We start from the raw sequence: 72,089 nt of genomic DNA, 5'->3' as shown, positions 1-72,089 counted from the left end.
GCGGAAGAGAGGGATGGAGGAGGAGGAGGAGCATTAGACAAGAAGGATGGTGAGAGATGGAGGGTAAGTGGGAAAGAAAGAGTAGTTGAGAGAGATTTACAGGAGATGCGATGGAAGGAGAGCAATGGAGAGCAGGATGAACAGAGGGGAGACATGCAGGTGGCCACAGAGGAGGATCCGTCTAACAAATTACCTTCTCCTCCATTACAAAGGCTGTCAACCTGGATGCCTCTGTCAGCTCTCATACACACTCATGCCTGTCTCCATCGCACACACACACACACACCACCTATAGACATAACCTCACACATGCACTTAGACAACGCATGCATACGGCTTGTACTTGCTTCACTGCTTTCTCAAAAGTGTACACGCACGCATTCGCGCGCACTCTACCTCCTGTTAACAGATGATAAAGGAGCTTGTCATCACAGCGATCCAGACTGCTGCTGTAGTAACGTCATAGCAACTCCAGAGTGTGTCAGACAGAAGTGACTGCAGCTGTCAGCCACTCATGTTTTATAGCAGGCTGTTGTAAACGGGGCTGTTATGACAGAATGTGTGGCTGGTTGGTTGACTGACTCCTTCACTGGCTGACTGACTAGTTGATTGGCTGAATGATATTATCGTTTTCCCTCCTACTTGTTTCAAACCATACATGTAGGTGCTGATTTTTCATCAATCTACATCAGAAGAAGATAAGAAAAAAACATAAATTGCTCTTCCTCAATCAAAACCCGCACAACCTATTAGCATGCCTAAAAGGCAGAGGCTATACAAGTTTTCTCTGCCACCGAACATGGTTTCTTGCCAGGAGCAGGTGGTGGTGTTTGTCGTTTAACAAGAGCTTCGGCCATCGTTGCGTTTAAAAGACAAGAAGTCATAGCACACCCTCTGAGCGGCAGCAGCACAACATCTTCAGGGAAGATTGGAGTGGGTCAGTATCAGAAAGTGATGAGACGGGCTGGGGCTAGCTGGTTGGCATGCTAACTTCAGTAGAACAAAAGACACAATGGAGACAAGAGATAACATGACCGTTATTACATTACTACGAGAAAAACAGAATTAAAGCAAATCTCACTGCTACTACTAACTTCAGTAGAAAGAAAGAAGTGATAGAGGGAAAATGAGGAATGACACAATTACACACACTGCTGTTGCTTTCCAGCACTGGAGAAATCTCTTGGCAAGTAAAAATATGAAGCTTGATGCTGAACTCGCAACGTTTTCCCATCCCACCTTCTTATTGCACAGTCTCTTTTCAACTATTCTGCATTGAAATTCCATGTAAATGTGATAAATGTTAGTCATTTATACATTTATAAATGAATTTCATGTGTGTGTGAGTGAGATGATCTGATAATCCGGTGGACATTCACATGCTTGAGCCATAAGGGACACAGCCACATCTAGTGCAGGACAAAAACGAATTAACAAATATCTTTTACTGGTACTTTTGAAGTTCAGTGAGTACCAGGCCTACAGTGGTACATAATGTCTCCAGGAAATAGCCATGTGCTCGCACTGTAAAATTAATATGTTACCAAACTAACTGCCAGCCATATAAATGGAAAAATATACCTTGCGTAGCATTACAAACTCACTCAGTGCTGTGTGACAAAGATTAAGCTTGCTTTAAGCAGTGCGCCTGATGACTGAAAAACTTTTCCCCATGGGCTTACCATAGCAGTTTGTGTTGGCTGCTGAGACTATTCAGTACAACAAACCATACTTGGGTCGACTGCTGCTGATAGTAGCGCTCGTACATACTTGCTGCCTTCGACACTGTGCACATGCCAAACTGCAGCCCATACACTGAAGAATACCCAAGAGACTGCCTGAGGTCTTTGGGGCTCTCATCTACCAGAGTCACAGTAGACTCAGTGCTTGTTAACCTGTGGATATTCCTGCTGCCTGCAGAGTTTGATAAGACTTGCTGTTGCAGTCTGGTTGATGGTTAAATAACTTCAGTGCCTGTTATTACAGTAAGTTAAGTAAAACTTACCTTCATAAGTTATCAGTTTTATGTAACCTAGAGCTTAATATTTTGAGAGGATAACGAAGGATAATGAAAAATATTTTTTCCACTTACTTGAAATACTTGATACTTTTAGAGGTCCAGACCCGGGTATACTGAGGCAACATACAATGGCCTTTTCTGGCAGTTTATTTGATACCTAGCTAAAACTAATACAGTGTAATACCAAAGTCCAGCAATAAACCCTGCTTCACATAGGTTATAATTTTAAGTGAAATTGTTTTAGAGATGTGTTGATTAAACTTTATGGTCATTTTGGAGGACGCAGTTTGTGGTGCTGATAAATCATAGTGTGTGATATGGACATGTGCTTCTAATGTTTTGTCTGGCCCATATACAGTATATCAGCTCTCTGCATATCGCAGTACAGTTCAACAGCACACTACATCTTCTAAAATTGTCACACAGTTGACACAACGCCTCTCCAGAACAGTTTTAATAAAAACTGAACATTATAACCTTCATGAAGGAGGATTTACTGAAGGACTGTTGTATTAGACTGCATTAGTTTAATCAGGATTACTTAATAAACAGCCAACTGCCAGTGTATTTACAGAAAAATAATATTTCGTTTAGATTCTAAGAAATAGTTCGGATTACATATCTGTTAAGCTTAATGTCTTTTTTTCAATACCATTTTCTTCAGCCATGTTTTGTTTATTTCGAAATAATATGAAGCACTGTTCAAGCTGTTTTGTGAGCAGCAAATATGTAGCAGCATCTTTACGGCAAAAGCAAGAGGATGGATACAGTGTGGATAATTATAACAAAATCTTCTTTTCAGCACAAGGTGTTTTCAGTATGACCTATAGAAAAGTCTAGCATGTGTTGATGAGCAGGGAAAGTTTAAGCATTAAAGATGTTGTTGAACAGATGGTAATGCAAAGTAAGTTTTTTTTAAAGCTATAGTAGATTCGAGCAAACGTCTTGTCTGCCTGCCTCACTCCCATTCCTGGCTTGCTTCCTCAAATCGCTGCTCCCATGTGTTGCACTGTAGGTAAATGTTAAGTAATAGCTAACTATCTAGTTTGTTTTACACACTTTACTTTTAATACAGTAACTTTAACATGACAAATGAGAGTGACCGAAAACGAGAATTCGTACTAAAATATGAATGACCAATTGTACAATTATATTTGGATTTTAGCAATGCAGAGCAGAAGCTTGGAAATGGCTTGGAAGTTAACACGTAGTCTTAATAGGCCGCGTTACAGTCACTATTTCGAACTTGTTCTGTTGTCTGACAACAGAAACAAAAACACATGTACATGAGAACAGCTTTGTTGGGAATTCAGCTGTATTAAAATACTGTATGTGTGAACACAGACAGTAGGAGAGAGGCAAACTGATAAAGGGCTTAAATCGGCTGAATGTAAATGTCAGTTGTTTACAGCAGTTCCACAACAGTTTTCAACTACGTTCATACACAGTCCAGCCATATGCAAGGTTTTGACCTTGTGATTTGCATCTACACCGAGTGCACCAAAGCTGACCGCAGTCATAACTGAGCCTGGTCTTATGATGTGCGTTCATGTGATTGTTGCTAGGCAACACACTTCACTTCAAACAAGCTGAAAGAAGCTGGAAAATCAGAGCATAATCAGCACCTGTGAGGGAGGAGAGCGCCGCATTTCTGTCCGATGCAGTTGTTGAGGTGATAACTCTGCACTTAGCTCAAACAGGGCTTGTATGCCAAAGTGAAACTTCTCAATCAGCTCACTGTCCGAATAGATGTCCAATGGGTTTGTCCAATTATGGATGACCATTTCTAGTCTTAATGCCTTTTTGTTATTTATTCTGTGAACAACATGCGCTGCCATTGTTGTTTTTCTTCTTGGTTGTGTGATCAATATTTCTCCTCTTATTATTACCATGGACACTAGTCTGACTTTCCAAAGTACACCTGCTTCGTACTAGACGTTATGTAAAAAGTGTAAATTACACCCAGAAGCAACACACAGAGGGCTTAAGTCTAAGTGGTGCACACGCAACACATGTTCAGAAACTACATCCCTCTTTCAGTTAAAGCACCGGCCTGTGTGGTTTGAGTGTTGTCGCAGAGGTGATAGTCCAGAATTCTAAAGAGACAATGAAAAATTTTTGGATTTCAAGGTGAAACTGATGAATTGAAGTAAATGACTCAGTAGCATAGATTTTTTTCATTACATCTTAACTGAACTGTCCTCAAACCAGGCCCAAAATAACTTGCCTTAAGGGAGTGGGCAAGTTTAATTACGTGCCCTGTACCTTCCCATTCTCCACACATTTAGTTCAAGTGCTTTTAGCTTGAAGTGGAAGTCCCACAGTATGGCTGTGATTACTGCTTACATTTGCAAGTATGCATAAGCGAGTGTGTGTGTATGAATATGGAGGACTATTTTTATGCTATTATCACACACTGCATATGCATGTAAGAACACATATGCACAGAACATATGTGCCTGAAAAATTAAACTTTAATATGGGCAGTATTTGGCCCTGTAAACTATTGAGTATTATTCACATCATAACAGAGAGTAGACATACAAGAAAGGGGAAGACAAAAGAGACCTACAATGAGAAAGGGTAAAAAAAAAAGTGCTGGTAGAGAGATGAAAGAAAGAGCTGGGAGGGCAGAGACTGGGTGGTAGTAAGATGGATTGTGAGGTCTGTATTATGCAGGTGTCTGGTTATCCTTCAGTGACTTGTTACCCCATAACAGGTGGCAGACCCACTTATGGTGGGTCCCTGCATGTTAACAGTAGCAATACATTTTAATGATCCTGGATCCCTAGAACTACATCTGACATTGTAACCAGGCTGAAAAAGGTTAAAAGAGTTAAGTTGAGTTATGTGTGTGCCTTAAGAGTTTACAGTGTAGCTTCAGAGCCTCTTCACTTAGCCACCATAGCTTTTTCATGCTTTAGCTAACGGGCACCACCTCAATGATGATGATGAGCATCTAAATTGAAGTCTGAGAGGCCATGGTGTCTCATGTGGGCAAAATCGTATCTCCTAAAAGCTCCTTAGGCCCAAGCAACAGCACCAAGATAAGTCCAATCTATCAACACACACACCAACGCTTTGATGTTAGTGGATGGAAAGCTTCTGTTTCCCCTCCTCCTTTTGGCTTTGCTTAATCTCTATTTTATGTCTTCACTGTAATGTTCCCCTTTTCTTGAACATTTATCAACAAGGCAGTGGGCAAGGCTGGAAAGCAACAGCATTGCACAAATCAGCACGGTAATTAGATAACAAATGCTTTTGTTTAATGGGTGACTACGTTCTGGGTCATGCCTACACACACACACACACAAAGGAATAAAGATATTACAATAGTGAGATTAACATTAAAACCATCATGCTGCTCTTTACAAAAATCAACACTTTGCTAATTGGTCTTATTATACTGTAAATTAGAGGTCTTTCATAATTTTAGATCCTCTCAGAAACTGATCCATGGTACACTTGGGCCAAATGTGTATAAATGAATTAAAAAAAACAAAAAACAAAACAAAACAAAAAAAAAATCCCAAAGCTCCAAACAGGTCTCAGGGAGAATTATAGATAGATATTTAGACATTCCTCAAAATGCGAGATGCACCACCCATTGACGGACATCTGTGATTAAAATGAATTCCAATGTGTCCATTTTCCTGCTTTTTTAGTTCACACACTTGATCACACATTTAAAAAACACATTTTTTCTCCTATGATGATTTACAACAATACAAGACCTTACCTGACTTGATTAGACATCATATAATTTAGACCCAGCTTGCCCTGGGCTCCTGGGTTGGGTCTTATAGTTACAAGGAACCAAGAGGAGCCCTGAAAATCTCTACTGTGGCTCTCGCAGACAGTTGCATTCAGTAGGACTCAAAGAATGTGAACTGTCCTGGTTTAGAAACTATTCTTTCTACCTTCCAAAAATGTTGCCAGTGTTCACTGATGGTAAAGTTTGCCTCATATGGATCTGAAAAAGAGTCCCTCAAGGGTCAATTTTAGGTCTGCACCAGTTTTGCCTGTATCTCCATAATATCAGTTCAAAGATAAAACATTATTAGTTTGACTTCTACATTGTGACTTCTTGCCTGCCTTTAGATATATGCAAATTTGATTTTCAGGCTACAACTAACTCTCATGATCATTAACTGGTATCAAATGTGAAAAAGACTGATGCATACTCTCTATTATCACTTTACAACACAAACCTTTGTTAATTGCTCCAGACTTTTTGCCCTTTTTGCTCCGAGTAGAACGTCACCCTCAAATGAACTTTCGGTTCAGAAATTCTTAACTCCCCTTTACTGATCACATCTGATGGCATTTGTGTTCTTTGAGAGAGAGATGAGAAATGGAGGTTAAGTGCAGGATTCACAGAACTGAAAAAAAGACAAATGAACAAAGACTGTAAGATAAAATGTCCTAAATACCCCTGCTATTCATCCTATTTTACCATCATGCATCTGAATCTCTCCCCAGCATGTGGGTCTCTCATTAGTGTCTCCTTCTTCCTGTTATCTTTGTTTCTTTGTCATTTCCTGCCCTGACTTTTTATTCTTTTCTTTTTCTTCCTGTATTCGCCTCATAATATTTCTTTATTTGCCTTTTGTTCCCTTTGGTTAGATCCATTCCTCCATTTCTCTCTTGTTTACTCTAATCCATTTCTCTCTCTCAATCCATGGATCTGGGACATTTAGTCTTCATCACTATCACTTTCATCTATATTTGCAGGCTTATCTGCTACTTTGTCACCCTCCCTCTGCCCCTGTGTCCATTTCTGGGTAAATTTGCTCTGTTACCATCTACCCCTACTTTCTCCCCATCTATTTGTTTTTAACTTTTTTATCCTACCCTCCCAAGAAACCAAAGAAAATGTTACATAAATATTTCATTTATGTTATTTACCTGTTGTATATGTACTCGTTTAGCTCAGTGCGAGAATCTCTACTGTGTCATTTACAGTGTCATTTCTCCCCATACACAGCTGAGCAGAGGAGAGACAGGTGGACAGCATCTTATGTTAAGTGCAATAAAAGCCTTCTAACTGTTACAAATCCTCCTAAATCCAAAGATGGACAGACGTCAACCCCAAACGTCTGAAAGTCAGGCCAAAACAACCTTTTCTTAAACGCGGTGGTGAGCAGCTCTCCTGCTGTTGCAGCTACAAAGAGAAGCCAAAGCCCACCCCTCTCAAAGCTGTCAACCCAAGGGAAACACTGATCTCCCTCTACACTTTCCTTTGTGCTTCCCTCAAAGACAAGGACATGGAATCAATTTCAATGATACTTGTAGTCCATAGTTCCCTCTCAGTCCTCTCTCTCTCTGACTCTGGAGCTGCAGAAAGTGAGTCCACTTCCGTCAGAGGTTTCTTCCTGTTAAAAGGGAGTTTTTCTTCTCCACTGTATCAGATCATGGTAGGAACTGTTGGGTTTCTTATAATATTGTATGGTCTTAAACTTACTTTGTAAAGTGCCTTGAGATAATGTATTTGGTGCTATATAAATAAAACTAAATTGAAATCCTTGCCATGAGTAAATACCTGTCAGAAATAAATGGCCCTGAGCCAGGATGAGTCTTATATCCTTGAATCTTTTGTTCTCACCACTGTTGCTCATGTGTTTCGGTAGAAATGTCTTTTCTTGAAGATATCAATGACATCATTAAGGATATGACTGACCACTGACTGGGTTTGGCAGAGGAGTCATGGTCAAAAAGAGAAAAAATATTAGCCAACATGAAAGTGAAGGCGTCGGTATGCAAATGAAGTGCTTGTCAGATTGTCAAACAAAATCTGAAACTCTGCATTACCTCCTTATATTTTTCAAGTCGAAATTGGGCTGGTCACTGTTGGTAACTTTCCAAAACAACAATCACGCCCATTCCACACAGTGATTTGTACCACCAATAGCTTGTCTTAGTGAAAGCGTGGTCAATTGGAAAACTTTTTCCTTTAGAAATGTTTCAGAACGCTTTAAACTCATTTCTTTTAAGTCTGACTATTGACGCCTTAAGAAAGGATGTGATCTTGGCAGTTCCAGAATCAGTTCCTGGAGGTGCTTTAATTGCACATCTTGATGTTTTTCTTCACAGAATGATAAAAGTCTTGCCGCACATTGGACTCCAGTCAGGGAAGGAGGAGGTAATGCAGATGTGGGCTGATGAAATAGAATCTTTTAGTGAATATGTTACATGTGGGTAACAAATTAGAGCAAATCCACCAATCTAAATGACAAAGCAGGTGATTGCCTTCTGGAGCATTGTCTCATTTGGTATCCCTATTGTGTGGATGACATTGCTTGTCAGCATCATCCAAAACAGTTACATGGTAGTTGAATCAAGAATGATCAATATGACTAAATCATTGTGATTGTTGAAAGAAACCAACATTGACAGTTTGTATGGTTAGGGAAACAGTTGCTGATTGCAATGGTGTTCCACCATAAGAGGCCCTTATTGGGAAACCATAATCATAGTTTGTATTAAGTGAATAAACAAATGACTAATGCTTTTTTTTGTAATGAGGACACTCTGTTAGTAACATAGGAGAATGATGTATTGTGACTCTTATTTATTCTGCGTGTGCGTAATGTGGATTCCATAAGTTTGGGACATGGTAATCCTCTTCGCTTGCAAGTAATTTTACATTCAGGTATAATGCCTAATTAATAATTAATGCCTAACTAATACATTTATTTTCGAGACATGCATGCTTGCAAACCTTCCCAAGTCCATTGTGTATGCCCAGCTGTGTGCAGCAGGGACGAGTAAAGGATCGTGCCAGGGCTATCCGTCATAGGCTTGATCAATGCCAGCCTCGCCTTGCCAAGTCTGGGGAAGCCAACTTGTACACAACGGCATGCTTTAAAAAATTAGCTACACAGAGAACGCAGCCCACTGAGGGACAGTGAGAGATATCAAGGGAGCTAAAGAGACAAGACGAGAGCGGGAACAAGAGAAAGAGAGAGGGTGAGATGCCTGCTGTTGCCACCTGCCACCCTCAACCCTCTCCACCGAGCTCTGTCTAAAACCGCACTTGACAAATGAGTAAAGGGACGCAGAGCATAGGCAAAGTCCCTGAGCTACAACACTAACAATGCACATACACCATTCCATAGAGAGGTAGGGGGTGAGTGTGTGTGGATGTATGTGTGTGTGTGTGTGTGTGTGTGTGTGTGTGTGTGTGTGTGTGTGTGTGTGTGTGTGTGTGTGTGTGTGTGTGTGTGTGTGTGTGTGTGTGTGTGTGTGTGCAAGAGAGAGAGAGAGAGAGAGCCATGGCAACAGAGTGGGAGAATGAGAAAAAAACATTGGGCTGGAACGTGCGAAAAGAAAATGAACTTAGAAAAGAAAACAATAGAGAAGATTTTAAGTGATTCATTCATTTTCAAATCACATTTTAAATAATTTAGAAGCAGAAGAAAGAACTGTATAGTAAAATAGAATGTGCAGTGGGTCTGCAGTTTTTCTCTTTTAGCAAAACCTCCTGCTGTACAGTATACTGTACATATACTTAAAAATAGCATGAGTTGTATGAAGCTCCAAAAGCAACACAAGTTACGACAAGTTATCTGACGAAGTCAAAAATGTAACTTAGTATATCAATAAATAATACAGCCGGTAAAACAATTAAAATGGAAATATATACTGCTTACATTAATGTTCAGTCTGTCTTCCCTTTACTACCATTCAATGGATAAAATAAATTACAACCTATTTCATTTTTCTCTTACTCTCAATAAGAGGTCAATCCAACCTTGTCGTAAATTGAAAGCACATTTTAGGGTCTCTCAACTTTGAACATTTTTCAGTGTCAAAGTTCAAAGTTCAATGAGATGAGACTTTGCTGTATTGGGACCATTTTTTGAGTGAAAGATAATATTTCTCATGTCCTGCCTCACTGAAATAGTACTCTAAAGTTTGAAACCATTTAAACCACATTTCCATTCTGTGACTCAGTTAGGATTGACCCCAGTTTTCTGTAGCAGTATTCATGCTATATTTTACTTTGTTGTGTCCTGTCATTACTTGTTATTTGCTGGTGCAATGTGCCAGTTTCCACACAGTGATAGTCAAGGTCTTTTGTTCTGCCGCACAAAGGCAGCTCATATCAATCGTACCGATTTGATGTCAGGCTAAAAATGATGTTGCTGGTTTGACAGACAACCATTTTCAAGCCAAAAAAACATTTCACAAACACATCAAGCGTCTAGTGTCTATTTATAAGAGTGTTTGTTTTGTTTTCCCATGTCTCCCATCTAGATAAATTCTTTCCTGATAAGTAGAGAGACTGCCTGACATTTCACAATGTACACACACAAGCCGCAAAAGGGGTCACACAGTCTACTGCCTTCCTTTAAACCCCTCCTAATCTGAATATTTAACGTAGGGAATAACATCTCTGCCACCTCCCATTTGCCCTTCATCATGACATGTTGTGTCAGTGCATGCTCAGCCTTGTATTTTTATGTAACTGTCATTCTGCCGCCTCTCTCTCTCTCTCTCTCTCTCTCTCCTTTTACAACTTGCACAAATAACATCTGGCACTCTGCCTGATCTCCAAGGATGTGATGATTAAGGCCAAATGCCAACCCTATTTCTCCACTGTCCACCATGTCTGCAACCTTATTCTTACTTACACACAAGCATTTCCATGACAGCTTTTTGCATTGATGACAATACATTTACACACTTTTCATGTAATATGATAAAAAAAAACTAAAAAAAAACTAAGTACTGTATGTATTACAAATCAATCTCAAATATTTCCAGCACAGCTGCACCCAACTTCAGCCTGAGTGGAGATTTATGTAGAGTTGAAGTGGGGGTGCAGAGGCGGAGATGTGAGGCAAGGATACTGCATGAAGTGAAAGGGACAGGAGCTTGCTTGTACTGTGACAAGGTAGTTACCTGCTAATTGCATTTAAAATCACACTCCTTCCTCATAAGTTCTCCTCCTGAGAACAATAACAATGCACAGTAAGTGGCCTCTGCAAATGTTTATATTCAAGTGACAGAGCCCTCTAGTGGACAGTGGGATTATGACTATTGTCCATTGAGAGCGAGGGAGGAATTGTTACAGAGCCACAAAGTCAGCAGAGGGAGGGGGTCAGGGTGGTTGGGGGAGTCATCCAAACATGGCAATCTACCATGTTTACTGTTTTCTACCAGAAGTCAACCTTTTCTCATGATTATTCCTCAAACTTACTATAACACAGTAGTACTTTAACTCATACTACAATGTTTTTCTAACCTTGACAAAGTACTTATTTTAACCCAAACCATGATCTTTCCTTAAACCCAACTAGACATTTGTGTTGGCAGGTCATAACATTTTCAATAGTGATTTGTAACAGTTTTGGGAAGCACACAGAAGTGATTTTTACCTGCTGAAACAGGCATCAGATTATACGCATTTTTTTATGAAGAGCAATTACTAATGACATATTTTGTCATTTAATTTGTAGGACTTTTGGGAATAATGCATTGTCTTTCAGCAGTCTGAATTCAAAAATATCGTAATAGTAGTGGTACTGATCTGCAGAAAAACGTCAACTACATGGATGTTAAAGATGGTGGTGATTTGCAGCATGTTGCAGTTTGTACAACATGTATGTACTGAATCCTAAAAATGATGTGTCCTTATTTTTAGTCTTTAGGTCACTGCCAAGTTTCTCCTCTTCTCTGTGTAGGTGAGTGAGGGAGGTGTCGAATGAAAAAATAAGAACATCAAGAGAGAAAAATGAGCTGCCAACCAGCAGCCTTTTAGCTAAGCAATCATCATCCAGCAGGGATGGGATGGACACGAAGGTCGCCCGCACAGTGAACAATAACAGTATACGCTGTTGACACCATGAATACACAAACACACACCGTTCAGTTTTGCCCTTGTTTCAGATCTTCATACACCTAAAGCAGATCTGAGTCAAGGGAAGCAAGGGTCTTTTAGTTCAAATAATGTAGCCGTGTCTGTGGGCACTTAGGAAAGAAAGATGACTGCAGATGTAATGGTTATCCTGCTGAAAGAAACATAGAAAGGAAGAAGGAAAAGAAAGAAAGAAAAGAAGTCTCCCTCTACAGACCAGGGCCGTAGAAAGCAACACGTCACAACTTTGTTTTTCTTATATTAAAGGTTGTTGTAATCTCCAGTTGGCATCAGTGTGCCAAGACACGTAGCAATGTGCCAGTGAAGCTAGCGAACATGGATCTAAACAATACAAACTTTAAAAGAAAAAGGCTTTGCAAAGACTTTATGTGAAAGAAATTATTGAAAATTTGAAAATGCCTTTCAGCTACTAAGTTCAGGAGGTGTCATTAACTCTCTTGCTTAAAGGCTTTTACTGTGAAGCAGCAGCAGGAAAGGAATAATAGGTTGTAGATACCAGACCAGACAAAATGTATAGTGTGAAACTGACAAGCATAAAATAAAAAAATCCTGAACACACCAAATTATGTTAAAAGAACAAAAGGTAGTTCAGACACCAGCTTAATGGAGCTTTTAACTTGCAGATAGTTACTTCTATAAATGATCATTCTTCAATTGAAATGCAGCTTCACAATTATTTACTGATATGCTGGAAGTCTCTCTTAAATTATTTAAATATTGAATATTTAAATAATGCATCCTCCTCTGAATATTTAAATAAATGATAATAAATTTATAAGGACTCTTCAAAGACCTTTATTAAAAGGTAAAACACTGAACTTCTGAACTCATCATGTTTTCATCTCTATCTGCTTTGCTTTGAAATGTAGCCTTAGACCTCAAGAGAACAGGTGCTACAGTACATTTGCAGCCCCAGTTTTATACACACATGAACATTTTAAAGCCACTCTCTTTATTAGAGATATATCAAACACACATAAAATACAAACAGAATCCTACAGTAGTCTGAATACACAGATTGTCACAGTCTGGACCATCACCCCAGTTTTTCCTCTTGTTTCTCTGGTGTTTGCCTTTCCCTGTCTGTCTTTGTGTGTGTGTGTGTGTGTGTGTGTGTGTCTGTGTGTGTGTGGGGCATGGTGTTCCCCTCTCTCTCTCTCTCTCACCACCAATTTGCCAGCACACCTGCTACTCATCAGCTCATCAAGCCAGCAATATATATATATATATATATATATGTACTGTACATATATATTCCCCGGTCCTGCATCCACTCTTCACCAGATTGTTGTATTCACCAGTCCGGATCACTGCCTGACAGCTTACCTGTTCCAAGTGCCACGCTCCCACGACCCAGCTTCTTCACACCATCCTCCAGCCTCCCAGACCTCCTCTGCTCCTCCACTCATTTCCCCAGCCAGCCAGGACGGCCTCACCCACCCACTCCACTCTGTTCCTCTGTTGCTGACAGAACGATCTGGTCGTCTAAACTCGGCAGAACGTAATTATGATGTGGGGAACCGGAACTATTGGTTGTGAAAGTTGCCCTAGAGGAACGAAGAAATTGGCTGGAGGGGCTGAACCTTTCAGAGTCTGGACTGATCGCACGAACTGGTCAATTTGATTTCAATTAAACCGACTGCCTGGGCTCTAAAAAAATGTGAAACCTGATGCTCTCGCGCAGGAAATCCCTTAAGACCTGGACACCATCCTTCCTGGATGGAGGCCCAGTGAACTCAATCACACCCACGTAATGGTCCGACTTTGTTCTCAAATGCTGTAGTGAATGCACATGTCCCAGTTCGCCTGCCATCAAGGAGTTGGTCACACCCTCTCCCTCCTTAAACGATGCTTCTGGTTGCCCACCATGGATGCTGACACTCGAGCATATGTGGCAGCATGTACTGCGTGTGGCTGTGCCGGACAACTTCGCCCCTTGCCGGTACCAGGATGCCCTTGAATACATTTTGGCTTAGAGTTTGTCCCAGGGCTGCCTGTGTCACAAGGTAACACAATCATTATTACTGTGGTTCAGCAGTTCACTTCATGGCTCTTTAAAAACATTTTGAGAAACCGCAGATCTCTTTGTAAAATATATCTTCTGTCTTGTTGGGATTCCCCAAGACATTGTTTCCAACAGAGGAACCCAGTTCACCTCCCTTGTTTGGAAATCCTTCTGTCAGGCTCTCCTTCCTCAAACAAATGGGCAAACAGATCTCATAGCTGTCCTTCATTGCATTACCGACTCCAGTCCATGCTCCTGGAGCGCCCACCTACCCTGGATTGAATATGCCTACGACTCTTTACCAGCTCTGCTACTGGTATGTCATCCTTTGAATGTTCTTTATGTTATCAACCCCCTTTGTTTTCTTACCCAGGAGCAGGAGATTGCTATTCCATCCCATCTTTGTAGGGAGGGATACACGCTCTGCCCTTCTTACCTCTTTTGACGGGAACAAGCACATCACTGACTGAGAGTTTGGCTTTCTGCTAGAGACATTCCGTTAAAGTCAGACTCTAAAAATCTTTCTCCTCACTATGTTGGTTCATTCCTTGTAATGTGTATATTGTTGCACTCGTTTTAGTCCCGACCGCAAATCAAGTTTCCCACTTTGGAAAATAAAATGTCTGAATCTGAATCCTTGCAGACATTGTTATCAACCCCTCTGTGGTTGAACTGAAGTTAACTGAGTCCATGACAATTCACTCTACTTTCAACATGTCACAGGAACCTGTCTCCACCAGTCCTTTGTGCCCGCCTGCTGATCCCCCTTCCTCCCGCCTGGGTTGTGGATAATAGCTTAGCTTTCACAGTCTGGTGGCTGTTGGATGTTCGTCGTCGAGGCAGAGGGTACCAGTGCCTCATTGGCTTGGAGGGATACCGCCCGGAGTGTACATAGATTCCGCGTCACCTCATCTTGGACCCCTCCCTGGTCCAGGATTTCCATCGTGTCCATCTGAACAGACTAGGAGGTTCAGACTCTCCTTTGGTCTGCCCAAACCAAACCAGCTGTTCGCTTCCCTCTCTGCCAACACTCAGCTCAGCCTTCAGCCTACTATCTGCACCCCCCCCCCCCCCCTTCACAAAGACCCCCACTCACTTTACAACTAGCAAGAAACTTACATTAAATGTGCTAGTGTCCTGCCCTTGGGTTCCTCTGTCCCTTGTGACACAGATAGCACCCCAGTTCAACCAGAACAAAAGCTTCTTTTGTACAAATTTGTTCCTCCCTCTCTCTCCCACACATCCTGCACTCCCAAATTAAACTGTTTCTGTCTTCTCCTCCACTCTCTACCATACTGAATAGATTTCCCTTTTTGTTTATCTGAAGGGGGTGCTGAGTAGTAGGTTGATCTTCTCCTGCCTGGCAGTACTTGTAAACCAAGTGTAATTTCACACTTATGAGATGCCAAGGTACGGACGTACCAAAATCAAGTGTCTTCATTTAGAACTGGTCCTCCACAAACGATAATGAAAGTGTCAGTGTGCATTGTGTGATTTGTAAACTGTGACAGCTATCCTACAGTGCTGACAGCTGTGGTGAACCGGTGGCATTTAAAAGCAATGAGTGTGTTCCTCCTAACTGAGGGTTATTTTAAAACAGTCCAATCTCTTCGCTGAGATAGAGATCCTAATTTGGCAACAGCTTACATAAGCAGCATGTATTTTATCTGACTTCTAGAGAGAAGTGATTATAGAAGAAAGACTAAGTTCTAACTTTTATCGCAATAGAAGAAAAAAAGAGGACTTTAATTACACAGTATGTATAATTAACAGAGGATGTATCATATTTTACATTTTATTTTTTCCATCCTGCTTTTGACCTTCACGTGCCTTTTTTTATTTTCCTACCACACCTTGAATTTTTTGGAAAACTGCTCTGAATGTGCAAAGCTGAACAGCAAAGAGAAACAGTTTCAATGTTTCTGTGGCTTTTTCTCAAAAGAAGGTTTTTTCATCACATCTGCTGTGTTGGGAACTCAAAGTAAAGACAGAAGTGATTGTTCCTGCAAAGTCTGTTCATCGACAGAGAATATAATTAAACACTATCAGGCTTTGATCGTCGCAGCTAAAATGGATGGTGACTTTTTTTTTTTGCTTTACCTACCTAATGACCCTGGTAATTTCATCTGCTGTGCCAGCTGAGTGACTGACAGCAGCTGGCTTTACAGTTGCTTAGCAACAGTGTTCTGCCCTCTGATTTAAGTCAGTAAAATAAAGTTAATGCAGCATAAAGCTGGAAATCAAAAAAGGAGAGAGCTTGTCTAGATTTAGAAAAAAGAAAACTACAGTAAAAGCAGATATGGAAACTTTGGAGGTTGAAAGGGAAGCAGTAGCTGCTTAGGTAAAGGCTGAGGTATTAGAGGGAGCTACAGCTATGTATGTGTGTGCAATACCAAATCCAGCTCAGTACTCAAGCTTGTGCTTTGTCATCGCATGATGAAATCTTTTTGTGTGAAACTTCCCATGCTGCAGACGTGCGACTCTGCGTGGCCACAGAGGAAAGGCAAATGCACAATGTCTTCATATTTCGTATGAATGCTAGTCTGCATGCTTTTGCCAAATAAACATACTCATCTGACACATGAGGTACTCTGTACTCTGACGGCAGAAGTATCGGCAATAATCAATGCAAGGCCACAGGTCTCTATTGGATCGCTCCTCGCCAATCCTGCTTTCCCCTGCCAAGTTCTTCACCCCAAAGCCAAGCCTATCTGCTCCACCAAGAAACTTCACTGAAATGCCAGCGGAGACAAGTACAAGCACTTGCCAATGAATTCTGGAGCCATTGGAGAAATTAAAACAATAACACTCCTCAGTCAAGATGCAAGTGGCACTGGAAACATCACAACCTGCAACCCGGAGACACTGTGCCGTTGAAATGAAGTCACCAGAACAAATGGCCACTTGCTCTGATCACATCAACCTTTCCAAGTAATGACGGGAAGGTTCTCAAGGTTGAATTGAAATGTGCTGTGTATTGTGGGATAGGGAACCCCAGTAGAACACCTAGCAGCTATACCAGTACTTCTGTATGTGCAGACATCTCAAAAAGCAAATTGTACACTTTACATTTTACTAAAAAGAAGACACTGCAATTGAGGAAGCTGTCATGAACCCTCCTCGACTTATGTGTGTGGTGTTAACTTTCGTCGTGATGTGGTTCATATGAGACTGAGGAGATAAACTGTTTAGTTTTGGCTGAGGTGATTTTGTTCTGAAGTAACAAAGACCACAAATGAAAGACCACCAAGGTGCACAGCTTAGCACTCGTGCACTATTTATATACAATTCAGGTTACCAGATTTTATATGGTTTTTACGGGCTTTTATTCTCACCATGAAAAGGTTTCTTGCTATCTGATGAGTTTCTATTTTCAACATTCTTCTCTTGTATTTCATGAGCTGTTGAGTGACTCAAATGCCTCCATTGATCATCCAGAACTGTAGCCAGCAATTTCAACCTTGATATCTTTGGATAGTTCAAAGCAACAGAAAGAAGCATCAATGTAGTAATTTTATCAAGTTATTACATTATTATTATTACATTTAGCTATAGTTTGATAGTCTGTTGTAGAATTATTTGATTATTTGTCTCTTAAGGTTTCTGTGCATCTGCCAACTTACAGATGGAAACAGCTGAATGTTGTTTTGGTACATTGAATTTTGCACAATGTGTTTTCTTTTTCCACTTTTCCTTGCCTTTTGGCTTGCTTTGCACTTTGAACTGTGAATACTCTCACACTGTTACATAATTTGGAAGCCATTCATTTTGCTATATATATTGTCACTGGTATAAGTAGGAATAATGATGATGGTCCTACCTTAGCAATGGTTTCATGGAACTTGAAAAGTGGGTCCAGGGTTTTTGGTGATTCCACAGAAAACTGGGCCTCGGACAGGAAACTGGTCGTCTGAGGTAAAAGAGTAAAGAAAAAGCAAATGTCACATATCAAACCACAACAGCATCATTTAAATCTCCATCCCCTGTGATTGCTTTTCAAGTCAAATCATTATCTCATTCAGAAATCTTTTCATTATTGTGGGAGCACGGTGATTACAAAGTTCAAGCAGAAATCTTCACTTTTCTTATCTTTCCTATTCTAGTTTGTTCTATTCTCTTCTAAGAGTGGAAAATAGTGGAGTGACCTGGCAAGCTTTTGACAGGAAACAACACTAAAGGCTCTCAAGGCCACAGAGCTGCCAGGACGTTTTGTTCTGCTGTCAGATATGCACATACACATGTGCACACACGCACACACTGTCCCAGATGCTGACACAAAGTCATGTAACCATGACTGCACACACCCGAAAACTACCTCGCTGTCACCTCAGCATACTCTTAATATCCCAGAACAAAGCAAGGCATTGTGACTTCAAAGCAGTAGTGCTGCTTTAGTAGAAGAATTTTTTTCTCGGGAGTCAAATTAAGTAGCAGACAGCTAAGAATATCAAACATAGCCTGGAACAACAAATATCTGACGACTTCTGTAGTATTTAACTAGTTTCAGACACACTGTCTCTGCCATAGTAACATTCTTCTTTACTTTGGAACAAGGTTGGTCAAAGTTTATAATAATGGTGATGATAATTATTTATTTCTTGTACATAGGCTTATAATGTCTGCTGTGTTTGTTTTATGTTCCAACATATGTATTGAAAACCTATTCTTGTAAAGGGCAATCAAGGTTTCCATTTATTAAGTTATCACCTTATATAAAATTCTACTTCCTGTGATGGAAGAGTAAGACTGACAGACACCTGGGTTTTGACTTGTCTATTCTGCTTTCAGATGTATGTGCACTCAGACCTGTCCACTAGACATTTACATGTTCTGGTAAAACTGCATTAATACTAGACTTGGACATTTGCTCAAGAAACCTGGAAGTTGTAAATTGCTTTCAAAAGTTGCATATACAGTCAAGCTGCCATTTTGTGTGGCTGTATTTTAGCGTGAGCAGCTCGCCTCGGCATCTCTCATTGTGCTGTCTGTTTGATAATTATGGCCTAACCACAATCTTTTCTCATCCTTGAAATTGTCATAGTTGTCATGTGCAAGTATTGTATAAAGTGCAAAATTTTAAAGTTGCTGTCAATGAACATTTTACACATGCAATATTGACATTTTTACCAAAATTTTTTGCCAACTGCTGCTCCTAGGTTCAAAAGTCACTTTCAGTTCTTAAAATGATCAAATGTTAATCTCACAGCCACAATTGCATAAAAGTTGTGCAAACTTCATCTGCTGAGGAAGATGGTTCGATGTGACCATATACACATATACTAATGTAATGTCACTGTTGTCCAGTGATAGGGCTGTTTTTAGACCAGCTAGCTGTGCTGTAATCCATGTTACATGAAAATCTACTGCCATCACTATCATTGATATTTGTGTCAACATTTTCCAGTTTGTGCTTGCTGACAACATCAACATACCCTGACCCACAGATGTTGCTATAAATGCATAAATTACTTCAGCACATGCACCGTGTTGAAATGTCATTATCACCGCATTTTAAAATGTACAGTGTGCTAGCTCACAAAATTAGAGTTGAAGCTGCCCAGAGCCGAGTGTGAACCAAGTAGAACCAAAATGAGCATTATCTTGCACAGGAAGGGACCCAAAATTCATAAAATCAAGGCACAAGTACCATGTGCAGTTATCTGGTCACTGAAAGGAAAACACTTCAACTTTGAAGGAAATAGTTACTTGCCTCAGCTCAGAAAAGAAGCTCAAATGTGGGATGCACCTAACCACACACAACTCAACCAGACAATATGGCACGTATGGGGAATAAAAGTTTTAACTTAATAATTCACATACTTATGCATTCCAAGAAGCCACAAGGAGAACGTTTTATGAAGCCTTTTTTGTGTGCTGCCTCTGAATAAATGTGTGAATTATTGAGCTCAACATCTGCCTCAGAATATGTTGTGGATGTCAAGCTGAATATGTGCAGCATTTCCAAAAAAGTCTCACCTCCTACATTCAGAGGAGAAGAATTGAAATCGAACACATGGTTATGTCTCTGGTGCGCTCTCACAAAAAGCCATGGCTTCAAGTGCTGTTGGAACTCAGGAGATTTCTGCAGCTGTCACTTCCTGTGGTCAAGCAGTGTTTGTCTGCAGCGGTTTAAAATCAGGATCACTGAAGATGCAGATACCCACATGCACACAGTATATGCGTTAAAAAGATGAGGTGGGTGCACACACGCACCCACACTCGCACTAATAACTCATTGCTCAGTTTTAAGCATTTTTGTAATTATTACTCTTTGAGAGCAGCATTTAGTTACTTCACTGTTACTCTGCTGATGTATTATTACCCAGAGGTCCATAGTTAAAGATCTTGACATGACCATCAATCTAACTTTTACTATAGCAAAAATGGCTAACGCTAAAGGGCTAGTTAATGCATTTGCACATTCAGAATATTAATTTCTCGAGACTTCTTGTAATCACTGAAACTGAATGTAATATGTCTTATTTAAAGTTCCCCACCAGATATGTTTTAAACTATGTGAAAAATACTTTACATCTGCACTTACTTCTTCACTCAGAAATTCTCGATCATTTTGATCATTCTGATTCAGATTTTTTTGATCTTGATCTTTTTGTGTCTCTGTATATCTGTACGTATATGTGCTTATATGTAATTTTGCTGATTCCAATATAGTACAGTAGAGTGCCATTAGCTATGGACACATGGTGCTAAGCAGCGGGCCAAATCTAGCACTCTGTTCTGTACTTCACAGGGTCAGGATGAAAGACTGAAACAAAGAGAACTATACCAAGGATCAAAGATACCTGAGTTCCATTCACTTTGTACTTAGATCCCTTTGTACCGCTTATCTACCTCTCAGTTCTTCACAGTGCAGACCCTCTCTGCCCCTTGATCTCAGCACTTAGACTTGCTCTTGCCTTTCTCTTCTTTCTCTTGCTGGGTATTTCAATTTTCCTAATTTGACTAAAATACTATCCTGCATTTTTTTATCAAACTGATTATCTGATGAATGATCAATGTAGACTGAAAATAGTCATTTAAAAAAAAAAAAATTAACATCACAAAACATTACACCATGACAATAAGTGCATGCTGTGCAAGGGTCACTGGTTTGCAATTAAAGATGACCAGAGGAAGTGTATACTAATGAGGGGGTAAGGAATGAAGAAGAGTGCACATGTTCAATCCTGAGAACTTCATAGTCAAAAATATTTTACAATTAGGTGTCATGGTGGCTCAGTGGTTAGCACTGTTGCCATCCCGGAAAGGGGGAGTCTCTTGCTACCTTGTCTTTACTGTGTGGAGTTTGGATGTTCTTCCTGTGTTTGCATCGGTTTCCTCTGCGTTCTCCCCCGCAGTCAAAGGACATGCAGATGAAGTACACTGGATACTCTAGGTGTCTCTCACCCAGTGTGGGCAGAGATAGGATGCTGGGTAAATGAGTGTCCTGAGAAAGATTACTTGTCAGCCATAGGTGACTACTTTGTTTTTGCTCCATCTTTGTTCATAACTGCTCCTGCAATTATTTACTCTTTTTTATTTGTCTCTCTCTCTCTCTCCATATAAATGACACACTCTGATTTGATCAGGATGGTGCACTTGTTTTTGTAGTAAGACTATTGAATTTATACTTGCTTTAAAGGTTGACACCAACACTTCCACACATAATTTATTGGGAAGTATAAGTGAGCAGTGGATATATTTTCTGAAATATTATAAATATGTTGTTTCCATGTTAGTTTATGATCAATCACACCCCCAATGAATTTTTTAGTTCAATATCACTAGTAAACCATGAATTTAGTTTTCTTAACGTTAAGTGACAATTAATTAATATCAAACCAAGTTTTAAGAATTTCCAGCTCCCTTTCAACAGCATACAAAAGTTGCTTTAAATTTCTCTCAGAGCAAAATAACTTTTGTATCATCTGCAAAAAGGACAAATTTGAACAAATCAGTAGCATTACCACTATCACTAATGCATGAAAAGTTTTGGACCAATCACAGATCCTCGGGGTACTCCACAGGTGACCTGTGTGTAGGTCATGTCTTGGCACTATGTCTTTAAAAGGCTACATCTCCCACACAGTTCTTTATATCAGTGGAAACTTACTCAAATTAAAGCTTGAACTTTGATGTAGTATCTATGATTTTATTTCAAGTTGAAGTTGCTGAAGCAAGAGCCTGAAGAACAAAAAATGTGTAACTGTTATAAATACGTATGTTACCTTTTGTTTTTCTGACATCACTCGGTTTTTCCTTAGTCACTTCGAACATCAGAGGATATACAGTGCTGTATGTTGTAGAGAATACAAAGGTCTGTGATTTTGGGCTGTATAAATAAAACATATTTGACTTTGGCCTGTGTTTTGATGAAAGTGGTTCTGTGTAGAAGAGATATGGATATGCTAAGAATCCAGTCCTGCTGCTGTTTGTTAATACCTTTTTGGCAGCTTGATTTGCTGACAGCATAGCCTTCATATTATATATAAACATATAATATATATAATATATACAAATATAATCACCACTAGTAACAATATCATTTCTGTTGCAATTCAACATGCTGATGCTGCTGGAGAAGACACCAGCTATTCAAATAAACTGTAACAACTGCTGGCACAAAATGACTTCAGAAACACTCTGCCCTCTCTCTTCCTCCCTCTCACACACGAAGACACACACGCGCGTGCCTGCGCACGAACGCACGCACGCATACACAAAACGTTTAGTCAATCTTAGCCTTTCTGATACACATCAGTTGTGAAGTGCCTCTTGAGCATGAAGGACAACTAGAATAGCTTTTGTCCGACAAAGATGTTCCACAAATCACTCAGGAATATCCATTTGTGTAACGTTTATATATACAAGATTTCAAACGATAATATAGCAGGAAACAACTACTTTCTATGTAAAGATATAGTGGAGTATAGGTAAAGTACACACACCCTCTGTGTGTGCGTGTAATCAGAGCTTCTCTGTGTTTTGTTCCGGTAGCCGCGCTGGCCGCACGTACGTATTAGTGCGTGTGTGTGTTAGTGCAAGTGAAACCATTGGCACTCCTTACATTTATAAAGACACAGGAACCGCCCTCACTTAAGATGGCAGAGTGCAGTAGCAGCGTTCAGGTCCAAAGTACGAGCTGTTAAAGGGCTCAAACTTTCCTGCTCCTCGATGTGTAAGCAACTTGATGGCTACATAATGTTACATGTCTGTTTTCACTAGAGACCAGCTACCCTAGCATGATTACATTAGCTAACTTGCTCTTACTGACATTATGAATTCGCTCGGCAAATGTTGCTATCGCTAGCTGGCCGTGGCAATGCGTGGGCTAATGGCATTGGCTGGATTCTTCATTTTTTTGTTGGCTCTCATGGACACGTGGTAACTTTATTCAGTTGTGCTTCTCGTGGTGTGTTTAGGGGCCTCTTTCGATTGGGCTTCACAACACCTTGCTGAGAACATGTAAGGAGGAGGAGGTGTGGCCGACGAAGCATTTGTTTTGGTCTGAGATGCTGCGACATGTAGTGGCAGGGAATCTCATATGTACAGTATATAACCTTTAAGACTGTTTACTCCTAGAGCCCAGTGTAAGCTGAGTGGTAAATCTAATGGACACTTTCCATTCAGATCTTACAATGAATGTAATCCTGCATTGACATTAACAATATCATTACTTCATCTGACCGTGGGAACCTCTAAGCTTCTTAGTCCTATTATTCCATTATTATTTTATACAGGTGAACCACATTGGAAAAGAGGCAATAAACCTCATTGGCATTGTTATTTCTTTGTTTCTTCCTATGTATTATACTGCAGTTCGATTTCCATTACAGTCACAGCCAGCCTTGCAGCCTTGTATTGGCTATAGACAGTAATGTGCTTGCAGATGAGTGTCTGGAGTGGGCCGCTTATGGGCAGAGATCAGCAGTGTTTGGATGTTGTTACATAGTTGCTGGTTTGGAAATCATTTCTTTGACAAAATATTACTTTTGGCACCAAATGATACCTAGATAAAATACAAACAGGAGAAAGAGGTGGATGAGATGAAGCAGATGTATAGCTACACCAAACCAATACTCACTGAGTAAAATCATCAATCAAAAGCCCTCATAAAATATAAAACATCTTCATTGTCCTATTTTGACTACAAGACATATGTCATATGAAAATTCTCCTAAGATGTATTAGCTTTCCTGAAGAACAAATCAATACCAGTTTTCTCTGCCACAGTCTGGTCAGAAAAACTAACTGATCAATGTCCTGAGACCTGCAGGAAGAAATGATTTTAGTTTTTGTCTTTGAACAGCTAAATAAGCTTGTTTGTGATGCATGGGATTTCTCCCACTTGTCTTAGATTGTCTCTCTCTACTTTTGCAAGCATTGCTTTGAGCACAGTATCCACAGGGATAGTTCCTTTGTTTAAGGAGAGCCAGGAGAGTCAGTTTAAGATCAGGCAATATACTGGCTCTTACCGACTTAGTGCATAGATTAGGTTTTCTTTTATATACCAAGAATGGAGAGTCTGTAAACTGGGTCTCTCTGTCCAGGATTTAAGAATACTATTTTCAACAGTGTGAGCCTAAAGTTAAAGTACTGATACTTTTCAGTACATTAGATCACATTTTCAGATGAAGCCATTGTATCTGCATTATCAAAACATCAAACAAAACAACCTGTTTGTAGGGAGGCAGTCATCATCACAGCCGCCCTCACAGAGGTGTTTGCCGAACCCTTGTGAGCCTGTGTTTACACCCACACTTTTTGGTGCATAAACAGTACAATGACGATGTTTTTTCTTGTTTAGTCTGGTGAAAATATTTCCTCTAAATGTCTGGTACGGACCTGAAAAACCTCATTGAGACCGCCTTGGACAGCAGCTTCAGCGAAAACACCAAAAGCACCAGTTCAACATTGTGCAGAGCAAGTGTGCAGAACAGCTGTGCTCTTTCTGGCAGATGCGGAAGCCACAGTGGCTCAAATATGCTGACCACCGCAACGCACATTCAATAGGGCTCTGGCACTTGACACAGGGTGAAAGTTATGTAGTTAAACCTCGAGCATGACCGAAAACGTCAGACGATGAGGATTACCAGGTTCATTCGTTCATTCGTTATCCATACCACTTTCCTCTTATAGGGCCATCGGGGGGGGGGGGGGACTGGAGCCAATCCCAGCTGACATTGGGCGAGGATACCGGGTACTATTCATCATAACTATGGGCCATATATTACTCATTGCGCAACACTTTCATAACAATTTACACAAAATCCTCAAAATGGTCTCCCTTCCCACTGTAAATACAGCACTATCATGCCTGACCTCTAAGAAGAAAAACAAGCAACTCACTCAGAAAAAACTCACTGATTTAATACTGTCTGAAGAGGTACCTTCGTGATTGCTGGTAACAATTAATAACGTTATTTGTAGTGCCTCACTGCACTGAGATAAAGGAGGTCAAGGAACAATCTCAGTTGGCAGAGGGATTTATCTTTTGTTGTTAATTTATGTAGTATATAACTTAATATCCTAATGAAATTATTTTGAAAATGACTCTCATCTTTATTCTTTGAATAAAATGCTGCAAATACAACTTGAGAAAAAAAAATGTTTATTTTATTCACTTTGTAAACCCTCACATCATTAAATCTAACCTAAAAGAATAAAAAAAAGGCTCTCTGAGGTACTCTTTTGACAAAGTGGTGCTAGCTGTGTCTGAAATCATTAATAAATTGTTTATAGGGGAGACGGTATTTCTATAGAGAGCCCTGGAGACAACTGATGAAAGTAAGAGCTGAGAGAACAGGAGGTGAAAACCAGCATGAAAAATTCACAGTACACTTCTTCGGCACAGACTACAATACTGCATCAATGGATTGTTCTGGAAAGGATACATTTTTATATATTTATAGTTTTGATCCGACAGGTTTTGAGAAGACGACGGCAGAAAGTTTTGAAGATTTCCAAATCACATGTTGAATCTCTCTTACTTTAGAACAGAAAAAAGTCTAATGAACTTAAAGCCCCACATATGTGAACGCGCCTTACATAAATAATTTCTTAAAAACTGGGACCCGATCTGAAGAAGACATGGTCTGAGTAGACCCAGTTATTATTGGACATGATCCTAAATGCAGTCATCCAGGCTGGTTGTCACATTTGTGGACATTTTTCTGTTGCTATTTAATCAGAATGTTTAATAAGTTTAATGAGAATTAATGTAACTCATTTTCTGTATCTGGTACAGGAAGATGGTGTCCGTACACTTGATCCTGTCAAAGAAAGGTTCTAACGGGTCACCTGAAACTAGATCTATTTGAATCATATAATAAAAATAACAATAAAATCTGGAATATGGGTGGTGATGTGGAGGTCGGGAGCAAGACTAACCTAACGTCAAGAGATTGTTTTGAACTGAGGTGACAAACACTAGTTAATGTAATGTTGAACCCATAAAATTAGCTGAAAAAATTGCAGTGAAAGTCAAATAAGCGCTAAAACAATATTTAAACCATTATGGGAAACTAAACTCGTGAATACCAGGACAGTAAAAATGATTATACCTTGGAAATATGACATATGAATCAGACCTACACACATACTATAAGAGAGGTGGATAACACACTGCACAGGGAGGCAGCCACATACTCAAACACATGAGAGAGATGAAAGCAGTGAGGGGAGACAGAGAGAGCTAATGAGAGGCTGGAAAAGAGAGACAGCAGAGAACTGAAGTAGAGGGGAGGAGGGATAAAACAAAAAAGAATGAATAAAGAAACTAAAAATCCTTGAGAGTGTTCGATAGGTTAATGTGGTGAGTTCATGTGAAATAAACACCCAGATGGTCATAAGCTTTTATCGCTCCAGGAAAAAAACAAAAATGAGTGCGAAGCAGTGAAAGGAGGTGCATTGTCAAGCTTAGTTCCACCTCAGTTAGATTTCCATTGATTTTTTTTTTCCTCTTTTGCTTCCTCTTTCTCCCCTCTGTCTATCTTTTTCTCTTCCTCCCTGTCCTTCCAGGTGCTGGATGTAATTGGATTCCCTCACTGTAAAACTGTGGGTTTAAAACTCTGCTGGCGGAGGGTGGGGTTGGGGGTGGGGGGTATATTGAGCCTGTCATGCTTGTAAAATAAGCTGAAGAAATGAACAGTTGAAATTGTCAGCCCTGCCAACGAACATTTGCTGCTAACCATCATTAGCTGTGTCTTGCGTGCACAGCTGACGTCCAGGATGAGGCTTTACTTACAGAATGCACATACTGCATGGGTATATACTTGATACACTTGAATCTATTTGGACTACAACCACAGATGCTCCCAAATCGGATACATAATCTGCCAAACAATAGATCACTGTTGTCATAATTCAGCTCATTTGTCCACAAATGCTTGAGGAAATGCAAGTGACCAAATAGCATGGTCAAAAATAACAATACCTTTAAAACATTACCACAAAGGAAGAGTCAGAATAGACCACCTGGTCCCTGCCACAGATCAAGAAAAAAACAAAACCCATGGGAGATTCTGTTTTTCCTGATTTTTCAAGGCCAGACTCTGTGGTGTGAAATGTAACTCGCCTTTCACCTCACACTGGCTCCAGACTCCATCAGGTGATGCGGGTAATTTTTCTGAATGTCTGTAAGAAGCCCATAACTGGCAGGCAACATGACTTCAAAATCAGGTTTCGGCACTTTGCCTGCTGTCTTTGAAAAATCATGCTCATTTACAACTAATTTGCATTAGCAAATATGTTTTGTGTCTGCAAACATTCATGATCATCAGTGCATTTACACCACACATTAAGGTCTACAAAATGACAGAATAAGGGTTAGTTGACAATTATAAGGGTACAGGATATTGTTCAGTTACTATATATGGAGTTTTCTTTTTGTCTGGATATTCAGGGTTCATTTTCTTAGACAGACAGTTATTATCACAGCAACGGCCGAATCAAGCATTGGGCTTGCTAATGTAGTTGCATCATTCCATAATTCATTGTTTTATCCTCTTTCATGTTGTAACAACATAACAAGCACTTGGCAAAGAAATGGATTGGAAAGTCAAAATATAAAAGGTATTCTAAAACAGAATACTCTGAATGCACAGTAAAGCAAAGACTCAGAAATTCAGCAGAGAGCAGCTGCGGGTGGTCATGATTAATTAGACATGAAACCTAAGGCAAGGCACAACAAAAAACACTGGTAGATTTCATCATATTCTAAAGTTCAAAGGCACACATGCTGAAACTGAGGGACAAAAATGAAGGGCAGTGTATAGGTGAATGTATAATATGTGTAGATGGCTTTAGTTGGGGGGGCAGGGGACTTGATGACATTAAGTTTTAAAACTGCAAGGAGCCAAATTTGGTATCATTTACCAATAAAACTTTTAAAACATGACATGTGACAGCAACTCGACCACAAACTGATGATGGACGACATTATTTTGGGTGATGAAATGGGTCGTCAAACTGTCATCTGAAAGCTTCTTTAGAATTGTTTGCAAGCTTTGTATGATCTTTTTTTCTGCCCAGTTGAAACGCAAAAAATACGCAAGATCATATTTTGCTCCAAGACTGGTCACACCTGCCATAACCTCCAGTGCAATCGTTTTCTGTGCTCAAATAGTATTTGCAGGAACTGTCAAATCTTTACAGACAATATATGGATTTAAGTTTTTGGTTGGATTTATTTTAGCTGGAACCAGATGGAGGCAGTGTGGGGAGCTAAACCCTTGAATGCACCACAGTCTAGAATTAAGATTTGATACCAAATACTACAGAAAGACTTCTTCAGAAATGTTCTTCTTTTGAATCATTTGACCTTTGCTTTGACTTGGTAAACCTTCGCTGACTTTTCTCTCTTTGCTTTCCTCTCCTCCTCTTGGCAGCCTTTTCTTATTTCCCCCATTCTTCTTCATCTCTAATCCCACCCCACATTCTCTTTATTTATCCCTCACTGCCTGTTATTCGTCCTCTCTTCGTAAATCTCTTCTTCTGTGATGTTGGAATTACTACAGCAGGATCTAAGGGAGTTAATGGCTGATTAGGCAGCAGACCCAATTCAAGCCTTGTTAATGGTGTCTATTTTTCTCAATACAAACTTCCTCTCAAGGCCTGGAATGTTAACACATTGCACCACATGACCAATGTACAGTATGTGGACACATGAATATTACACTCACTGGAAAAAAGCCCACACTCTTTTGTGAAGGCTTTCTAAAACACAATACTTCTCGAACATTAACATACTGTAGTAACTATGTGCAGAAAGGAACAATTTTAGTAATGTAGTCAGCATGCATGCCAGTCAAATTCTTTAAGCCAGTCTTATTTATACAGCTCAAAATCCCAAACCACAATTTAATCTGGGCCAACAATCTTTTCATGGAGCTGGCTTTGTGCACATGCAGGGACGTTGGCATGTTGAAATGTGAAAAGGCTTTCAATACTGCATATAAGAGATATCTTTTTGGGATCTGTTCACCGGATCCAAAACCAAAACCTTTGGTATCACTCAAAGGGTTTTGAGAAAAACTTTGAGTGATAACAAGAGGACTGTCCTAAAATATAGATCTATTGGCCTGCACTGGAGAAAAAACAGGAGAACAGACCGACCCTAAAAACAACAAAAATTCTAACCAAGGAGATTAAGTTCACAATAACGTGGAACTCCAGTAAGATTTCTTATTTATATCCGCAAAAGATCCAACACCAAAAGTTCTGTTGTATATCACTTCAAGTGTCCTGGTTGTAATGCTGATTATACAGGGAAAAATGAGCACTGCCTGATTTCCAGACTACGTGAACATTCAGACCAGTAGTAATGTAGATGAACATTCGACATCATACATGGAATCTAAACATCTAAACTGACATTGTAAAACTTCCTGAAAGGTTGGACCTGCTACTTGGAGCCAAGCTGGAGACAACTCATGAGTAGGACAATCAACTTTGGACAATGTACAATAACACTGTTGGGACATGCTACTGATTCAAGAAGCTTTTTCTATCAGCAAAAGCTACCCTGGAACAGTGGTTTAAATCCTCCAAACAAATGATGTTTGCACGATGTTGTGAGCGCAGTTTGATATTTTGTGTTGCTGCTGTTAAATCTCACAAGCTGCGTAGGTCTGTGATATCATCAGCCTAACTGATGCACCTGAGCAGTCAGCTGGCACAATTAACCAAGTGTGGCAGAGCTTTTCTATGAAAACTCTGTGGAGCACAGGAAGTGATGCGTTTGTGGCAGCCACTGTCTAACAAGTCTAAATCAGGCCTGGCCAGTGACTAACACCTCAACAATGTGCCTATTTTTGTGAGGACATTTGGTAAAAATCATGCTCTCACACACACACACATGCACTGAACTGTATGCTAGTTCCTGATACACTCCATCTCCGTGGCAGTTATTTGATTATACCCAGGGGCACCATATGAGCGAGAGACAATATGAGCAAGAGAGGGAGAGAGAGAAAGGAGGGAAAAAAAATGAGACAAATTTGAATTTGACAGCAAGAGAGCAAAAGATGGAGAGACTGCGAGGGAGAAGTAGGAGGGCTGAGATAAAGAATAGTAGTGACAGTGCCTGGATCAATAGTGTGTTGAGATATTCATTTGGACTCTGCTGGGGTTCCCCAAGTCAAGTCAAGTCAATTTTTATTTATATAGTGCCAAATTACAACAGAAGTTATATCTGGGCGCACACACACACACACACACACACACACACACACACACACACACACACACACACACACACACACACACACACACACACACACACAAAAAGGAGGCACACTGTGTGTTTCTCTCTTTCTGTCTCTCCATCTTGCTCTCTTTACGTCCACTTGTTACACTCTCCGTATCCGTTTCCTGTCTGTCTAGTTCGTTCACCACTGGGAGTCACTGAGGGAACAAAAGGCGCAGCTGCAAACTCATTCTGCTGGGGAGAGCATCTGGATGGCCAAAGTCAACTGGTAGCAGATCAAAGCTGAGGTCCATTCACTTTTTAATTAAGCCGACGTTGTAAATGAAGGCTGCATCATTAGCAAGTGTCTGGTTCAATCTGCATTTGGAGTTGAGTGGGTGGGAAATAACTTGACCTCATCATTAGTAACGATGTACTTGTTGTAGAGTCCCACAAAATAATATCCCGCCCCATACCGCATTGTATATCTGCAAATCAATGCAGCATTAATGCAGGGTAGGAGAGCGCCACACACCACCAATTTTGCAACAGTATCTTGCCTGTCACATGCATGAACTGCACAATCAGTATCAGGTGTCCAGCTGATTACACAAGATCATATGAATAAGAGCTAAATAAATAGGTCCGAGCTAGGAATAAATGAAGAAGCCAAGAGATGCTGTGGTTAGATTTGAAAGTCAATCACACAAAAACTCATAAAAGTAAATACAATAAACAAAGTGAATCTGAAATCTGAGACCATTAATATCAGTTTTTGTGTATTATTTTGGATTATGATGGATGACATGGTTTGGCTTGTCACGACATTGGTAATGTGCAACTCTGGTTTAAACATCAATCCAGTTCTCATCGCATGAGCAGCTGCTCCAGCGGAGCTACTAAACAGAGCTCCAGTCCAGACCAGGTGATCTGTTTCAACTGGGTAGGATTTGTCAAGAATGCAAGGCTGTGAATGAGCAATAATTATTTGGTGTATAGCCCACTGTTTCCCAATATAAGAAAAGAAGAAGTAATGTAAACACAGTTATTTTGGGGGGTATAATAAAAGCATGATATGGCCTGATCACATAGATTAGTGCTTATCAACCAGTAAAACATTAAAGGCCATGGACCTCCACACTGTAAGCTGTTTCAGCAGCCATGTCACTTCTTAAGGGATATTTCAAATGGTCTCACTCTTTCATCTGGGTAAACATTAGAAAATAAACTGATTATTCATGAACAGAATCTTTGTAAACAGACTTTGGCAATATTTTTGTAGCATGAAAAACACCTATGACAAGACGATCTAAAAGAAAAACTAAACTCTTCCTTTGAGTTTAATGTCCATGTTCTGTGCATTCAACATTGGCAGAACTGCAAAGTTTATAACTAACAATTACTTTCTTTTAACTATGTCAGATGCACAGAGCTTTCATAATCACCATCTGTGGTGATACTGTGGTGTCTGTATGTTGGATCATTTAAAACCTCGGCTTTGTTGCTTATGGCATGGTTCCCATAAGCATGTGCACAACGACATTGTCCTCATGCACATTAAAACTAAAACCATATACAGAATAGTCTGTATTTGATAAAAGTAGCTGTCTACACACAGAGGGAAATTCATAATTGTATTATGACTTTAAACCTTTTTGAATCTTCCAGAAGACAAAACCATATTGATCGTAAAAAGGAAGGAAATTTAAAATGGAAATTTTAAATTAAAATGAAATTGATCCCACGGTGTAAGCAACTGATTAGATGGTACTGAGATTTATACAGGATGGGTACACTGGTAACTGAAATATATTGAAGTGATAAGTATAGCAGTTATGCTACACATGTAAGTGTAAAAGACAAATACCTGGGGTAGGTAGGTAAATGCATTACAGGATGCAGAATATAGACAAAATAACAGAGACAATCTATTTACCAGATGAATTGACAAAGCAACTTGGAATAGCTGTGACCATGTGAATAGTCACAGACATCAAGCCAAACACAGACAATAGAATAGAAGAACTAACTAACAGACATGCTGTATGCCAGACAGAAACTCTGCCACTGCAGAGGAACTGGGCTCTCCTTTTCCCTTTGTAAATGAGTCTCTATGTAAACATTTGCATGCAACAGCAACTCCATTTTCAGACTTGCTTTGAATGTGAATGGATTACTTAGAGCTTGAGCTCAAAGACCTTGAAAAAGGCACGGTGGGCGTTTTGTGAGCGATGGCCATCAGTGGAAAAATATGAGAAACCTTAGGATAAGACCTTAACAAATACTCACTACTCCATTGTACAAGTGATACACTTTGGCACAACAAGCTATTTCTGAACACACAATGTATATTTGTGTCTTGCATGTCTCCTTTCTAACATCCTATCAAACATCATACAGTCAAAATACATAATGCATAATAGTACACTCAGGATGTGGCACAAAAAATTGTCCACAAGCTCATCATCGATGCTTACAACTCTACATGCCGTTGGGAAAGGTGGACTGGTTTTCGGGAGCGACCATATGGAACTAACTGAATACTTCAATACCTGTAGTTTCACATTTGATCCATGGAAATCATTTACCCGTAAAGGGAACATAGGCACTTTGAACTGGGTAATGCTCCCTGTCATATTGCCCTTTTAAACAAATACTCCCAAATGACAATGGCAACTTGCACATTTCTGTTTGTGTTTGCAACAAATCTAACCAACCATGAAGATTAACACAAAAACATTGTGTTATTCATTGTATTTTGACTGTATGATGTTTGACTGGATGTTAGAAAGGAGACGTGCTGAGGTGGAAAAAACATTTAAAGTGCCAGTGAGACCAAACACCTGTCTGCCTGGCAGCAGCAATCTGTTGGGTGTTCTCTGATTGTTTTTCTGCTTTAGCATGTAACCTTGTTGAAACAATTAGCAATTCAATTGCACATAATGCTCTCCCTTATTGGCCCACTCTCTCTGTACGGCAACAACCTTGCTATTGTTTGAATAAAAAAATCCCATCTCAAGTCCTACAGTCAGACACGCAGCTTGTGAACAGGCAACCTCAGGCTGTCAGAGGACCCCCAAGGACTGACAAACTTAACTCCACAACAATGTCTCAAGATGTGGCTCTCTCGCCCTTAAACAACCAATGGGAAATTTGCAATGACAACTCATTGGGAAACCTCCCTAAAGGGGCCCCATGTCATTCCCTGGACAATTTGCAATGGCATCTCAGAAGCAGTGTATTACTATTTAAAGTAAAGCCTGTACATACGTGCATGATCTTTTTAAAAATCTGAAGATAATGAAACTATTTTTTACTTAAAAGACTATAACTATCTATATTATTATTATTTAATTAGCTATTTTTTTCAAGCAGCTCCTCAATGTGCATCTAAATCTTACACACTGTATGTAACTGAAGTTTCATGAATGAATTCACTATTGCTAATTCTGTCTGTTTTGGCATAAGAAAATCAAACTTAGGTAGTAAAGCCATTGGGAATAATAGTAATTGGTCTTAGGTACGCCCATTCACATCTTTGTCTGGCTGGTGATTGGTCGACTGACTGCTGCTGCTCTGTACTGCCCATTGAATACCATCAGTTCAGAGAGCCACATCAGAGCTTGTTCACTGAGGAGAGTCTGTCCAAAACATTGTTGGATATGTTGCTAAAGGGTCATATAAGTCAACAAATCTAGCTATGAACGTAACTCTAACAGTTATTTAGTTATTATAGCTAAGTCATTTAGTTATTCAATTAGGTTTTTATTGTTCTTTATAACAAATAGTTTTTTAAATTACAAGGTTTTACACATTCTTTATGTTTACATTTTGAAAATCCTATTTGGAATAAAAAAATGTCTATATGTTGTACATCTTTTGTTGGTGTCAGATTATTTATTACATAATGGTGATGAATGGTGATTGGAGGGGTAATTCTTTTGCATAGGGCCTCAACGGACTCTAGAATTGCCACTGCATTTCTTGTTTAATATGGTACATGCATATACAGTGGTTTGTTTATTATCATTATTATTATTCGGAATGATTATAAAATCAATAAAATGTATTTGTATCTGCATTTTGTTGTACCATGGGTGCCAAAGTAGCCTCATAGGTAAATGAGGTTGATTGTGGTGGCATTTAAATTTTTTTTTTTTTTTTTTTTTTCATTTTGTCAGCATGTTAAGGAATTAGCTCAGTATTAACCTTTTGAAAACATTTTTCAGAAGGCCTAAACTAGCTGCACTGCAGATGGCCAAGGGCAGCAACAGCTTATCTGTGAAAAGGACACTCAGACAGGAGGCAAAGGCACATGACTGAATGCCAAGCTTTTTAATGTGATTCACTCTTCATTGGGAACAATGGTGTTCAGTGCCCTTTGGTTCTGTAGTATAGCCTACAATTTGAACAATCATACACACTGAATTGGTCTTTGCTGGATGACATTAATAAGAGGTTTCATGATGTCCTGACAGTTAAATGGGGGTGAAAACTGTAGATGTCTTCCAGGTTTGACAGTGTGGAATACTTCCCCTTCAACCGAGGACATGAGCAGGTTTACCTCTTTTTGTGAAATGCTCTACTAGTTTCATCACACCCATGCTATGCCCAGAACGATGCTGCATTATTTCCAACGCCTTTGTGTATGTGGTTCGAGTTTATTGATTGACATATTTGCCAATGCTCTGCTTCACACTCTGGTTCGTCTAGAGATACCCCATGTAGCTACGCTCCACTGCTGCAGACCACTGAAAGGCTCTTTTGGTGCAGCTATCAGGAGTTTTTTTTTTTTACCTGAAGCCTTGATGCTAGTAAAATGGTTCTTGATGGAAAGGTAAGATGAGGGAGTTGTCCCTCTGGTTTCAAAGCAGATAATAGTAACAGGTCGTAGCATCATTTCAGAAATCAGACCAGTGGAGTCAAGGACCAAAACTACTAAGTAACAGTTTGAGCTCTATTTGCACATTGACCACAGAGCATCTTTTTAGGCTTAAATCATTATCAATTGGATTTCAAGCAGATGACTGTGAGACTACACAGAAGCCTTTCCAATTTAATTCATGTCTCAAGACAAATTTAGGGTAGGCTGACCACAGATAAAAAAGTATGTCTGACCATTTCTTTCAATTACTTTTCAGGAGATATACTTCTTGCCACCTCTAATGCCTAAAAGTATTGGATTTACTGTTGAGCAGATTGAGAATGCAACAGCAGGACAGAACAGCAGGTTTGGTCTACGGGGCTTCACCTTCAGAATCCAATCCACCAGAACAAGTCTGGAAAGCTGTGTAAAGGAATTGGTGGCTTCAATTGTTTAGTGTTGTGTAAATATGCCTTGTTAATAGAGAGAAGGTTGTATTTGTCTTACAAGTGAATGGATATCTTACTGTTTACAGACTGCCAGTACCAACTGGTGTTCAACCATTTTATTGTTACATACTGTATAGTGTTCCAGCAAGCTGAACCACATTGTAATTAAACCCAGATGCAGGTGCGTCTATGATGAAGATCACTTTCACATTACTCGTAGTCATTTGAGTCACTGACAACACAGAAATATTACTGCAGCTTTAAGTACATCACCACACCAACAAATACAATTTCCTGTAAAATGTCCCATTCAGTGCATGCAGTGTCTTGGTCACAAGACATTAGTTACTAGATATAACGGATCGATTTTTTTTGTTTTTATTATCAGTTTATGTTAGAAAGCAAATATACAATTAGGGCTGCACAATTAATTTAAATATTATCGAAATTACAATATGGCCAAGTGCAATATGATCTTTTTTGCATATCGTTCAGCCCTTTATACAATATAAACACATAATCATCTGAAGAATTTGGCAGTAGATAAATACCAATTAGAGCAGCTTAAATTCAGACAATGAAAATGTTTTTTCTTTATGAATATACGGTGAAGTGTCAGTGACCTTCTGGTTTCAGCATACGTATGCTTATGCCTGGCTTTTCTTCACGCGTGTCCTAGAAATTTGTATGTATGATCATATGGGTGTATATGTGCCTTTGCACATTCCCCTCAAGTGAATTGCAGCCCTTACAGCATACCCCAGTGTACCAAATTAGATGCATGTTGGCCTGTCAGTCTGTGTTAAGGCTGCGTGACAAGACAACACACACAGACAGTAGTGGCGATAGGGCATTTTGCATGCATTCAGTCATGTATGATCCTATTACACTCAATGGGCTGGCTGTTAGGAGGAAGACAGAGCAGCTAAAGAACAGTAAGTAAAACCTCCTCCCATACATGACTACACAAAACACATGCACACAAATATACACTAAAGATACATACAAGCATGCAGCATAGATACAAAGACATGCATACAGAAATACATACTGTACAACTAGAAGACAAAATAACGTAGACACACTCGGTGGCCCAGAGACATGGATTCATAAATGCATGAGAACACATATGGAGACTTAGAAATTCCTGCTCATACACATGCACATGACACACATATGCAAAGCAAGCTCACTCAGAGAGAGGGGTAGCACAGAGACAAGGGTCTCCAGAGATCCATGCTATAGCTTCCAGCCTCGCTCTAAGTCATAAATTAGCCATAGGGTTATGAGTTTGAACTTCAATTGGCCTCACAGGTTATGTAATTTCAAACAGAATAATAATAACAATGATGACAAAAAAAAAAGGTTGTGGGTTGAGTCACATCGACAGCTGAGGGAGACGAAAGGTAGAGAGTTTCATATTTCCTGCAATCGTGCTTATTTGAGCTGTTTGAGAAAATGCACTTCAGCTAGTCAGGCTAAAAACTGATGAGTCAGTTTGTAACAAATCTTAAACATGATGGAGGTTCCTCCCTGACCACAGCTTTATACAAACACCAGTAAAACCTATAATGAAATGTTATTTGTATGCACATTTGTTTATTTAATTGTTAATTCAATTTGTTATTTAATGGCCAGATGTATCTAAGAGTTTTTCATACGTTCTGCTTTAACAAACTGTCACCAAGTTAAAAGATTGTTATCAGTCTGGAGAGAAGGGGAGTTAGATAGTTGGGCTGAACAGATAGTGTGATCATCTCAATGTTTATTCAGAGACTTTTCATCCCTGACAAGGAAACAGAGGCTTCCAAAAACTATATTGACTTTGGCACAAAAAAACAAAATTGTTGACACCAGAAATTAAAGCAATTTTGCAAGTTGCCATCAGAAACACGCTGGATGCAACAAATTCTTTCTGCAATATATAGACAGTTCTGTAGTAAAAGCTGATATTAAGTTGTACCTGTTCTTTTGATGGCCTTCAGTGAAACTAAACCCACATGCAATGCCTTTTTCTATGTTTTAACTTGTGTTAAAAAAAACAAAACTGGGATCAACAGAAACATTGCTCCATAGCACTAACATTGGTCAAAACATCAGTGTAGCTCTGTTTGCTTGGTATTTAGCAGGAGCTTTGTAAGTAGAAGTAGACTTGCTTTACACCTGCTATTAACAGGTGATCTGTTTATGGATGTCCAGACTGCAGGCAGGCGTGCACTGTGATCGTCTTTCTAAACCTTTAAGGTCTAGAGAGAGTCTAACTATAGACAATGCATTTGTACAGGGTCGAGATCCAATCACGAGGCAAGCCTGCCTACAGTCGGGCCAATCAAATCCCATTTCGACCGCAATATATTCTGACTGAATTTACAATTTTGCTTTTCCCTGTCCACATGTGACATCAGCATACAGATCACATGTTAATAGCAATTGTAAAGAAGGTCTGACTGAAACATTCGGATGATCAATCAATCGTGATGCTACGGAAAGAGCAGTATGTGGGATATTCTTCTTTTCCAGACTGAAGAGAAACTTTCAAATGCAACTGCATCCAAGACATTTGGATGCGGAATATCGTCACAAAAAAGAAAAAAATGTCTATAGTCATAAAATAGTCTTAAGAAATTAATATGACCAAAAAGTGGTCAATCGAGACGAACGTGGTGACACATTCTAATTCCAGTTGTGCACTGGTGAACTTAGAGCTGTGAACTTGGGATCGGATCACCAGAGATGCATGTTAATGCCAGGAGTGACCGGGGCATAGAGAGCACACAATTGCGCTCTAGATTCCAGAGGATCTGGGAATTTGGCTTGGGACAAATTTTGGCACCGTCTGTTCCTGAGAAGGCAATTGATACCGATACTAAACCCCTCTAATCCAGTTGATTGGACTGAACATCTGTTGAGGGTGTGTACGAGAGCGTGTGTGTATGTGTGTTTGAGAGAGTCGGGTGCTGCTGAGGGACGAAAAAGACAGAGAGAGCGATGGAGAGAACCTTTCATTTCCGATTAAAGTGGTGTGGATGACACACAAAGAGGGGAAGATACAGAGGACAACAATGAGAGAGGAGTGATGAAGATTAATAACTAAGGGATGCAGTGGAGGGTAGACCATTAAATCAGCGTGCCTACTTTTTTATTTGCAGAATAGGATTTACTTGCCTTATTGGGCTGACATTAATCTTTATTATATGGAATTCATAACATATATCACAGCCTTGGAAGGTGCAGGAGGATACTGTGTCTTAAACGAAAATCAAAATAAATGGATGGTTCTTTTAAGATCCACTTGACGTTTATTTAAATGTGTGGTTGTGACAGTTTACGGTCAAAGTTTACCAGAATGTTGATTCTTCTGGTTAAGAGAGAATAAATGCAACCCAGATGAGATGAGAGAAAATGAGTGAGTCATTGAGGATTAAGAGAAAGAGGACTGGATGCCAGGAGAAAGAACAAAAGAACAAAAGCAAAAAACAGAATACGGGATTGTGAAAGAAGAGGGAATAAGCAATGAAGGAGAATTGGGAAAGGCATTGGGAAAAACCTAAATGATGTTGAGATGGAGATGATAGGATTTCTTTTCATGATGGTGGATGACACAGCAACAGTGATATAATTATATCTGATTTTAAAAATATATATATATAATTAAATGCTAGGTATAAATGGGAGCCTGTTGATACATGCGATCTATAGTATATGTGAATATGTTATTTAGATATTGACATCCGGTCTTGGGATTTTTTGCATTCACACCTGCTATTAAAAAAGAGTTTTTGCTGCATCAGTTCTGCTTCTACCGTGATGGGATCTCTATATGCTAATTGGGCAGGCAGAGCCGGTAGACTTGTCAACAAACACTGTGCGTCGCAAATCAAGGGAAGCCATGAATAATCCTCTTGACGGGCCAAAGGGCGTGTGAGGCAAAGGTCATGTGACAGACCAAGACAGCTAAAAGCATGGCCCTTACTTTTCAGTAGCCTTGCCGAGTAGGTTAAAATTACTTATACTGTGCGACAGTAATCAGTGCAACGCTGTAATCAGTGGAGAAGCTCGGCAGCACTGGGTCCAACTCAGTCACCCTTGCCGGTCACACCAGGTTCATCTCACATGAAGTGGTCAGTCAAAATCTCTTGAAGTGATGCTGCTGTATGCACTCTACTTTTTTCTTTATCAAGGAAGAGCTTGTCTGAGGCTTTGATCTGAGCTTACTTAAAAAAAAAGTGGCAGGGTTATATGACTGTCTGCAGACCTTGGAGGAGCTTACTGCTGCAGTCTGCTCAAGTAACACAACTGCAAGTGACTGTTGTGTTAATAACTGTTTCGTTTTCAATACTTTTACTGCTGTAACAATACAACATGCATAAAAATTGGTCAGGTTTTGTTTATTTACTTACAATTATTGCAGTAAGTTAAGTAAACGCATATCTTGATTTCATAATTTATCAGTTTTACTTAGCCTACAGCTTTATATTTTAAGAAGATAATAAGTGCACTAAGACGCAATATGGACAAGTGAATCAGGTGAGAAGATTTAGGAGGAGAAACCTTATAAAAAGATAGAAAATTATTTACATCATCTTCATCTTTTCTCAGCTTTTACCACTTTTTATCATATGCATTTTGTAGATCAAAGCCATATTGGATTCACCAATCTGGCTGTCAGCTGAGCTAATAACTTACTGTACGTTGTGAGTTTAAGCTTAAAACAGGCTGTTCACAGAGTATAGTAGGAATGATGAAACATCTGGCAACGGCTCTTTTTTTTTTAGCCACAGTCAGTCACACATGCTCTGAGATGAGACTGATTCAGTGTAAAACTTTGTTCAGTGGGGGTTTTGACGTGTGTCAGGCTGGCAGGTGGGAGAAGTGACAGCTACATCTCCAACAGTGATGTTTCAAGTAGGAATAATTTGACATCTGTGTGATACGTCAAACCATCAAACAAGCCACCAACCTCAGCCAGGCTGGAGAGATGTTTGATAAGGGGTAGGGTGTTTTCTTCGGGTAATTTCAGTGCAGTTTACGGTAGCACATTATTTATAGTAATGCGGTATTTTCTTCATATTTTAGTGGTCAAAATGGTGGATCCTGATATATTCAAGAGAAATGATGCAACAGGAAATGTGTTATTTATTCATTAATTATGCATGGGCCCTTTTGACCAATCAGCAGCAAGCATAATCAAGCATGTTGCATCAAAACTGGATCAGAGGTACTGTAGCCATACCCCAGTTTTATATCAAAGTGTAGAATTGGCAATACTTTACATTATTCACACTGATAATAAATCCCACGAAAACACCAATAAAGATGTGATCCCTTTAATAAGTATACATCTATCCATACACTGTATCTATTATTCCTCTGGCCTAGAGAAATCTATTAAAATCACATCAATGAGCCACACTGTTGCAGTGGGTGACATTGTACGTCATTACCACAAACACAGGCACTGCAGCGTATTTTAAATCTAAGTCCTACATACAACATCCTACTGCCATAAACAAGTGATGTAAGAAACTGCTCTGAGGATTAATCCACATCGTAATAGTTCCTCCTGTTTGAGTAAAGTTTTAGGAAATTACCAGGCCTGTTTAAAAAATAAAACTATATATTTGTGAGCCATTTTTAAATTTCTAACTCTTCATGAAAGAATGTACTTGGAGCCGACAGGGTCGGTAAAATCAGAAAGTATTGAGAAATTGACTAATATTTGTTGACACCAGCGTAATCTGTGTTTCGATCATTCAAGTGAATGGGAAAGTGGTCTCAGACTCATGGACCCCGCTGTACATTTTATATATTGAAGACCACGTGTGCACGCAGACTTGAAAATAACAGATATTTGATCAATTCATGCTGTCCTCAGCGGTACGACTTCAGCTGTACCTTCAACTAAATACAACCTTTGGCTGAGTCAAAGTATGGCTAAGACTGTGTTCCAATCAAGTGGTGACTCAGAGGGACATGATGATAAATAATGTCTTTCGTAAACAAACTGCTGTGTCATGAAAACATTGGGAGCAGTTTTCTGGACTATCGGTATTTGGAGAGCGAAAGAAAGTGCTTGACATACAGAAAGTGCTGGTGATCTTCTTCAGTAATGTTAACTGGACCAAACAGCTCGTCCACTAATAAATCAGCTCTGCTGAGTCAGCTACTGTGAAACTGTACTTTATTGTCTGTTTACATGGAAATTAGCTGACCGCCCAATAAATAGAAATGGTAATAAAAATACTTAAAACATGAATATTTAAATGTTCCCCTGGGAGCACAACCAGTGTCACACTCACAATATTATGTGAGTGGATAGGACTTTGCAAGTCACACTTAGATTTCCAATCAATAAAAACAATTTACTAGGCCTTCTGTTGCTTTTGTTTTGGCCGGATATGTTAGCTGAGAGATAGTGTCAAAAAGTATGTGTGTCCCCAAGCAACAGGCTATGACCTAAGTTCTGTTTTCTCCCCTCTCCTCCTGTTGCTCTCTGCAGGTCTTCCTGCCTCCGGAGCCATAGAGTCTGGATCTGCAAACCACATGCTGTACCCATGATTCTCCTCAACACCTGCTGCTAAACACATTAAAAAATGTATTACAATATTACTACTATTTTCATTATTATTATTAGTAGTAGTGTAGTAGTAGAAGTAGTAGTATTAGTGTAGTCATGATTATTATCATCATTTTTGCTGTTACTGTTTCTATTATCATCATTATTAGTATTCATCATTATCATTGCATGGTGGCCTTTCCCCCTGCTCTCTCTCTCTCCCTTGTTCTCTCTTTCTATCAACCCAACTGGTCGAGGCAGATGGCCGCTCACCCTGAGTCTGGTTCTGCTCAAGGTTTCTGCCCCTTAAAAAGGATGTTTTTCCTTACTACTGTCGCCAAGTGCTCGCTCATGGTGGGAATTGCTGGGTCTCAGCACTATTTAAATAAAAATTGACTTGACTAGACTTGACTATGACTGACATCAACAGCCACAACATCACCAGCCACAACAACAGCGTTAACAACCAAACAGCAAAGTAATGGAGTGACTTCATGTATGTTGGACATGGTGGGCAGCTGACAGAGAGGTTAGCCGCATACACAAACTGCCAAACACGCTTTGCTTTGACAAAACTACTTATCTGAACCCAGCCTAACAGGAACTACCACAGAGGTGGTTTTGAGTACTTTGGCAGAAATATGTCTTTCTGTGTAAAGTCAAAAAACTACAGGTGTGTTGTTGAGATCAAACTGAAGGTTGAGTTTGACAATGGGGGTGGTCCAACATATGATTACTGAGTACTCTAGTGATAATGTTGTAATTACTACTGGGTAATCGTGGGTTAGAATGCCAACATGTTGCCAGGCATCGTGGCTGATGTGAGCCCATCGCAAGATGGTCTCTATCCAACTGCATACAAACATGCTATGTGCTGCTACACTGCACAATATACATAAAAGCCCATGTTAAGTGATGACATTGATGCTCAAATTAAAGACAACAGCTGGTTCATCGGTTACCACTGTTGCTGTCACATTGAGCAAGTCCTGGTTTGGTATCCAGCACTTGGCTGGGGCATTACTGTGTGCAATGTACAGTGTATTGTTTCCCTGTCTCTGCATTGGTTTTTCTACTAGGCACTTCTCCCATAGTCCTAAAATACGCAGAAGTTGTACTTGTGAAAATTTGTCTAAAAGATGTCTTTATATACGTTAGTCCTGTGATAAACTGGTGACCTCTTCACCTCCTGCCTAATGTGTGCTGGGATAGACTCTCACCCCCTTTCCTCCAACCACTGCACAGACTTCATTCATATTCCTTCTCACCTTCACTCATCCCCATCTTCAAGGTTGTAGATGGAATTACTTCAAGTAAGATGTGTCAGATAGAGATATGCACACATACAAGCACATGGGTGTGTGTGTTAGTGCCTTAGCTTGCGTGACTGCTCCCTGGTATCATCACCATTTGAAGTACCAAAGGGGGTTTTGGCCTGACAGCTGTGCAAGGGAGAGTGGGCTGCAGATGTAATATCTTTCTATCATTCCTCATCAGCTTCAGACTTCCAGGACGGTTGGAGGCACTGACAAGTATCTACTGCCACTTAACAAGACTCCATTTACTGTGTTTTACAGCCCAGACATGCGGCTGAGAAACACCATTTGAAATGGACAGAATGCCACCATAAATTGGTGTAATAAACTGGTATTTCTGCTGCAAGAGCCAATAATAAATTAAGTCCTGATGTGCTCCTGGAGAAGTGGTGTGATGAAATAGCTGCCATATTCAAAGCATCCTGTCAAATATGCATTAAATGACATATTTAGGGATGTATGTGGAATATGCATCTTACTTTCCACTCCACTGCCACTTGTTCAGCAGAAAACTGGGGTAATGCTTAATCACACTGTGGGCTGGAAAGCGTCTCTGCAAGCAGTGCTTCACACAGAATTATTGTCTGACAGGTGGAACTAGATTAAAGTCATTTGACAATGAAAGTAATACAAAATCTGACATGTTACTATCAGAGAAATAGATTTTAAGGCCCAGTCACATCAGGAAGTTGCACAGCTAAATGGTCCTCTGTGTTTTCACATAATATGTTCTTCTAGACCCTCGGGGCGTCTCTGGCTCACGATCCCCGGTTTGATCCCCGGCTCCTCCAGTCCACATGTCCTTGGGCAAGATACTGAACCTTGGTGATGTTTGACTACTCGCACGGCCAACTGGTCAACTACTGCAGCTACTGAACTATAACATGCTATAGCCAGGAACATGCTAGTACAGGTCAGTTACAATAACAATTACCATTGCTCAGTTTCTTCAGGAGAATAAACTTTTTGTGGAGCCGCATTTAGAGGAGGTTAAATATAAGTGAATGGTGACAACACAGTTAATGAGCTATGATGGCATCTCTTGTTTTGCACCCTGGGGCTCTCTGTTCCCTCAAAGGTCAGCATTGGCATGAGGATTAGCTAATGGTCCACAGCCTGAATTTGCATGTCAAAATTCATCTAAGTTGAAGTTGATGTGAAAGATTTGCATAATTTCATCTACATACAGTCAATCCCAGTAGTTTTCTTACTTCATCACACATAATACGAGTGTTGCAGTTGCTAGAAGTGTTTGCATTCTTAATTTTTTTAACTGGTTAATTACTAGTAGCATAAAAGAAGGCCAATCATTGGCTGTTGTGTAAGTTTTCTTTAGTTACATCACAGGCAATAAACAAGTTATATCTGGGGAGATCTAACGAGAAGATAAGCTGACTCTGAACCAGTTGAAGCTGAAGTAGGTGCAACATTTTCAACTCAACAGCTGTGAGCTACAGATCTTCACTGGTCCTTGTGGAATGCAAAACCCAAAATCTATTTAGTCTAATCAGGTTAGCCAGGGTTGAGGAGAGACCACAGGTGTGAACTATAAGCTGAAGGAAAAATAACGAATTGCTACTGTACTGTTTTCTATATACATCCTCCTTATCCTTCAACAGTTAGCTTAGCATCTTTCAGTCACTAAGTCTCCATTTTGTCCACAGTTTTATTGATTTAGCAAGGGTGAAACTGAAAAGAGCAAAAATAGTAAATAGATGAGATGAAATTAGCCAACATAAATTCAGCTACTTAATAGATCTTAACATTGGCTAGGTGAACAGAGCCTCATGTTGTATTAAGATTCCCAAAATATACAAAATAAATCAGTATCCTATAAATAATGTTACAAAATTGCAGGTAAGCAAGTTAAATAACATTACATACCAACGATGCCATCACAAGGCGTAGGATGCGAGCAGATACATCTTGATTGCCAACAAGTACTGAATTACTAAATATATACTAGACTATAAACTTCCTAGTTCTTTATTAACAACTTTCTGTCAGCCCATGCAAATTACAAATGTCCACTAGAAAAAGGACAAACAATTCTGTTCAATTCTATAAAAATAGTAAAGCTGCTGTTTTTATCTTTTCTATCACGACTGCTCATTAATTGGTTGCATATCATGCTGCCGTTGTTGGTGTTCTCTCTCTGTTCGGGTTCTGATCAGGCGGATTGCATTTTGGACTGAGTCTGATTATCACTGGGTATATTTAGTTCTGGCCAGACTGTCAGACAGGCTTTTTTCTTTTTGAAAATTAACTCACGCATGTCTGGTTCAGGAGGCTTGTTTTGGATCTGGTCTGAGCTCTACTAAGAGTGCAACAGTGGCTTACAGAGTAGGTACGAGACATGTAGTTACAACAGGAACAGCTGAGTCCAACAGTCAAATCAAAATCTGCAAATAGACTTTAGACAAGACAAAGACATTGAAATGCACATTATAAAGGTGAGTAAAAACAAGGACATACTGAAAAGGCTGATTACCTGTGTTGTCTTTTTTGCCACAGAGAGCTCATTGTATTTACACATTAAGGGGAAGGAGTCAAATAATAGAAGCAATTATTCTGAGCTTCTTTTCCCTTTGTCTTAACAAAACAATGATTTAATAATAATTATAGCTGTTGCTGATGTAGCGGGAAAAGAAATTAAAGATGAAGCAAGAGAAGCACAATTTGTTTTTGCTGCGGCGGAGAGATCTACTGATACCAGCCATTTTGCAGAGCTGTCTTTTATGCGCTGCTATGTTTCAGACAGCACTGCTGTCAAAGAGGAGCTTAAGGATGTCACAGACGGTAGGAGGACAGATGTTGCAGCCCTGGTCCTTACATTTTTGGAGGACTATAATTGTCTGGAGAAAATAACAGTAATGGCTTCCAGTCTAATCAGAGTACATACCAATTTCAAGATGGAGATCTGTCAGGCTCTATTATCGCTACGCCATCCACACCTGTACCTGAATGTGGCTTTGAACCGAGGAGCAGCAAAGAAGAGGGGATGTCGGATACACTCCCACGCGTTGCACCAACAGGATGGAATTTTACTCGTGAAGAAGGATGCACTGAAGGAGATTTGTTCTGTTGCATTGTTTTACATCACAATGAATGATCATGATGATAGGAGGCTTATATTGCTCACCTGGTGCACTTTCTTCGAGTCGTGCCGTTCTTCCATAGTGGGATTAAAGACTTTTGTAACTTAAATCTACTTCCACTCTACTATATAATTTAACATCTTTGTGATTCTTCAGTCACCTTAAACCAACTGTGCAAACTCTGCAAAAGTAACTTCACAAAAAAGATTGCAGTGGGTGAATAATCACAGGATGGTGTGATGACTGCACAGAGGAGAAAAACTTTCAGAAAAACAGATGCTATACGAGAAAACAAATGTTCAACGAACCACATTCCTGTCATGAACACCGTGGCACTGCTACACAACATCTGGTGGTTTCCCAACACATTACCAGCACCACAACTCTGTTTACTGGGCAAATGAGGATGAATGAATACAATTACAGACACAGTAGATCACATATAGTGGTCTGTTTGGAATTCTGAACAATGCTGGAACAGAGAGGCAGAAGTTGCTCTAAAGGTGATCATGTGGTTGGTGCCATATGTACAGACTTCGATAAATTACCTAAACGAGTTCAGCGTGCTCTCCTGTCTCTCCCCTTATCTTTGCAGTTCTCAGCTTTTTCTCTCAGTGTTGCTGGTAAACAGCCCAAACTCTGTGAAGCTGCACCTCACTGAGATGTTTCCCCCCCCAAATAATCTTAAACATTATTTGTTTAACAGTTTTGTTGAGTGCGCTCAGGGGCCAGATGCGTAAAACTCACACACAAATCTGATTTCCATTCCCATAGTCAGCCATCGATAGATCAAGACAACTTAATCGGCTCTTGGAAAGAACTATGTTTCATAAACTGATCTCTCCATGAAAAGAACAGCAAAGAACAAGCACGATTTCATGAAATCACATAGCAGGTCCTCCAGCAGTCCCAGAGGAGTCATCCCTACTAACGGTTGCAGAAGACTGTGGATCATTAATTCATCACACATACACCTCTGAACCATTATGAGCAGTGAAAAAGTGTTCCTTAGTAATGACTTTATATGTTTATAGCACTACTATCATAATTTACATTGTGCTTGACAACAAATGGTAAAATAAAAAGCACAGAAAAACTGGAATTACCGCCTCATGGTTGTATGCTAACCAAGACATATGGTCATAATCTCTCCCTCCTGAGTTACAGCATTGAATAATGGCCAGAGGTGTTTTTGCAGATGGAAATTGACCTTTGACCATTTGGATATAAAATGTCATCACTTGATTTTATCCTTCTAGACATTTGAGTTAAATTGCGTCATAATTAGTGTATGAATTCCCGAGTTATAGCTGCAAATGTGTTTTGTAAGGTCACAGAGACCTTGACCTTTGACCTTTGCCCACCGAAATCTGATAAGTTCATCTTTGAGTCCAAGTGAATGTTTGAAAAAGTTCCCTTTAGGCGTTACTGAGATATTGTGTCCACGAGAATGGGAGGGACGGACAACCCAAAAACATATATATATTTATATATTTGTACAAGTACCTAGAAAAATTCTACTAGTACAGTGCTTGAGTAAATTTAGTCAGTAACCGTTCACCACTGATGAAGAACCTGTGTTACCTCTAATCTCTGTCTCTCTCAGCTTTCCTAAAGTCTCAGTAACGAAATGAAATGATCTATACCACTGTAGTTCAGTCTAAATGCTATTAAGCTAATGCTAATGTATGCACACAGGACTTTCCCCTAATACACTCAAGCATATTTATGAATCACACTATTTTCAATTCAGTTTGGGTTTTGTCTCCACTCCTAAATGAAGCCAGTGGTGTGGATTTCACCCTCCACCACCTATTATTTTCAGGTTGTGAAGATGCCTTGAGGGCGGATAAACATCATGAAGATCTCTCGCACTAATTAAGCTCAAAGTTGCCATCCTAGCCAGAAGTTCCAAATTTGAGTGGGTTGACTTAGCTGGGGCTAAATCTCTGTGTTTCCACCCCAAGGCAGTACAACAAACATCAATACTGCATTTTTAATGGGAGTAAATGGGGGCATGCATAATTTGTAAGCTGTGTGATGTGTATTTGTTGCTTGTATAAAGACATAATCCATTTTGCAAAAATAATACCATTAGTCTTATAGGCTGCAGATGGTTGTTATCATACCCAATCCCCAACATGTCAAAACTGGACAAATTACTGCAGTGACACTCTGCAGGTGTCTCTTTCTTTAAGAGATGACACTTTTCTTCAATATATGATGCACACTGGCTACTGATAGGTGTGTAGGTGTGTGTGTGTGTGTGTGTGTGTGTGTGTGTGTGTGTGTGTGTGTGTGTGTGTGTGTGTGTGTGTGTGACTATACCAAGAAAGTTTTCACTTCCAATTAAGAGCTGAAGATAAACAAGTGGTGGCCTGTGGCAAACTCAGCAGTTTATCCAAATAAATCCATTCACAGCCTTCTGTCAGACATACAGTGTGACTCTATCTTGCATGTATTAGAACAGCTCTTCTGTTCTCCAGTCATACACCTTAGCATAAAATTCAACTAAGGGAATGAGAGGGCTGTCTAAAAACAGAAGGTCATCGGTAGCAAAATGGGAGCAGTGGAAGTAAAAGAGTAAGGGAAATAGGTCTAAACGTACCTCCTCTGCTTTGGTCTGCTCGAAGGCAAACTCCACGGTGGGAACAGCCAGTTGGTTGGCAAAGAAACTCACATCTCCAGGCAACTGCAGAGAGCTGACGTTAGGTCCAGGGCAGTTCCCACCGCGAATGCAACTCAGCAACTGTCTCTAATAGAGAGGGGGAAAAAAAAAAAGATGAAGAGAATGAAAACCACACTGAGACGAGAAAATTTTACTGCGTGACAGATGGGAATTTCAGAAAATAAAGGAGGTTAACAAGATGCTTGCCATGTTGATGAATTAAATGAGTTAAAGATAAAAACTTGGCTTCTCTCTTGAACTCTTGGGTTTGCTTAATGATTGCTGTTAACACTTTGCTACAACTGCCTAAAACATCAGCTCGTGTTTTATGAAACATGTTATAGTCTATTATAGTAACAGAACAATGCATTGTCCATATGACGCATATGAATTACATTTTTTAACAAGCGTTAAAATACTGGAAATGAAGATCCTGATGTTTCCTGGGAAATCTTGGCATGTATTCACACAGGAGCCCAGGATTTCTATTATGTGTGTCTGTGTGTGAGTGTGTTGATGTACTGGAAATGATTATATAAACTGAAACAAAGACATCACAGATCAGATGTGTGGCAGAATATTCTTTAGAATAAGTGTGACTGAAGCATGAAAAATTAGTAAACTACAACTGCACAGTGGTTCAACATGTTTTGTAATCAGACTCAGTACATGGGTTAAGAGGTATGTGTCTCCTAGAGAGAAGAAAAAGAAACAGATGAAACGCTATAATATTGGCATGAATCTGATGTATGGGGGAATGAGTTGATGTGATACATAGTTGTAGTAAAACGCTGGCGTTTAGACCTGCAAGTGTACGAGATCATACAAGTGACTGCATTTACAACCATTATACAGTGAGGTACAAATTGGGGCTTCAAATACATGTACTGTATACATACTGTATGCACAACTTTCCACTCAAAATTTGCATTTGCATGTCCCCACTTAAACCTTTAGCCATCACAGTGGCTTCTATTATAATATTTTTGACTAACCTCTTGACTCGTTGCATTAGTGTTAACTAGTGGTCTTAATTAATGATTTGTGAGTCATAGCATCCTATAAGTATCCCAGTTAAGTGTTAGGTGACTCTCAGAAAAAGCACATCTGTGTCTATGATTTAGCTTGTGTTTCTTTACATTTGTTTGACACTGTCCTTCAGCAAAATTATTATTACTATTTTTATATCAAGACCCATAGTTACGTTTTATTGTTCTGTGACCTAGTGACCATGGTCATTGTGACAAGAGCAAAGGAGGAAGTCAGGTGACATAGTATAAAAAGCGGCAAAGTCTGTGTTAAACTGTGTGGGACCGCTGTATGTTTTCCCATGTGGAACTGAGAAATCAGTTTCTTTTATCCATGACCGTTCCACAACATTAACTGAAAGTCGTTTTTATGCCTAAACCTAATGAATACCACAATTTTATTAAGTTTATTATTGTCACCATGACAGGAATCGCAATTCTCCCAAGTCCCCACATATTGATAGCAGCTCCCTCACGCCCACAAATACTATAAACAATGTCCCAATGTTTTTTCTTTTATATGAAAGAGACACAGAACATACAGAATTGAGTTTTGCACAGAACATACAGAATTGAGTTTTGCTTTGGGTTGGATGTTTGCCATGACGACAAAGGTCTAGTCTCCCTGCCACTGGTACACTTGTTGGTTCGTTATGTGCCAGCTAAGAAAAAGGGTTGGCTAATATTGGTCATTTCAACCTTTAAAAAGTGTTCCAAGTTGTCTGAATGCTGAAGCTAATCAGCGTTCAGGCAACACACCGCTGACAAGAAAAGTTGTGCTGAATACAATATAGTGCTGAGAGAACAGTCAATCAACAGGAGCCTGATCACAACTGTCCACATCCACCGAGCCCGCCCGATGTCACCATGTTCTTCTGTCACACTGCATTTTATTAGAGCGTCCTGTTATGATGTTCCATCAAGGGGAGAGAGCGCTGTTGTCAACCTTTACTATTGCGTTTTTTGAAAGGCTGCTCGTCCCTGAACATTAACTGCTGTTGTGACACAGTCCCACTCAAACTGAATGAAGGTCAGTAAATAATACCTTTAACCTTGCATCGACCTGCAGATATGTACTTAAGAAATTTCTCTTTTAAATCTTGCACTTTTCTATTTACTCCCACAAAAAGACTCGAAGGACGAAAACATTTACACGCATATCAATATTCATGAAGAGCATTTCATTACCCACTTATGGCTAATTGTGGGAGTTAACAGAGTGGGAATAAATGCTTGTTCATGTGTGCACAATTTAAAAGTTGATTGAGATTCATAACGGAGAACTTGCACAAAGACTTAGAACAATGTTATTTGGCATATTCTGCTTTCCTTTTTACTTACAGCAGCCTATTAGTGTTGAATTCATGGAAAGAGCTGTGCGTGAAGCATGTAGTGTTTAAATCCACACACAGGAAATACTGAATTTTAGATTGGTTTCTGGTTTGTTTAGAAATTAGAATATACTGGGTAATAAGTTTTAGTACTCATAGCCACCATGGCCCAATAGAGAAAGAAAAAAAAAAATTCAAACACTGTTTGATTGACAAGTGATCTTAACAACAAGGACAGAGAAAAACAAGACTTCGCTGGACAGCATGTGCAGACCACACTGTCCAGAACAACTACACCATGTAATTTCCACAAACATTCAGTCAGTTTCCTGTTTAAGTTTGGTCACTTTTTGGTCAACTGAACATGCTGCTCACTTCCACTCTCTGAACACAGCTGTCAACCCAGAATGTTACGCCACGGCAAGCAGGGAGGACTACAAATCCACTAAGCAGGACAGGTGACTCACTTCAGGGGAAAGTAGCTGATGTCTGTCTCTGGGCTCTTGAGTTAAATGAAATCACTAATTTGGCAACAGTGGAATGGAGTTATATGTGCCCAGTTGGACACCTTTGAACCATGTCACTCAGATGTTCATGTTTTGACATGTGAACTGTTCCACACTGTGGATCTATATGTCAGTCAGCCAGTAAGGAACTAGCTCTAAGGCTGCTGTGTCTGTAGTCTGACAAAACAATAAAACCCACAGTATGAACATATAGGCCTGCACACTGACAAACAACTATTGCACTTCTGATGACAATTTAGCGGTGAAGTTGAAAAAAATCAGCGACAATAAGCCCTTAGTAGAAATCACACTCGCCTGTCATGACATTTCTCAGCACAAGTCAGACCATGTTGAGTTGAGATAAAGGGAAGTCAAGATGAATTGTGAGTTGGAGAATGTTATTGCTGACTCAGCCTTAACCTATGAGCATTTGCTTTTACATGGTAACGTGTAACTGTGTATTATGAATTACAACAATATTTTTTTGACACAAGGTTTTAACACAATAAAAAGTGTCTTTGCAACTGTATTAACCATTTGACTAGTCATGGTCGTACAGCAAAAATGCCCATGAAAAAAAGAGACAAGTTTTATTTTATTTGGACATGACTGTTATTAAGATTCAGCAAAAGATGATCTTCCTAAGGTAAAAGCGAAGAAGTGAACAAACCTGACTGTAATAGACAATTCTTGATGAAACATCATAATCATTATCGCCTAATTGGTCTAAATGAGTCATCTGATATTAGACATTTTCAGTTAGATTAGAGACTCATTTGACCACCTCTGTGATCTTATTGTCTTCTATGTGATTGGACAGACGTAGATCTGGACTAGATCTGGTGGACTCGCACCCAATAAGTGTTACATAAGCCAAAAGGAATTGCTACAAAAGATACCAGAATAAATGAAGCCACAATAACAAAATTCAAGTGACTCATCGAATAAGCTCTAAGCCTGAATTTTAAGTTTGTGAGAGAAGATTTTGTTGTCATATGATGGTATTTATTCCACAGCTGTGCGCCAGAAACATCAGAACAGGGAAAAATTAGATCTCAGTGTCTGTGACCGTGGCGTGATTGTTTGGTGCCAGATGGGCTGGTTTAAATGTTCCTGAAACTGCTGATCTCCTGACATTTCCAAACACAACAGTCTCTAGAGTTTACTGAGAATGGTGCCAAAAACGAAATAAAACAAAGCAAAAAAAAAAAAAAAAAAAAAAAAAGAGTGAGCAGCAGTTCCATGGATGGAAACACCTTGTTGATGTGAGAGGTCAGAGGAGGCCAGACTGGTCGGAGCTGACAGAAATGACATGGTGACTCAGATAACCACTCTTTGCAGTGGGGAGCAGAAAAGAGGTTTAACTATTGAAGAAATGATTTTGGTAATAGTAAAACTCTGAAAACTAATAAGTAAGAAACATGATGAATGATTTGCTTTGAACAAAAATATTCTAATATTTTTATCTTATCTTAATAATTATCATCATGCCATCCTAGCGGATTTCACGTAATTTTCATAAAACATAATTACCAGAATCAGATCTGACTCGGGCGGAGGTATAATGACTCCAGTCCACACTTGTATTGCTCATTACCGAAGTGGCAGACAAACACAGTCTGACTTTACTGAAACCTATATACAGAGAGTGGACACAACACAAGAAAAAACTGTACACTGTAATCCACTTACTGTAAATATCCTTGCAACAAATCCTACCACTCTAAACTTAAAAGTGTTGTTACAGTGTCGTTCATAATCTGTGCAAGAGGTGTTAATTCAACTCTATGAGCAGTTTTAAGTTTTTAGTTTGTTTTTATTGCATTGGATTTCATATTGAATTGGATTACACTGTGCAGCTGGTGCTTTAATTGTATCCAGTATAACAGCATGTCCCCACCTCTGTATTCGTTGGTTGTGCCTTCTACTCAAACACTGCTGCTGAACCAAGATATTGGATAAACTTCATTTAAGCTCAATATGCATGAATGCATGTGATTAGAATAAGCAGTACCACCACTGAGCAACCCAATTTGCAAGCGAGCGTGCCTTTGGACCACCTCTGACTGTCCAACTTATATCCTTGAGTGAACAAGTTAAAACAATGTACAGTAGTTTCTCCAGGGTCAGTGCTTCAGAAAAACACTACGCTGCTAGTCACTCTAGATGCGACCATTTGTCACCCCGAATTAGTGATCAGTGTACAGGGTTCTCTCTGTAGCAGGAACATGGAACATGTGATCAATTGAATCAACAATTGTCTAAAACTATTTTAGTAATAAATTGCCAACTGAGTTTATATTAGTAATTATCAGGTGTATGCTCAGGCTCCAAAGTGCCCAACTGCAATTAATTGGTTGATTTCGTTGCTGTTCTCACCTGGGAACTGATATATCTGGTAACCTAAAGATGTTCTTTAATTTTATAGTTTTATCATATATTATTATTATTATTATCACCCCACAACATGTTTAACCCCTCCCTCCCCATTTTCAAATGTAATGCAGTAACACGTTTACTCAGAAATATTTTAACTGACTTACTTTGTTCTTTTACCTGAGAACATTGATTCACAGTGATTTACTTCTACTGATGCCTTTTCACTAATAGTAGTGATGGCATTCACATGTTGACGTGCTGACATCAGTGTGGTGTCCCACCCCCAGTCAGTTTCTGTTACTGGTAGAGTTTATTGCTGCTCTGACTGAACACAGTTAATGTTGCTGTTTTCTTCATTTTCTAAACACTTGAACTTGATCTTAAAGGAGAACTTCAAAAAAGCACAGTTTTTCTTGCTCTGATTGCGTCTCCTTTTTGTGTATTCGTGTATATTTTAAGGTCTACTCTACGTGCCTTTTAAATTGCGCCCTGGAGACAAACAAAGTTTCTTGAATTGAACTGAATACACATCTCCCGCTTTCCTACATAGTTTTGATGCTATTTGTTTGTTAGAATTGACTAGTAGTTGGTAGCTGTGATAGACATGCTAAAGGCAGCCCTTTTAAAAAAGATAAACACTAACCATGTCCCATGTCCCAACGTATCTGTAATTTTGCAGCATTTAGTTCCTGCAGGGCTTTACTCTCAGCTCCACCTCCGTCCCACCTTTTCTTAGTCTCTCATTCTCTCTTTCTCCTATACTGTCTATTTTTTCCTTGCACTGATTGGCTGTGCACACTTCACCCGCTGACAAAATGTTTTGTTAATGCGTGTGTGTGACTAATAGCATGTGGTGACAGGCAAGGGCAGGTTAAAAGTGGTCATGGGGGCTCATGGCCTACAATTATGCGTGAATGGGAATGCAAGGAGAATTAAGTGCCACACATAAATTTACATTAAAAGAGTCATTTTACTGAGAAGTTGTTAAAAATGTCCACATATAAACTATCATGATACTGCTGCACACATCCACATCTGTTTACAGGATACATGGGAAAACCATCTATATCACATCTGGTCGAGGAATATATACACTGTTGCTCATAAAGTTGGAATAAAATATTTTTTTTACCTCTTTCCATGAAATGATTGTGACAATGTGATTTATTTCATTTCACCTGGGTAATTGGGACACATACTGTAATCATTGCACCTGGTCAAAAGTGATTACTGATGCATTTAAATAGGAACAAATTGTGTCTGAAAACAAAATTATTCCAACTTTATGGGCAACAGTGTATATTCAATCATTTAACAATAATGAAGAGTGAGACTAAATAGTTCATTGAAATATTTTTACGAGTTCATGTAGCATATATTTTGGGGGGAAAATGATCTAAAACTTACTGAAAGTCCAACTTAAGTTGTCAGGGATCCAGTCCATATAATAGAATTCCCATTGACTCTGGCTGCTATCTTATATATTTTAGATTTCTGTGTTGGATGAAAACTTAGCTTAACCTTTCTCCTTTGTTTTCATCAAACTAAGATTTTACAGAATATACGGCTGCTTTTCAAAGCATTTCATGTGACCTGAGGTTACAGAATTTACTCAATACTTTAAAGCTTCTGCAGACTTTGAATTCTAGTAAAAAAAAAAAAAAAATGGGAAAAAAGAAAAAAATACCTCAGCTTAAGTCACAAAGTGGGATCACATATAGAGATAGACTATCACTCCATCTGCTAGAGAGAAGTCTTCCTTTCCTCTCTTACAACCACATACAGTGTGTTACAAGAAACTGTGTGTGTGTGTGTTTGTGTGTGTGTGTGTGTGTGTGTGTGTGTATGTGTGTGTGTGTGTGTGTGGAGGAGAATTCTATAATAACAAAAAGGAGAGGTGTAAAAAAAAAGGGTTGCAATGGGAAGACACAGACAATAAGCAAGTTAACAGGGAGGGAAGGAGAGAGAGAGAAAGAGAGAGAAAGAGAGAGAGAGAGAGAGAGAGAGAGAGAGAGAGAGAGAGAGAGAGAGAGAGAGAGAGAGCAGAGAAAATGGGTAATTTCAGCCTGTTGTGCCACACAGGGAATCAATATTTAATTTCTTTGTCTGCAATGATCAGAAGGGAGTGAAATCATTTTGAGATCTCAGCTTACCACTCAATACTTCTCAGTCTACAAAATCATATGTGCTACATAGAATGGCTTTGCTGGACCTGGACTTAGAAGCTTGAAACTAGATAATCTCCTGGAGTGAGTATATTGAAGCTATTTCTACTTCTTTGAAATAATCTTCTTTTCATGAACAGAGTGGAATTTAATCACTCCTCCCATTTTCTAGAAAGAGCAAGTGGCCCTACAATTTTGTACATCAGCATTATGACACGTTAAATAAGCAGAGGCTAGCAGAGGAACAGTAGTGTACAATAATCAGAATGCAACAAGCAGCATCAACGAAGTGCCAAATGACAAAAACAACTTTGCATTATGTGTGTGATGATCATAATAATTCCGTTCCGCACCATGGTCTTTGGAAAAGCCATTTGCAGCTGTTCAACTGAAAAGCGTGCCCCAGCCATCCAGAAATGAATGACTGGGATATTAAAGAGACAAAGAGAGAGAGAGAGAGAGAGAGAACGCGGGAGGATGGGAGAGAAACACAGGGCCCAGAAAAGAGTGGATCAACATATAAAACAAGTTGTCTCTGTGCTAAACACTGGAACTTGATCTTAAAGGAGAACTTCAAAGTTCAGGGTCATGGAAAGATGTCAGGATGAAAAAAAATAATGTGACTGAACATGACAGATCAGTTAGAAATGGCCTTATTGTGTACTTGTGAATGGGCAAATACATTTTAAATACCTCATGAGTAAGTAAACTTTGTATAAGGTTGGCAAAGGATAAACTCAGCTCTTCCTCACTGTGAGAACAAATTCTCATTTTACAATGAGTTTTCCTTGTTGTTTTTCTCTAGTTATTCCCTGTGCTCACCCCACATACCCTCCGTCCTCAGCCGCACCTGAGCCTGCCTCCCTGCTATGGATCCAGAACCAACACCCAAGCCTTCAGCTCATCTACCTGCCTGCCTGTACCATTCTTCATCCCTCAGTGCTCAATAAAACTGTCTCTTTACCTACTCGAGCTCTGAGGTTGGGTGCTTTTGGGTCCAAACGTAACTCAAGCCCTAATAGCAATGATGCAAAGTCTGTAAGTGAATCTCAAACAACTGTCACTATTTACCAGACAAACTGCAGACAATTTGTGATATTTTTTGAGTGGAAATAGAGAAAAGTCAGAAGTAGAGTTTAATGTAAATCATGATTACATCAGTGAAATAAGCAATAAGTCATAATAAGTACTGGTAATGGTAAAACAGATGGCAGTGTACATATAATGTATCCCATGGGGCAAATGGGTAAGGCACACTACAAATTTACATGCATACAGTATGTGTATACCATACAAATAGCTTATTAATTTCAGATTTAATTAGAGGATAAACCCCTTGAGATGCATCATATGGCATTCACAGTAAAGAGGTCCTCTGTACTTCTCTCTCCTAGCAACTGATCAAATGATTGCTGAGTGGGTTAAAAGTCAACCTTGCAGAAGATTGCCCACAGAGAAATGATGCACTTAGGGAGTAGGCATTGATTAATCCCAGCTCAGAGCAATTATGTATATTCTAAGGCCATAGGTTATACACAAATTAGGCTGTAATCTGTCTTTAATTCTTTTAGGGGCCATCTATTAAGTAGACATGAATCTCAAGAAAACTCTGGCTACATGACTGCACCTGCTTTCATCTATTACAAACAGTAAGTCTTGCCTGGCATCTGCAGCCCGGGCGAGCTACAAACTGCTGCTGGATGAATGCATCACACTGCAGCACCTGACGAATGTCACAGCCACAAGTAATAACAGGGCTCATTCTTCACTTAGCACACAAATTCATATGTATTCCCCTACTTATGTTCTGTCGCTGTCATATGACACTGTGATGGAAAGGCCACAATGGCAGTCACATTAATACTGTCTGAGGCCGAGCAGCTTCCCCTTGCGATTATGCAGATTCAGGGAGCCTACTGCAGTAATACGGCGCCTTTCCTGACAATACAAGAACTGTGGTAATTCAAACATATTGCCGACAGCGTACTATTTCAAACATTATGCCAAGCATTCTGTCGAACCATCTAGAATGGCCATAAAGTCAGAGACTCATTCTGCTGATTTATCATCAGCTTCTTTTCCACAGGTTTTTTTTTTTTTGGTGGGAAAACATATAAATTAGACATATAAATTACACTTCCTTGCATATTTCCTAATGTGAATGAATTTTTGAAGCAGACCTATTGTCATTCCTTTTTTCATGTTTGAAAGCCTGTCATGGTGTCATAATTCAATTAAAATATCAGCCGTTATTTTTCCAGTCAGCACATACTCTAAGATCGAGTATAAGAGGATGATTTGTCACAGCCAATACAAATTATGTTTGAAATACATCACATTTGGAAATATGCAACCCTCTATGGCATTTAAGATACATTGTGTGGATGATCTAAATAATTCATGGTTATTGTTTTGGGGGAATGGCCTTTATGTGAGACTTCAGTTTAACTGTTTCAGGTAGAAGAGGTTTGGGACTGGTACGTACAAGCAAAAATGTTTCTCTTATAGGTAAGTGGTGATCATCATAATAAGTAAGATTCAATTTTTTTTCACCACAATTTACCAGTGACAATTATTCGGTATTTATTTTTGTAAACAGAATTTTGAAGGCAGTGTTGTTTGGACCCCGTGGGCACTGGGGCATTTTCTTGGCATTTTGTAATGAGTTTGTTGGACAGGCAGGTGTCATGGGCAAAAGTCTGGACTTAATGTGGGTTGTGAATTTTGATCAATGCAAAAAGATACAGAGCTCTGATTCCAGAAACAGAAAGGGCAGGAATTAAAATTTCCCTTCCTCAGAAGCAGCAGAAGTCTTTCCATGGACCCTCCCGAGCCTACTGGTCTCAGACCGATTATAGATCTATTGCTGACAGCTCCAGCTGTGACTGAATAGAAATACAATGAATCCGAAGAAAATAGGTCAAGAAGAAAGGTGAATTTGTTTTGTGATACATGTACTCACGCTTTAGCAATACAACAAACACTCAGAAACTTAAACAAATCAACTCAAAGATTTAACCAAGACAGGAACTTAACTTATCAAAGTAGACAAAAAGAGAGTTAAAAAAAAGACACATACATGCCTACAATAACATTAAAGTTATAATCTGCATTATTAGTATTCATAGTCAGCATTTTTTTTTCTCTGCAACAATGTATTTACGTTCAGTAATTATCTCTGTAATTACAGTATATCTGTTTGTTTTTTTTATTGACAGTGCAGGACTCGCCATTCTCACTCTGGATTCAGATAGGCAATGTAGGTAAGGCAATGTGGGTAGCTACAAATGTAGCTTCAAATGGCTATACAGTATTTGTCAGCAATTATAATGCCTCCTAAGAAGATACATTCCATATTATTACAAATGTGTTTTACTATGTTGTCACTCTACCCTCCAGTTGTGGGGATGTCACATTAAAGTTTTTGACAAATACATTAATAAACTCTTATATCTGCTTGTAACTTCACTGTAGAGTGTAGAATGTATTGGTTATAGTGGTCAGTTATGGGGGGAGACATGAATAACATAAGGCAGTGTGAGCTATGGCTTTTTAAAATTTCACCATGTTGAATGGGAAGCAAACACTAACAGTGCAGTGCATTTACTCAAAGGTGTTGACACTGTTGAGAGAACTCTGCACTCGATATTTTAGATGCTCCAAAGTTGCCGTGTTTCTCAGACTTTGAAAAACAAAAATCAGCCTTGACTCAAGGCTCTAATCAGCCTTGACTCACAGGAAAGGATTACAAGTACGCCCATATATTGCTGAAAGAATGCTGAATCAAAATACCATCAGACTGCCGAACTCTATATATGTCAATAGAGGCAGGTGGGTGTGGGAGCAAATGAAAGGCAGAGAGTAACAGAGAGTGTTGTACAGTGTAAGCATTGGACAGAAACACTAAGAACCAGTCATTTACAGCAATGTAAAGCTTTAGATGGTTTAACGTTTTACACTGTGATATTAATATGTTTCATACCACAGACTTAATCATTGGGATGTAGTCAGTTTTTATTTGTACAGTGCCAGTTCACAACATAAGTTATCTCAAGGCGCTTTCCAAAATGTACTGTGGTTTGTATCTACAAGAGAAAGTAAGTATAATGGGTAACAAATTCAACTTTTGATTCATAAGGAGATAATTAAGGCTGCCAGTGTGGTTAGTAGGAATGTGTTTCACAGCTCATCAATATTTCTTTCATCACCAGTATCTACCTCCAGTGTGCGTGTTCATTCCACTGTTAAAGTGGGTGGAAAATCGTTGCATAACACATTAATCAGCTTGACTGGGAATAGGTTGGTATAATGGATGAGATAAGCTTGTTTATAAATTGGCTCACAAACTAGCAGTGACATCATTTATGGAGGTTTGACGATGACCCAGTGACTCAGAAGAATGTAGCAGAACAGAAGCAGTTATTGGTTATTCTTTACATTTGATTATTTTAAATGAGTGAATGTGGGGTTTCAAACTGTAAGTTTTGCTATATATTAAATGTTCACATCTAAATAAGCAACATTCAAAGTTGATGTTGGAAAAAAAACTTTTAATTAATTTTATTTGTCTAGAAGAGTTCAATAGTCAAGAAACCCCATAAGCAAACAACCCCACAACTAGCATAAGGTTTTTATCATAAGGGTAATGCTTGGAAGTACATGACTTCACCTTTCTCCCAACAAGTCCTCCAGCCTCAGCAACCATATAGGTCATTTTCACGATCAAAATGTACATTTCAAGAATGAAAATATCCTAATAGTTCAACAAGGCCTGTCCCATCACAAGTCTTCTGTTAATGAAGCTAAGAAATGCTTCTTTTCCAGAAGTTCTGCAGGCACGGCTAATGCATCTCTGGCAGCTCTTAATGTGCTACAGTCCACTATGTATTCTGTTGTTCATCAATTTGTAAAGTCAGGAAATATCATGTGACCATGTCATAAGAAACTGTGTTTACCAATTTTATCAATGAAACTAAATAAATGAATTACAAACATGCTGATGTCAAATTTTCTATACTGTAATTTTTGTTCTAAGCACCACATATGGACCAGAGATAGATAATAAAAAAACTTTTTTCCATGTGCAGTTTAGGCAGATGAGACATCACTGTCTGCATTTACAGAGAAACCTGATGTATAAGAGAGGACATGTTAAATGTTTTCATTATTTATATATAAATTAAATGTGTCACATAAACAGGTATACACACAAAGAAACGTGTACTTGTGGACATAAACAAACAACTACACAAATCCATGACCATTTCTTAGTGAGAGAGCAGATGAAGGATTTGCCACTGTGGTCTTTTTTCAGCCTAACAATGCACTGTCCACCGGTGACCATTTGTTTTCAAATGGAGGTACCTACTACAAGCCACCCACACTCCGACTGGAGACTAGACACGTCTCTGGAACAATACCCAATTAAAGCACAAGCCCCCTCTATTTGTTTTGTATTCTTCTGATCACCAAAGCTCCCCTTGTTTCTCCTCCTTTTGCCTTGTTTCTCTTCAACCCCCTTGTTGTCCCCCCTCCTGGTGTAAATCTCCTACAAAAGGAGCATCTAGTTGTATTATAATTGGTTCCCAAGCACCCATTCCAAAACTATCAGTGCAGCAGCATCTCGATTTGGAAGACAGGTCCCAGCAAAGTAAGATAAGTAGGAAGTATTACAGCCGTTGCGCAACCATGATTAATGACATGCTTAGACCTGTTTCTAAATATTGGGAGGTGGGGAGCGTACCTGGGGCAGCTCAAAGAGTCTCCAGATGATGAATAGAGCGATAGAGCATGCCAGAGACAGCTGCCACCGAATGGACAATTAGGTACAACGAGACGAGACAAGATGGTACGAGATAAGAGGGTAAATAAAGAGTAAACACAGAGGAGGGGGTTCTTGCAGGATTCTTTGGTTAGTTCAGTACTACTTTATAGAACTGTAATGATGCATTTGACCCGTTCCATTAGTAAGCATGCTAAAACACTCTGGTGCTTAAATCAAGGTAATGAATTAAATTATTTTATTAAATTCAATTTAAATTGTTGATCGCACTGAAACAAATTATGAGGACTTGTGATACAAACAGTACGCTTTTATTTTCTTATAAAAATATGAAGGCAAGGGGATACTGCATGACACATAGGTGTCAGGCTACAGCAGCATGAGGAAGAGATGATGACATTATCACAAAAAAAAAAACACTGTACACAAACTGCTTAGCGACACATAGCAACAGACAAACACAGTAAGCCACTATCTTATAAACATTTAGCAGCTAAAGAGCCAGATATTTCTCTCAGGACCTGCACGAGACCAAAAACAGAGCAAAAAGAGAGTGAATATTGGACTTATAGTATATTCATAAGGTGGACTGAAACTCAACTCCAAATGAATCACAATAGCTGCGTTTCAACCAAAAAGTACCGGGAACAAATAGTTCCTGGTACTTTTCTTTAGGAACTAAAAGGTTCCATGTGGCCCATTGTTGTCTGTGTTTCCACTGTGGCCTAAAGCTTCCCGGGAAGCACTTTGAGGACATAACATGAACGAAGATACGGGACAAATTGGTTCAAAAGGTTCCTGGGGAAAGTTCCTGTGGTGGAAACGCGGCTAATGTTGCTCCGTATCTGCTTAATATGTGGATAAGCAGCTGTTTGCTAACAAATTTGACATACAAACAAGTTGATGATGATGATGATGATGATGATGATGATGATGATGATGATGATGATGATGATGATGATGACTATGTTATGCTTGTAGCTTGTTTCTGCCTCCCCCTTCCTCCATGGTCACAGAAATCAGTTATATCAGGTTTACGACTTTAAGGTCGTCACCACTATCAGGCACAAGTTGAGCTTTCTGACAATTCTGACATTTAATTGCACTTTAATTTCTGTCCTTATTTTGACGTAAACAAACAGACCTCTGTGTGGGAGGGATCACTGATCAGATAAATACAATACTAATATATTTTTAACTCTGTTCCGCTACAGTGTCATTGACTTCTTTCAGTCACGTTTGGTAAGCAATGTAGTCACAATGGAAAGTGAATGGAAACAAGGACAGTAGCAACAATACAGCCTCTGTCCTTGGGACAGGACACCAAACCCAAATCAATATGGACAACAATCCATTAATGCTCTCGCTCCAAGTGCATTGTGGCACCTCAGAAGTTCGGATTTTCAGGAGCAAAGCCGGCATTCACACAGACCGCAGTAAAATGCACAGGAGGGTGAATGAGATACAAATGGAAGTGAGCACATGAAGTAGTACAAAGACAATTACACTCTTGGTAGAAAGATTTTGAATTGAAAAAGTGACAAGCTGAGTCAGAAATTGTCCTGAGGCAATATAGACAAAGCCAATCAAATTGCTATACATAGCACCTGTAAATTTCCCTCTTCCTATAGCAGTATTTACAGCAGCACAGCGCTAATGTCCCATGGGTATTTTATGGCTGGTAAGAATGACATCTGTCCTAAAAGACAATTTTGGTGTTGGTGCTACAGGCATGAACAGCTTCACAGAATGAATGAATTTGATAGAAAAAGCAGGGCGGAAGCAAGAGCCTTCATTCAGCTCTCAGCTTTCATTAAGGTACATCAAACGTAGAAGTTACTTTCTCCTTTTTCGCTTCTTCTCTTTATACGACTTTGGCACAGCCTGTCTGTAGCTTCATTAAAGCTGAATGTCACAAGTAGATTGGGACATTCCTACTAATTATTTAGTTTATGGCAGTACAGAGGAACTGCACGGTACACTCTGTCCAATAGTCACCTCTTGTACCAGCCTAGGTGCCTGGGAGGAAAATGAATCTTCCCTGAGGATTGGATAACCAACTTAAAGACACAAATAAAAATACTGTATGGAAAAACCTGAAGAGACAACGTGAGGCAGGATAGAAGAAGTGAGAGGGAGATTTTAATGAGGAAAATGAGAGGGTGGGAAGATGCAGTGCTTGCTGCTAATGAAAGAGGAGATTAAGAGGTGAAAGAAGACGAGATAGCAAGGTGGGGAGAAAAGGATGCTGTGCTTACGGGAGAAGGGAAAGAACACAAAAAAAAAGGAGGAGGAGGAGGAACGAAACGAGAGAGAGGTGACAACGAAGTGTGCGTTTTGTTTTTCACAAGGCAAAAAGTTTTCAAAGTTTAAAGAGATGGTAAAAGTTGTGAAGTAAATGTCTGCGAGGGCTGAGCACATCTGAAAAACACCCCCAGGTTGGAATAAAGACGCAGTTTGGGAGGCTGAATCATAGAGCTGCTATACTTAATCAGTAGAATCGCCACTGCAGACTGTGTGTGAGTGTGAAGTGTGGGATGGGGTGAGAGTGAAGTTAGTTTTATTTAGAACATACAGAGAATGTTATCCTCCATCCTTTCATAGAACAGGTGCCATACTTCAAAGAATAAGTCTCCCTTTCTCTTGTGATTGGAAAACAAGCACATATATAGAGAGACTGAAGTTGAGTAAAGTTAGGAACACTGATGGAGGTAAAAAGTCAAAAAAAGTCAAAAGTATGGGGGTAGCACAGAGGCAGCAGTATTTAAGTATAATGAAAGTAGAAAAGTGACATAGTTCATCTGAAGTAAGACTATTGCTATTTGTGGCCATTAGTGTTTTTTTTCTTGTGATATATGAGCAGACATTTACAGGTACCTTTTATATAGTACATCTGAAGTGATTTGCAGCAATTTCAGTTGCAGCAACATTGGTAGAAGGAGGAATCGTAATAGTTACCCTCTGTATGTCCGAGGTGAGTTGCAGCAGGGTCGGGGAAGCTGTAGCTCTAAGAGTCTCCGTCCCTCTCACTGGAGAGTTCAGACTGACGTAAGCCACTGCACTGCTCTGTAGGACAACACTGTTATCCTGCAGGGAACACACACACACACACACACACACACGCACACACACACACACACACACAGGATATCACCCCCAGTCATAATTGTATAATTGTCGTCATCACACTCGTTACATCATAGTCATTAACTCCAGTCCACAAAAAGTCTCCTTCTCCGTTCTTAGTATTACTGTCATAGTTTTATTGTCCTTGGCAGTTGATCTGCTTTTGCTTGCAATGTTATTTAATCTCATTAAATACATCAGAAACAACAGCACAAACATTCTTGTGGTCTCCTACAAGAAGGTATTGTCTTTTGAACTGTAGTGTAATGTGGGAATAACAATAATGAATAGTCATTATAAATGAGAGCAACTCAAACAAAATAATATAGTCTGATTGCAGCTGTCGAGGGTTGTTCCTTTATTGCCACAGCATTATTCTCTGGAGTGAATACAAAACGAACACCTACTGTTTTGATTGGCTCTCCTTTTTTCTCTTGTAACTGTTAATTATGGCTTCAATCAAATTACATCTAGCAAGTATTGCAAGGAACCAACTCTCAACTTGACATTTTAGCATTTTGGCTGTTAGCTGGCTTAGTGTTAGCAAGCCCTGGCAAAAGCATATAGCAAAAGCATATAGCATATCTTAAAAAGCTTTTGAAAAGATGAAAAGGTTTTCTCTGTGCATGGTACTGTAGTCTGGAATGGTACACACGTATGTTTCCAGGGACTGCTTTCATGTATTGTGTTTTTACATCCTTTTAAATTATTCCAGACACCACGACTTCTGACCTCTAAGCTGACATTTAATAAGATGTTCTTGTGCTTACTGACCTTTCCCCACTCATAGGACCCAATGTTTCCCAGGGCTGAGCCTCCCCATGAGCAAAACACAGTGGTACGGTCCGGCACCCATCCTCGTTTGGCCTGCTCCGTCAGTGCCGCGATGAGCTGATTCATGATGGCTGAAGCCCCGCCTCCCTGGTCACTGTCATGACGACTGCCTACCAGGACGTAGCGATCTGAAAATAAATCAGTGGCGAGAAAGTTAAGCTGTTTGGTATCATTTGTGCATGTTCACATTTATTACATGAAAAAAGAAAAACAGTACAGTTGTCATAACAAGCAAAACAATTGTGCTTGGTTGTATAATGCTCAGGAGTTCTTGACCTTTTTAAGTAACCAGGTATGTGAGTTCCATACAGACATTGTGTCAGAACATAAAGGTAATATTTAGTGATAGAAAAGAAAACTGTTGCTCATGAATCCAAACCAATGACTTCTTAGATGTAGGTGAAATAGCAGAGCAGATAGCAAAGCAAACAGAGGAGATCAGTATACACTGCATTTTATTTCTTTTTGACCGCACAGCAGCGTCAGTGGAGCTATGTGTAAGTATGAAGCATGAAGCACTCGCATCTGATATATCATGGACAGTATCTGGCAAAGACAAAGTTTCACGACACAACAAGTGTTTCATGTGGTAGAATTACCACCTCCAGCCAAGTTGTAGGAAATCAGGTCACAATCTCCCCTTCTGGAGTTACAGCAGCCAGAAGTGTTTCTGCAGAACATTATGATGCCACAATTAAGTTGACATTTGACCATTTGGATATAAAATCACTTGGGGGCGACTGTGGCTCAGGAGGTAGAGCAGGTCGTCCACTCATTAGAAGGTCAGTGGTTCAATCCCTGGCTCCTCCAGGCCGCATGTCGAAGTATTCTTGGGCAAGATACTGAACCCAACTTTGCCCCTGATGGCTGTTCCATCAGTGTATGAATGAATGGTGAATGTGGCAGGTATTGTAAAAGGCTTTGAGTGCTCAGTAAGACTAGAAAAGCGCTATATAAGTGCAAGTCCATTTACCAGAATATTATCCTAATAGACATTTGATATAAATTGTGTCATAATTAGTAAATGAGTTTGTGAGTAATGGTCAAAAATGTGTTTTGTGAGGCCACACTGTACCAAAAGTAATGAAATTCTCTCTGGGTGTTCCTGATATATTGCATTCACAAGAATGTGAGGTCACCGTGACCTTGACCTTTGACCACCAAAATCTAATCAGTTCATCCTTGAGTCCAAGTAGACATTTGTGTCAAATTTTAAGAAGTTCAGCTGAGGCATTATTGAGACATTGCATTCACAAGAATGGCTCTGGCTGTCAGTAGCACAGAGGCATAACAATGTACAAAACCTCACAGCAAGCTGCAAATAACTCTTCTGCTATTTCAGACTATCAGCTGTCCCATTTACCCTCTCAGCCTCACCTTACAACCCACTCAGGTCACCACGAGGTGAGCTAGACAGATACAGTGCTTTCAAAAGATATACAATAACAGACAAAGCATTGCATTAAAATTCCTCCCTTTACCACTGGTTGTCACAGTTTATCTACAGACACACAAACACACCAACTTTACTAGAACATCACATACTGCACAACACTATGTCCTCCCTCCCCACAACATATCACAGCTCGGTCACTCATTATTTCAAAGCCAAGAAATCCTGTCATTTCAAAGACTTAAATGTTTTCTTGTTAACATGAAGTGACAATTTGTATGACATGGATAATTTCTTACATCTAAAATGAAGTTGGTAAAGCTACAGCAGTGACCTGATAACCTGATGACTCGTTATGGTCTTTATCCTCATTACTGCTTTTTTCAACTCTTAGTCTATTGATAACTTTGAATCAGTTTTACACTGTTGCATTAAACAAAGACACATTTGATCATTGGGAAATTAGTTATGTACCTTTAGAGAGATGGTGAAGATCACACATTTTCCTTCTTTACTTTTGTTTCTTGTATTAAAATGGATCATAACCTCAGAGAGAAAGCCTCTGATTCATGCATTTGTTCTAATGTACAGAGTATAGCATATAGAGATGTATCAAGACCACTGAGAAAATCTGAATTGAAAATTATGAAAGTAAATGCTGAATGGAGATTGGTAATATGAAAATGTATACTCTCTCTCTCTATATATATATACTATAATATAGTAATATTATGACAAAATGGTATTCAGGTACAGTGTTTAAGTGTGGTTTTTCAAAGCTAACACGCTCACCCACTTTCACAGAGTGCCAACAGAAACACACAAACATGAATGCTTCAGGCTCTATATGGCTTACATTTTGTACAAAGATTTACTTTTCTAATCAATCTAGGTCACTCTACAAGGACAGCAACCAATGGTTACAACCTAACACCATATTACAAATCAAATTTTAGCAAAAAAATTGTAATGCAATGCCTGAATTTGCACCATTTATTAAAAGTTTCTTACCATCAAGCAAACATTTACTTCCATCCGCCATGTTCCTGGGGATATAGCCTAACATCAATAACTCGGTAAGAAGTTGCTCTTCCGACGCCCATTCATGTGAATTTTCCCAGCCAGAAATTTTAAAGATTATTCCTACACCACATGAATGCCGGTTAATCAACTGCACCGGTGGGCCACAAGACGTAAACACCACAGCTGTGGCAAATTGGGTAATCAGCAGACCAGTCAGTGTCTACAACAAAAAGACTGCTGGTGTTTCCAGTCAACAGTTGCAAAGCAGGTGAGGCAGAGGCTACAGGACTCTCCCTTGTGTGTTATTGTAATCCAAGGCGAAATTTTGATTTGATTGTGAAACACCATTCTTCTTGTGATTCTGTGAATGAGGAGATATTGAGTAACAGAGAGAATTCTCTTACATTTTAAACAAGCATTTTTCCTGGCTCCAGTCTCTCTGCTTTAGGATGCTTTTTATTCTTTTATTTGTGAATAGGTTTTCCTGTTGTAAATTTAAAATAACCTAGCTGTTTCGGTCTGTTATTGCTCTTTTCTATTCTGTTTTTATTTCTCTGTTTGACCTATTTATTAGAGGGGCATTAAGTAAATATGCAGCTGTTTTATTCTGCTGTGGACACTGCTCTTTTGGGACTGAACCAGATTTAGGTTTATTGCATGTTTTCTGTTTATTGTTCAGTCGGTGTGGTATCTTAGCTAGTGTTCACTGTATAATATCAAGCAGGAAAGTTTGTAATGGTTCCTTGTGAAGGAAGTTGAGAAATAAATTATTTCTACTATTTATCCTGGTTTGCTGTCTCACTCTGTCTCATGCTGAGGTATTTTACCCAAGGTGCAAATCCTAGTATTTTGATGAAGGGGATTGCTCCTGTTACATGGAGGTACAAAGCGGCTTCCTGTAGGCGAAGAGAAGAACAGAGCAAACCTCATCACTCAAACATAAAACACTGATGACTTTGTTTAAGAAAAAAGATGCTTAGAGAAGCCTGCTAGCTTAGCCTAAAACAGTATATTATTGTACTGTGAGGAACTCCCAGGGTAAATCACATAAACAATTAATGTAAAATGCTTCAAATCAGTCATATGTGAAAGTGCAATTTATTTTATTGTTTAATTGAATTCAGAAGGCATTAAGACTGAAGATGAAATGAAGCATGAATATAAAACTCTTATTAATGGAAAAAAAAATCATTAAATGCATGAAGCCGTGTTCTCACTGCCCTTAGGCCAGGACAAATTATGACAGTTCAACAACCACCAACTGAGGTTTAGTGTAGTCAGTACTGGTTAGTTTTTTTTGTCTTCAATGCAATAGGTGTTTGGTACAAACACTTTTTTGTGCAGCCAAAGCCTGATAATGTATATTTTATATTTTATTCCTAAGCCAAGGAGCTATGCAAAAACATATAACTGAGCCACACCAACATTATGTTTATTCAGTAACATGAACATAGATAGAGACTTACATGAGAATTAAAGAGTTATATATTGTGTGTAATACATACAAGAACTTCCCGTTTGCCTGTCAAACTCTCTGTAACTACAAGACTCCAACAAGTTACTGCAAGGTATAACATGTTGCTTTGGAAGTGCTGGCAGCCAGATTTTGTTGCCTTTGGACAGAGCCAGGCTAGCTGTTTCCACCTGTTTCCATTCTCTGTGCTATGCTATGCTATGCTAACCTTTTGCTGGGGGTAGCTTCATTTTTCCCGAAAACACATGAGAGTAGTATGAACAATCATATCTAACTCTTGGCAGGAAAGCAAACGGATCCTTCAGTGATCCTTCTTTTAAACTTTGATTGTTTTTGAAAGTATTACTGCAGTCTCACGTCTTGAGATTGCTTCAGTTATATGGCTGTGTTATATACAAATTGTCTAACTTTGCTAATCTTCTAAAAGAGCTGGACTTTTTGTCTTTACGAGATCCCAAGGCAATAGAAGAAGCAATATCTTCAGTGATAACTTCACTGAAAAGATGCTATGGAGAGAGTAGATACAACTTCAACTTGTAGACACATCCGAGCGTTGTTTAAGTTGCTTTGTCTGTTGCTTTTTCTCACTACAGTGAGATTCCATCTATGATCGATCACTCTCCACCTCTCTGACTCATTATTCTGTCACTGCCCAAAACTATCCTTTTTTATCACTGCGAGTTCTAAGCTTTAAACTCTCTCTTTTCCTTTTGCTGTTAGATTGTCATCTCAGTATCTTCCGGTATCTGTGTCCAGTTATGTTTTTGTTCAATATTTCGGTCAAAAACCAAAGAAGAAAGAAAATATTCCCTGACAAATGTGTTGTTTGTTCCTATTTAAGTATCATTTGCTACAAACTACAGTGTCAAACTGTTGAAGAAATTACTTTTGCGATGTGCATGAATATTCATTCTGTTTAGGGTTGAGATAAATGAGCGTGGAACAGACATACGAGCAAATGCCAACAACCAGTTAAAGGGTCGCTCCTTCCAGAGATTTGTGGCCCATATTATCTGCTTTAGTGGCCCATTATGGCTGGCTAATATCACACTGTAAATCAGCAAGGTAATTTTCCACCAGTGACTGGGCAGGACAGGTACAGTAGCAAAGCATTGCTATGAGTGGAGAGAAGGGCAGGTGAGGAGGACGGATGTGAGAGCGAGGCAAGGGCATGATGAAAAGGTGTTCTCTGCAGAATGACAATTAAAATAGGATAAGGACAGAAACAGCTGACTGAAGGGGCTGGGTTGCCATTTAAATATTAAAAGGATATAATATGGAAATGACCTGCGCTGACAGAGGACTGGGACAGTGAAGAAGACAACAAAGAAAATTTAAATAATAATAATAATAATAATAATAATGATAATATTTTAAAACAGTCTATAAAAGTCTATAAAATGGGGTTTAGAAGTGATTTAAGAAAACTCACTGATTTTGCCTGCCTTATCTCCTCCAGCAGGTTGTTCCTAAGCCAAGGGGCTCTGATGGCAAAAGGGAAG

This window comes from Seriola dumerili, unplaced genomic scaffold (assembly GCF_002260705.1).
Source record: "Seriola dumerili isolate Sdu_G_001 unplaced genomic scaffold, Sdu_1.0 BDQW01000321.1, whole genome shotgun sequence".
In the NCBI taxonomy this organism is placed as follows: Eukaryota; Metazoa; Chordata; class Actinopteri; order Carangiformes; family Carangidae; genus Seriola; species Seriola dumerili.
This window is presented reverse-complemented; position numbering follows the sequence as displayed.